The 72,089-nt window shown below is 42.7% G+C and overlaps 3 protein-coding genes across 4 annotated transcripts; all 3 read right to left on the reverse strand.

Moving 5' to 3' along the window:
* Window positions 1-26,725: 26,725 nt before the first annotated feature.
* snx10a (sorting nexin 10a) lies at window positions 26,726-30,179 on the reverse strand. The gene is made up of 7 exons (XM_054606428.1): window positions 29,872-30,179; window positions 28,436-28,508; window positions 28,124-28,210; window positions 27,924-28,024; window positions 27,701-27,799; window positions 27,286-27,480; window positions 26,726-27,189 (listed from the first exon to the last, which is right to left on the reverse strand). Exons 2-7 carry the CDS (start codon window positions 28,472-28,474, stop codon window positions 27,114-27,116), a joined length of 597 nt encoding a protein of 198 aa, XP_054462403.1. The 5' UTR covers window positions 28,475-28,508; window positions 29,872-30,179; the 3' UTR covers window positions 26,726-27,113.
* Window positions 30,180-34,878: 4,699 nt separating this feature from the next.
* LOC129097178 (chromobox protein homolog 3-like) lies at window positions 34,879-37,406 on the reverse strand. 2 transcript variants are annotated; one of them, XM_054605931.1, is made up of 6 exons: window positions 37,269-37,406; window positions 37,135-37,191; window positions 36,345-36,498; window positions 35,979-36,135; window positions 35,757-35,851; window positions 34,879-35,480 (listed from the first exon to the last, which is right to left on the reverse strand). In XM_054605931.1, coding segments are annotated over exons 2-6 (534 nt in total). In that variant the 5' UTR covers window positions 37,136-37,191; window positions 37,269-37,406; the 3' UTR covers window positions 34,879-35,353. The 2 variants fall into 2 exon arrangements, with proteins under 2 accessions (XP_054461906.1, XP_054461907.1); XM_054605932.1 differs by lacking the exon at window positions 37,135-37,191.
* Window positions 37,407-37,952: 546 nt separating this feature from the next.
* nfe2l3 (nfe2 like bZIP transcription factor 3) lies at window positions 37,953-44,594 on the reverse strand. Its single transcript, XM_054605930.1, has 5 exons — window positions 43,651-44,594; window positions 41,656-41,736; window positions 40,960-41,073; window positions 40,334-40,796; window positions 37,953-40,233 (listed from the first exon to the last, which is right to left on the reverse strand). Exons 1-5 carry the CDS (start codon window positions 44,164-44,166, stop codon window positions 39,464-39,466), a joined length of 1,944 nt encoding a protein of 647 aa, XP_054461905.1. The 5' UTR covers window positions 44,167-44,594; the 3' UTR covers window positions 37,953-39,463.
* Window positions 44,595-72,089: the final 27,495 nt, after the last annotated feature.

The raw sequence follows: 72,089 nt of genomic DNA on the forward strand, positions 1-72,089 counted from the left end.
TGATGTAGGTTAACCCTATTGTCAAACAAGAACACTGATTCTGCTGAATAATTATTTACATCCAATGCCAAAATCAATAAAATCCTAACTTTCTGAAAAATAGTTTTGCATGGCCAGTACAGTATAATTAAGGTTAGGTCATTATTATGGAAAACAAACAATGGTTAAGGTTAGGGTTAGGGTTAGCCAACTATGAATACGGAAAGATAGTTATTGAGTAAAAAGGTTAATGACATGCTACAGGCTCATCCACCAACCTGAAATTCACACTTTCACTTTCCATCCTCACTGCATAAAGGGCACACTACATTTCTGTGTTGGAGCCAATTGCTGGTCCAATATGAATGTTATTCATGGGGATATTTTGCTGTACAGGCACATTCAAGTTTCCTGTGTGATGACAAACCAATGAGGTAAGGTAACCTATAAGGGACTGGACAGAGTGGTGTCTTACTGCCCTTATAATTCCTGTGTTGTTGGTGATGAACATGTAGTATCCACTTACCATCCAGCTTATAAAGAGCACAAGAGATGTAAACGGAATGAGCAAAGAAAACGGCCAATAAGTAGTGTAAGTGTAACTTAAGATTTAATGGTTACATTGCATCTGCTAATGTTTGTGTATAACTGTAAGAGGATGGACTTATGAATCTTTGTATGTGTCTGTGAGCCTGTGTATGTGTTTGAATATGTGCTTGTGTGTGCATGTGTATAAATGCAGCATGTCAGGTCTCCGTCGTATTGGAGATTATTATGCATCCATCAGTATGCCGTTAAGCAGTGGACAGTGAGGATATGAAATGGCTCTCACTTTGGGGCCATCGCTGATCAATGCTCATAAACATTTAATGTCATAATCAGCCATCAGGCGGCACAATAACACATCAGCACTAACAGCTCTGGGGCGTGGACAGCAGGGTGGCAACACACATGCACTCGCAGACACACATGCATGCAGAGGCTCACTTCTTTAGTGTAACATCTCTGGTACATTGACTATGTATATCTTATACAAAGGTGGAAACGACCTCTGCTCTGCACCACACGCGTTCACAAGCACACACATCAGATATCTTGCCTCACACCATTAAACAAACACACACCATCAATTTAGGCACTAAAATAATGTGTGTGCTCAGAGTGTGTATGATGTTATGCTGTGGTCTGGGTGAGAGATGAAAGAGAGACAGGGGAGAGTGTTGGGGTGAGGAGGAGGGAGGGTATTATCGGGGGAGGGCTTTACAAAGTAAGCCAATTTATACAAGGTATCCCGGCTCGAATTAGCGGCTAATGACTCTATTAGCTTTCATTTTTGCACTGAGGAGATTTGCCTGCATAAATTAAGGCCCGATCATTGGCAAAGTGTCACGGCCAAAGGACAGTTTATAAATACAACAGCCAGGCCCTGTCAGCCGCGCCGGGCGCTGATATAGACGTCTCTGCAGACTTTGTCGTTGAGCGCAACAGACTTGTGCCAGTCAGACGGTGACAGGGGACCATGGGGGTCCCAGGGGGAGCTCTCACGCCGTCGTCCCTGAAAAGGTCAACTTGACGCGGGCACAGCCCATCGACCTGCCCCCCTGTCGGCCCCGCTGATAAAAATCAGATAAACCTAAGACCACTTATCGATCAAGGCTGCGGAGCCTTAGGCAAATGTTGGCCGAGCCCTCCGCCTCCTCCTCTTCTTCCTCCTCATCGTCCTTTTCTTTTTGTGCATATGATTACACACAAGCAAATTAAAATGGGGCGAGGGGGGGGGTATTATAGAGAAGAGATGAGAGAGGAAGGCAGGAATTCTTGTTTCTTTGAGGAGAGTGGGGCAGTGTTATTAAGAGGTGAGAGGATGAGAAGTGGGAGAAGGGACAGTAAGATTAATCGCAGAAATTTGAGCCGAGACAGGGAAATTTCATTAACTATGAGAGCACTTGTTAGAGCTAAATGGTCAGAGAGAGGCGGGAGGATGAGGAGCGGGGTGAGAGAGAGGGAAAAAATAAGTGGAAAAAAGAAAAACGTACACGTAGATTTACACAAAACATGCCCAGGAAACATAACACTATCCACCCCCAAAAGTAGGCATAAATGATCTATTCCCTGATGTCTTGCTTTAACTGTAAAGTCTGAGATAGTTAGAAAAAATGAGGATGAGGACACGACAGATGAGTGAGAGCGGCTGTTGGAAAGAATGAAGGCAGAAGGGGCCCTGCAGCAGGAAGGATACTGAGCCGAGCAAAAGGCCAGGAGTCGGAGTTAGTGAGAAAATACCAAGTACAGATAGAGACAGAATTAGAGCAGGAGAACTGAGGGGGAGATACAGAGGTTCAGCACATCTGGCCGGCGACACAGTCGCCTCAGTAATCAGACCACACATCCTCTCTAGTTTCACTCGCCGTCCTCCCTCACAACATCTCTCTTGCCAGGTTGGGTGTCTGTCTGCTGCCCTCTGCACCCGCACTATCTTTCCACACTTCCTCCCTCCATCACTTTGCCTGGCATCCACACGTTTACCCCTTTCTACACACACACACACACACACACACACACACACACACACACACACACACACACACACACACACACACACACACACACACACACACACACACACACATTCTGTCTCACTGTCTCCGTTTCTCTCTCAGGAGGATTAGCAATACAGCTCAGGGCAAAGAGGTGCTGATAAGGGGACAGGAGTGTGACGCGCGCAGGGGCTGATGACCACAGATAATACACTGACTCGTGTGTGTAAGTCTGTGTGTGTGTGTGTGTGTGTGTGTGTGTGTGTGTGTGTGTGTGTGTGTGTGTGTGTGTGTGAGGTGCATAGTAGTCATGGGTTTAAGTGGGAATGATGAGGGTAACCCCGTTATCAGCTCTGTCTATGTCAGCACCTCCATCTGGTGTCAGCTCTCTTGCTAGTGTGTGTGTGTGCGTGTGCAAGTGTAAGTGTGTGTGCGTACGTGTGTGCGTGTCACTACGGGGCAATAGTTGTCTGGTGAGCAGGAAGTGCAGTCTGGGTCAGACTGGTGACACATGCAGCGCAGCCTGTAGTGGATGTCTCGTTCTCTTATTCTCTTGCTTTGTATACGTGAGTGTGTGTGTGTGTGTGTGTGTGTGTGTGTGTGTGTGTGTGTGTGTGTGTGTGTGTGTGTGTGTGTGTGTGTGTGTGTGTGTGTGAGAGAGACTTAGCTTAACCAGTGCAGAAGAATAATAGGTTATAGAAATAAGAGGAATAAAGGTTTGTATTTAAGCAATTTGAAAAAATGTATTACTTCTTGGATCAGCAATGCTTTCAGCCTTCTGCTATCACTACATTCCACATCACAGTTTCCTCTTATGTTTGTATTTATATTGTTTCTAAAATGTTAACGAAGCATGATAATCCCTTCTCAGTATAATGTGTGACATGTACTATCTAATTACTTGGTTGTATTTGCAATACATGCAACTTAGTAGCATGTAAGAGGTGCCAAATGAGATGAAGATAGAAGGATGTTAGCAGCAGAGCTGTGAGTGAGTGCCTCGATGAAGCCATGACCCACAGCTTTAGTCCTCTGCTGCCAACTACTGGTGGACATTTGGAACAGCTCATCCTCTCTACTCTGTCCTTTCTCTCTCTTTTATACCTCAGTCATTGTAATTATAAAATAAACGGATTATGTTGAAGTTGTTTAAAGATAGGATTTTTTATTTTTTATTTCAAGTTATCACATTTTATCAGTGGAGGATTTACATATATCAGATTTGATAGTGGAAGGATTTATCAGAATTCATGCGGAAGGAAGCAGTGACTTTTTTATATACATTCAATAAAGGATCTTCATTTTCATGCATATATATTTTACAAGATATTTATATAAAACAAACTAAATCTATTGTGAGGGCGGAACATCCGATTTTTGGTGATTCGAGTCTTTTGGACTTACATTACTATGGACACCCTACCCTAAATATTTATTTTTTTCAAAGAATGCAATTTATTTTACTTCAAAAGATTTCTACTGACATATGATATTTTTTAAGAGTCTTGATGTCTTAAGGACATTACAACCAAAAATATAGCCTTTTCTTATGTATGGCAACAAACCACAAACACAATGATCACTTCCTGTCTGAAGTATTTTGCCTCTTTCCACTGCACAGCACCACATACCACAAAACACCTCTGATGCAACACAAAAAGCAGACTCTATCATCTTAAATGTATGTAGGCCTATGGGATGCAGAAACATGATTCATATGAACAAATCCTGATATAACTCACAGGAGATAGGTCATTATGATAACACAGAGTGCTCCCTACTGGCCATTATCATTCAAGTGCATCTTTACATTGAAGGACACAGCAAACCCTGTTTGGCTCTGACACTATGGTACAATGTGTCGCTTTATGTGAGTGTGTGTGTGTGTGTGTGTGTGTGTGTGTGTGTGTGTGTGTGTGTGTGTGTGTGTGTGTGTGTGTGTGTGTGTGTGTGTGTGATACAGAGCTTGTTTGGGAGAACCAGCGAACAAGTGCACTGGGTATTGCAGAGTTTTTAAGGACAGTCTGATCAACAGTGCATTAATAGTGGAATAACTCAATACATCTATGTGTGTGTGTGTGTGTGTGTGTGTGTGTGTGTGTGTGTGTGTGTGTGTGTACACATGAGAGCTAAGTCTATTTCATCATAAGTTGCAGTGGACACTAAAAGATGCAAATAGGCTCAATAAAATATCTGTTATTTTTTAAATCTAATATCGATGATTCAGTATGTAGCCTCTCAATAAAACGTTGCAGTAAATGACTGGTGGATTTATCTATAACCATAACCTGACCATAAGGTTAAGTGTTCCTAATAGTTATAAATGAGAGGCTGCCCGTTACTTCTGTTTATTGGCCTGCTTTCTTTAGGTCCCCTCTCTTGATTCCAGTAATATAGCATGTCGCTCTCACCGCGCTGCAAAATGAGATTAGGCATGGACCGCGCATCATCCGCCGACGAGCCCGCACCATGAACTCTTCACCCGGGCACGGCACGGAGACGAGACGACGCACGGAGGAGGGATATCCAAGCAGGAGGGGGGGGGGGGGGGGGTGCTGCTGCGCGCTCCCTGGAAAGCCAGGCGCGCTCCTGTAGTCCTGCAAGAATTCATCATTCAAGTCTGCCATCTACCGACGGAAAAAACGCTATTACACCGTTATATGTGAGTGCTGAGAGTCTGTATCTTATGAGGATTCATAAAATAAAGCTTATAAAGTATAATACTGCATGCTACTTTTAAAATCTCAGTATCACCATCATATCATTGCAGCATGATCAATGGATGGATGGGTGGAGACAGACAGACAGACAGACAGACAGACAGATAGACAGATAGATAGATAGATAGATAGATAGATAGATAGATAGATAGATAGATAGATAGATAGATAGATAGATAGATAGATAGATAGATAGATAGATAGATAGATAGATAGATAGATAGATAGATAGATAGATAGATAGATAGATAGATAGATAGATAGACATACAGACATACAGACATGCAGTATGTGTGCAGAGAAGAGAAGGCGCTGCAGGAGTTGTAGAAACAGGGCTGTTTTATTGGACTGGTTTTATTGCTCTCACTCAGGACTCATATCCTGAGTTTAAAAGGGCTGAAGGGAAAAGGTTTTGTGTGTGGTGTGTGTATGTGTGAGAGTTTGTGAGTAAGGATGAGGGGGGGTTAGTACCCATTACTGAGGGTTGCAAGCCAAGGCCACATTGTGTTGGACCAAGTTGAACACAGTAATGTTGACGGAGACTGTCTACATAATGTGATTAGAATAGTGCAGTTACAGTTTATTTTATGGTAGCATTTCACCTCATATTGAAAATAATATTAATCTTGCATTTTCCCTCCTAATGCTGCATTAAGCCGTTTCAAACTTTGAATCAATGGGAATTAGAAGACTTTCACAGAGAATATATAACATGGGAGGAAATAAGCAGCTGCCATCCCCATCTCATTCTGCTCAAAAAAAATGTTTGACATGAGCTTTTCCACCAGTTCCAAGACTCACAATATTTACAGATCCTGTTTAATAGTGTGAGGGATAGTGTTTCCCAGATGGCCTGGGATGCATATTTGTGCTGGATCATTTTACAGTTTGTTTAAAACGCTTGCAAACAAAAGATTTTTCCCCAGTTATTCAATCCATCTGAGAATGGACACAATCATTTTGAAGATGGAGTGACACAAAATCATTGCATTGTTTTGTCCTGATATCACTGTGCAGGAATGAAGGTTATGTAAGCAGGGAATGGTGCAGAGTCCCTTTAGGGAGTGCTGAGTAAACATGAGCTACAGTTTTAATGCTCTTTAATGGCCATTTGTTATCTTCTACATTCCGTTTTAATGGATTTCAAACTTTTTATGGTTTTGGAAATCTACATGTAGGAGTGTAAGTAGTTCAAACCCTTACTTATAATGTATCTGAATGTTGCTGCTTCTACAAGGTCAAAGTGCACAAAGATAATACTTTTTCCCCACAGAACTTGGTGGGGAGATATGTTTGTAAATCGTGTGTTAGCGTTATATCTTTGTTGTTCTCAAGGGTATTGCCCGTTTATTAACATGCCTGTTAAGAACAGGCCGAATGCTTGGCTGTGGTGCTGCTGTTTGCGGCTTCCTAGAGAACCGCTCATACAAACAGCTTCACACTCAACATACCGGCAACATACCTGCCATGACATACTTGCATCAAACACCCAGGTCGCGACTTCCCACTGTCAGAAACACCAGTGAAATAGACCTACAATCTGGTTCATGGGAAAAAACACTAGGGGCAGACTTCACTGTTAGGCAAAGTACAACCTGGGCCTGGGGCCCAATAAAAAGGGCCTCTAACAGCTCTAGATTTAATACAAAGTTAAGATATGAAAAATGTTGAATTATGTTACTATTTCAACTCATGGTACACTGAAATATCTTACAAAAGGCCACCAAAGCAAGTAACAAAAATATGCAAATCAACTTTATACCACTTACTGTGTACTATTACTTCAGAGGAAAATACTGTAGTACTACATTTACCATAGAGAAGTGTTACTGGTTACATCGTAAATCCAGATTTAACAATTTAACAGTGGAACATGATACATTACTAAGCTGGCCTTGAACAGACGTTCAGTAAATGTAAGTGCATTGTGATGATATTATCTCTTTTACTCTTCACTTGTAGTAAACATTTGAATTCTGAACTTTAATGTAATAAAAGTTTTACTACTAGTACTTAAACGTTTAACTGTGAGTAAGCTACGTCTTCTGTCACTGCCTCTGCCAATATTCCCAGTTAGAGAAATTATGAAAAGTAATGCTTGCCAGCTTTTGCCTGAGGCTCCCAAATCACTAACTCCGCCCCTGAGAAACAGCGCAGGTTCGGGTGACCGGCGGTGGGAAACAGGTGAGACACACCTGGCTGAGCTCATCTCCACATAGAGGTACTGATCCCCGGTTATTGAGTTTGGATTTATTAAGTGGAGGTATTTAGCCAGTAGTACAGTTATAAGGTAGTATGGCAAAAACTTACACAATTTAAAGTTGCAGTGACTGAGTGACAATTCCCTTTGTATATTATCCGAAGTGAAGAGAAGTTCGGGCTTTAAATCCAGCATGCACGTAAAATACAGTCAGCAGCCAAAATGTCCCCAAAAAAACGTGTATAGTCTTTGAGTGAACTGCAGCCAGTGAGAAGCTGTCTGTCCGACATGTTGACCCTGAAGCTCCGCCCACTCTGTGTGTGTGTGTGTGTGTGTGTGTGTGTGTGTGTGTGTGTGTGTGTGTGTGTGTGTGTGTTTATTTAAAGTTTATTAATATTGAACAACATCGGCCAAGTGTGAAGTAGAACTGATACAGACAGTGACAGACAGATGTTCCTGCCTTATCATCAGATGCTTGTGTCCATGACATTTACTGGACAGCAGAATTATTCAGTTTAGACTTGTCTTTATATATTTATATATTTATTTTATATATATATATAATATAATATGATATTGGTTTGGACAGATGCATGACGATGAACCTTGTTTACAGACTTCCTTTTTTTGGGGCGGGCAAATTCTCTGAAACTGAAATGTGAAAAATGTCTTTAACATTAATTTATTTACATTAACTCCTCACATGTTTCTGTCTGGTTGGATGCTCATATGCATACATCAGTGCAGGGCATGTGTTTTCATCACACATTACCTGCAAACTAAAATGATCCTCTATATAACAAATGCAACATTTAAATCAGATTCCCAACCATCTTCACAAGTAATGCAGATTACGTTTTCATGGTGATTCTGGTAATCACACGGATTTATTTTTCTTGATTTTTATTTTTTATTTGTTTTATCATTATTATCATTATTATTATTATTGTGGTTGTTGTTGTTGTTATTATTAAAAAATATGAATTCATATAATATAATTAAAAATAAGTAAATATATGAAAAAAAAAGTCCAACAAATTGAAATAAAATCATTTAACATCAAATGTTTGATCAATTCCCGACATAGCTGACAAGTCAACGACGATTTGAATGAAATGGTGTTAACGAGTCGTACGACGCTTGTAGATGCAGATTCATACACAGCTGAATGTAAAACAGAACTGTGGATGTTGTGACCCGTAGATGGCAGTGTAAGACAACCCACTCACCCACCTGACAGGATGGCGGTGTGTTGTGATCAAATCCCATCTACGCGTTAATTGTGCTTTAATGTCACACATTGGTCGCCTAAAAACTCAACACAGAAACCTGGAAATCACATTTAGAAAGGGTCCACACTAAATGAACATTGTAGTGTGTTGATAGCCAAGATCAAAATGTGATTAGGTCTGTTTTAACATGCATCAGCGATTTATATAGGCTACCTCATCATCACACACACACACACACACACACACACACACACACACACACACACACACACACACACACACACACAACACACACACACACACACACACAAACACATAAGACACTCTCAAAAGTGCTCAAGTCGAGAAAAGCCAATTTCTAAAGTATGTATAAGTGTTTATTTGGAGTAAATGTACCTCGTTGCTTGATGATAAAATTACCCAGCCCGCTTGTGTATCAATTCATCTCTGCCTCGCTTTGTGTTTCAAATTGATTCCATCTAATTCTATTACAAGCTGCTAAACCTGCATCCGTGATCATCAACACATAAAACTATAATTGACAATCTTCTTGGCTGTCGTCATATTAAATGCAACGTGGAGGCGAGCTTCGGGCAGCCTATAATTAATATGAACTGTTTACGGCGTCGACGGGGCCACGTTGGTTAATGGTGTTGTTTATTGTGTTGCAGGAGCCCCGCGTTTCCGGTGCATCAATCCTCATGTCAGTGCCTGGGCCCCGGTGTCACAAAGGAGTGATGGCCGTGCGGTGATTATAACGGAATAAAAGGACGTAATGAAGTGCTTTCCGCCCCGTTATTCTCGTGTGCTTGGCCGCTGTCAGCCACCTCCACGCCGCCTTGATGCTCCCATCCTCCCCCCATCTCCATCTCTTCATCCCGTCACACTGTTCCCCCAGCCGGCTGCTTTGTTTTAACCTTCATAAGGTTCATATGAAGTTTAATCATTTAAAATGCTAATAACTTGACAGGGGGGCACAGCTGTTTGTGCTTTGTGTGTATGTGTGTGGCACTTACATTATGTTTCTGTTTATATTAACATGTCTATGTGTAGGCTATTTGCCATGTTTCTATATATTGATGTGTGCATATAGCTTTGTGTGTGCATGTGAGAGAAAGAAAGAGAGGGAGAGAGACTAATGGAACAGGTTGGTGGTGATTAATTGAAGAAATAGAGAGTTGATTGTAGTAATTAAACAAAACAAGGTAAAGCAAACGACTGGGCTGCCATCTGGGCCCGCAGGCTGAGAGCGCATGCATTTACCCACTGCCAAGCACACCATTTATTTACCCATATAAAGATGCTAGGGGACCGGCTGGGGCTTGCTGTGCTTGTTTGTGTATGTGTGTTGGTGCATGTGTGTGTATGAGCATTTTTGTCAGGGACAAAAATAATTGTATTCATCACATGGGAAATGCGTGTACGTGCACATGTAGAATAATGTTTTGTTTTCAAAGCCAGAATGACTACTTTGGTCTCTCAAATGGCAACATTGGATATGTGTGTGTGTGCGTGTATGATGTTTGTTTATTTCATATATGCATCTGTGATGGTACAGACATTCATCCGGTGTCACTCTGCTGATCATCTGTGCTGCTTTGGTGGATAAACATCACAATCAAGTGATGCTGCGATGGAGAGTGAATGTGCAGAGATGCATAACAGAGATGTGGATGGCACCAACTTAATTATCACACACACATATCCAAATACACACACACACAAAGCTATATGAAATCAAATGTTAATGCTTTTACGCACACACACACACGCACACACACACACACACACACACACAAAACCAAGCATCTTACCACATGCACTCCCAGGCTGTGTGTTATTTTTGAAATCAGTCAACCATCAGCTAAATCTGGTCTCTTCATTTTGCCGGGCGCTTCAGAGAGAAAGCTGTGAGAGGTGGTGTGCGCATATGAAATTGCTTACATTATATGCTGCAATGTTTTTCCAATGGGCTGGAACATATTAAGCTGAAAATGAATAGCAGGTCTTCTCGACACCATGTTGAGCGGTGGATAAGCCTTCACTTCCCCTTCTCCGAGTGCTCCATCATAACGACAGCTGTCACTTTTATAGCGCGTGTATGCATCTGCTTGTGTGCATATACTGTGTTTGTACCATATGTTTGAATTTATGCATGCATGTGTGCATTTATTTGAGAGTGTGTAACTGCTACTGTATAGCTGTGTGCAGTGGCCCTCTGTAGCAGGTCATGTGTTGAGACAAAGGATCACATCTGCCTGACTCCCGCTGGTAGAGGAGGCAGGCCCGTCTATTAGTTTTAGCGCCGGTCGTACGAAGCAGGAAGATGTTCAAATGATGTGCGTGCAGATGATTATCATAAATATGACATCTTTTATATACCCCAGCAGGTACAGAGATCATGCATCTGAGCATATGCATGTGTTGGGGTGTGTGTGATTGGGTACGTTTGTGATTACGGTGTCTTCATATATGCATATTTATGCCTGTGTCCACGCTTTTGTTTGTGTGTGTGTGTGTGCGTGCGTGTGTGTGTGTGTGTGTGTGTGTGTGTGTGTGTCAGACGGTGGCTCATTGGTATGCTGAGTGTCTCCGGTTCCCCTGTGGTGCTGGGAGGGATAGGAAGCATCTGTCACCTCTGCAGAGATCCAGCATGCTGCCGACTTAACCCTTAAAGGGCTGCATCACCTGAGGGCTGCTATCTCAGAGAGAGAGAGGGAGGGAGAGAAAGAGAGGGTGAGGGAGAGATAGAGAGAGAGAGAATGAGAAGGAGGGAGTGAGACATTTCTATTGGCAGAGCCACCCAGATGGGTGGGTTTCTTGTCAGGATTTGTCCTTGATTGATAAATTCAAGGGAGGAGCAAATGCAGACAGACATGGCCTATCCCAATAGGAGGCGGAGCCTGGTCGCTAAGGCAACCCAACACCTTGATAACCTATTGGAGGACCAAAAATTGCTGACATATTGCTCTCTCTCTCTCTTCCACTTTTATCCCCCTAAATCATTGTTTCCCTTTTTCAGTTTCTCTTTCCGCCTCTCTCATCCCCCCACCACCACCACCCCCACCACCACCACACACACACACACACACACACACACACACACACACACACACACACACACACACTGGGTCCCGATCTATCCTGTAGGTGTGTGTGACGGGAGGTTGACACAAAATGACATCCATTACACACAGGTCACATTGTTTGGGCCAACTGTGCATTCCAGTTTTTTTGAGCCAGTTGCAAGGCACTGGATTTGTGGATGCTAACATCATCATCTTATTGTTTGTTTGCCCTGTTGAAGGCATAGTCACACCAGAAAGCACAGAAATAATCGTCCTTGTGACTTCACAAAGTATTTGGTATTTGGAAGCTTGATGACATTGCACTTGTTTATGAACTACTGTTGCTGGAAAAATAACCGATTATTTGCAAGCTGGCTTGGAGATGCTAGTGCTAGTTAGTCAAAATAGAGATTATTTTTATTTTCCCTGTGTTGTGCAATTTACTACCCCTTTGGCATTTTGTCAATGTGATTGTAACATTTCATTCAATATAGAGATTTAACGGAAAGGGAAGACGCTTGCTCAGCTAGTTTGCGCATGTCTTCTTGTCTACTCATTTGTAATTTGATTTTGCTAATAATCTACGATAGCTCCCAACATTTTGGGCTCCCTGTTCCCTCGAAGGTCCACACTGTCGAGGTGGCGGGATATTGGTGATTAGGCACTTTTAACGTCACAAGTGATTCAGTAAGTCTTCCAACTCTTTACATGGTTACAACACAATACGACATAATGTCAATATAAACCTATGAAATATTTAAAAAATGCAAAAACAAAAAGAAAGAAACAGAGGAAACATATCAGTTCGTACATCTTCCCTTCCCCGGTCTTGTGAGTCTGTCTATGTGTGTCTTTGTGTGTCTTTGTGTGTATGTCCTCCGGGTGTCATTGAGCTCTGGTATAAATCAGCTGGGTGTGCGAGCGTCGGGCTGCAGTAAATTAGCCAGGTTTTAATTGTGTCTGTAATAGATGACTATAATTAGTCAAGGCTCTTCCTCAGCCTCTACCGCCCTGACATAATCTTCTTCTAACCAAACTACGCATCCCTTCGTCTCTCCATCCTTCATCCCTCTGTAGCCTGGAGGGACGGGAGGGATCTTCTCCTCGGATCCCCCATCTCTGACAGCTTCTCAGAGAAACTCACCAAAGAATGGCCCCCTTCTTTTGTCTATCTGAAGACTTCTCTCCTCCCTTCAGCACATCTCATCAGGAAATCCTCTTTACCAGAAGTAGTTGTCATCTTCAGAGAAAGTTTCAACTTTAATTTCTTAGGGTCAGTCACCTTTTAACTTGTTGTAGTTAAGATCTTAGCAAGTTTAAAAATAAGTGGTTATGTAATCAAGTGTTATTGAGAGTACAATCCTTGTACTTAAGCCAATTATCTACAATTACATCACTTAGTTATCCCAGGACTGTACTTTCTCTCACATTACAACCCCTGCAATTCAAACTAGAGTTTTGCTTACAGCGCACTGGCACTATGAAAAATAACCCTTGGTACTTCTCCGATAGTCCATCAATATAACTATCTGAAGCCAACGATCAGACAAGCATCTATTTCACACAACAACTGGCCAAGTGCTTGGAGCTAACAAAGTAGGAGAGATTTAAACTTATCCTTCGGACTCCCATAAACATAGGCGGTCAGTTGTGTTGAGAACTAATGGCCGAGAAGGTCTTAGCATGTGATTCATAAAATTGTCATACTCATCAAACCATTCAGCGACCCTTTGTGACCTGTATGGCGGCATTCATGTGTCGCCACGCATTTACTATTGTTGAATTTTGTGTTTATCCTCCGTGCATATATTTCAACAGCTTCCACGTGGTTCTCTGAGCTGTTGTTTGCGTCATATGCTTATGATGTGTCAAGTCAGAATCAAGGTCAAGACCTTTGTGACAACTGTTGTAAAATAAATGCTTGCTTCCTTGACCTGAACTTCCAAACCAACTAATTGTCAAAAACAGTTGTTGTGAAGGTGATCATAGTAGATTATGTCATGTTGTGCAGCTTCATTTGTAGAAACAAACACTCTGGTCTTCTGTAGAAATCACAGCACCTGTTTGATAATCTGAAATGTACCTAATCACCAACGGGTAGAAGTGACAGAGCGGTCGGACCAATAGGATTTGACAAAGCTGACGGCTTGCACCTGATAAGGCAGGACAAAACTGAAAAATGTTGCTGCAGGGGGATCCATGCGCTGATTAGGCTTGTGTTCGATTCCTCCGAGTGACGATTCATCAGTGTCCACTAGCACCCGTTTACCCGGTTCTCGGGTGTCAGTGCGGTCACATCGCTGCCGGGACCTCGCCAATCTCTGTCGCACAGAATCAGCTTCCAGAAGGGTGGAAGCTCACCCCTGCCCCGTTCAAACACAACACACACACACACACACACACACACACACACACACACACACACACACACACACACACACACACACACACACACACATACACAGCAGTACCCTGTCCCCTAATCACAGCAACAAACATGATAAACTGTGTACACTAACCCTGCCTGTACACATACAGACCACACTGAGACTGACCACACACACACACATAAACACACATTAGTCCACTCTGAAATGTGACCCCCCCCTGAAGTGCCTTGGTCACCAATCAGGACCACTTTGTCAAGGCACAGGTAACCGTGACGACTCTAATCCCTCGGCAATCGGCCGGTCATTCATCACCGCCGAGGGAAGGAGAACGAGAGGAGCGGTAGAGAGAGAGAGAAGGAAGAAAAAAGGGGGGGGGTGTCACAGACAGGGGCAACGGTGCAGACAAATGGCCCCAAAAATTCAGTATTAATCAGCAACTGATTTGCTGCCCCTTTAAAGCCAATACCACTTAACGACTTGAGAGATGGAGAGAGGGAGGGAGGGGAGGTGTGGAGGGAAGATGAGTGTGAGCAGGAAAATAGAGACAAAACAAGAGAGGAAAAAAATAAGATGGAGAAATAAATGAAGGAATAAAGCAGGAAAAGACTGGAAGGAGAAGAAAGGAAGGAAGGCCCCTTATTGGAGTCCACTGTTACAATAGGTGTTTGGTTTGTGACTTAGTAAAATGCTGCGTAAGGTGCTGCCCTCACCAGACACACACACCAACACACACACACAAACCAGTAGACCCTCTGTTGATTTGTCACTGGAGTTGATCAATAGCTGTGATGGAAACAGAATCAGCTCAGATGGATTAAACGTCCCAGTGGCGCTGACGTTATTTTCCCATTAAGAGAAGGCTAATCATTACACATACACACATACACACATGCACACACAGGTACACACGCACACACACTGAAGCAAATAAATATGCATAAGTCCCAACTGCACTGCATGGATGGAGTTTCATATCAATTTAAGCACAGTTAGCGTCATAAGAAAGACTTCATACACATAGTGGCACGTCTATAAACAAACACACGCACAAACACACACACAAAAGCGCACTTACATTGGATGTTAAAGAAGCTGTGACTAAAGTGCTAACAGTGTGACTGTATTGATCGGAGCTCGTTCCCCTCAACAACACACACTTTGGTCTTAAACCAAACCCCCACTTACCACTTTAATTGACAAGAGAGCAACATTTTATATTTTTACACTTTTAATTACTAATTTAATAGTAAGATATAGAGTAGATGTGAATTTCTCTGGATTATTTGTCCATACAATGCAATCATGTATTGGAAGTACATTTTTCATGCTACTTTATCTAAAAACCTGGGTATATAAAACCCAAAATATTTCCCCAATAGGTCCCACTAGAGTAAGTTTTGTTTAGTTTTTACAATTTTTGTTAAACAAGAAAATGAGTGTACTATATCTTTCGGATTGTTAGCAAATTTCATAAAGCAAAGAAATAAAAATGCGTTTGTCCGACACACCCTATGTCATCCAGATGTATAGATGTTCTTATAGATGTTGTTTTCAGTGAACTCTTCTCAAACATGAGTGGATTTAGCATTTGTGAGGCACTATTTTCAGCCATGGATTAATAACAATTTCTTGGGATTTACAGCATTAGATCAATTTCATTATCACACACATTCCATAAGCGCTTTTTTCCAAAGCGACTTACAATATGTGTATTTTTGAGCTACAGTACATACTATCCAAAATTCACTTTTAAACAAATAACTAAAACATGTTCAGTGCAGGAGAATTGCTTCAAGATCTATGGCACAGAGGAATAAGATATATCAGGCTTTGTCCACACAGGCAATACTTGCAAGTAGTATAAATTCACTATGGGTTTTGATATTTTTATGAGATTTGTTGACAATAGGAGAAATATGGAATGTCACCAGTATTATCCTGTAACAATAACAATACCACACAAGTGACAGAAATCAAGTTAACCCTACACAACCCTGCCAACAGAAGGTATGAGTTAAGTATAAGACAGTAAATAAGGTAAACACTATATATGACCAAGGACGCTGGGGTGAGGTGATACATTATCCGACTTTTGATGCAGCAATGAACGTGAGGCGGGGGTGCAGAGAGAGAGAGAGGAGAGTGATAGCTCTGCAGGGAGGAAGCATGAGACCATCTGCCGTTGGCTACCTGCTGTTCCCCCTCTCTCTCAGAGTCTACGCTCACCTTCCTTCTTTTCTTTCTCCCCATTTCCCCTGCAGTCTATGAAGGTACTCAGTCAGTAAGTGTCAGAGAGCCAATATACCAGGGACTCTACACACACACACACACACACACACACACACACACACACACACACACACACACACACACACACACACACACACACACACACACACACACACACACACACATATACATATACCAACAAATACAGTTCAAAGCAAGAATTCAGTTAATTTGTGGCTTTATATTTATACTCTTTATTCGCTGCATGCTCGTTGTTACAGATACTCCTTTACCCCTAATGCCTTTTTCCCCTCTGGATCTGTCACTAATACAAACATGCATACATTACACACACACACACACACACACACACACACACACACACACACACACACACACACACACACACACACACACACACACACACAGATACACACACACACAACAAAACACACACACACTCGCTGAGAGGGTCTCTCTAATGAATTCTGAAGATTCCAATTTCCCCTCTGCCACCAAAGACAGAAAACCCTCTGAGCTCAATTACCCCTGTCTCACGCGGACCAGATGAGACCACAGGCACACACACACTCGGACGCATCTTCACTTGCAATCATGGACACATACACACATCCATGCACACCTTAAGCCACTGTGACATGTCGAGAATCACACAATCAGAGTCACGCAAGCAAACTGAGAGCAGTATTAGTCTAAGGTAGAGTTTATGTGATAGGAGATAACAGGATGAGGAAAGGGAGAAAAATTGAGGGGTTGCTGGGAGGTAAGGTGCGGGGAGAGGTCAAGATGCTATAAAAAGTAAAGATGGTAGGATAGAAGATGGCAAGATGGGAGGATGGGTTGAAGCGTAAGATAAGGAGAGAAATATGGGCACAAGCAGAACTGCAGAGGTAAAGAAAGATGTGAAGGAGATATAAGAGCAGACTTGAGAGGAGGTGCAGGCCTATGGCTTTTACAGAACCCACTCTTCCAGAAACCTTATTAAATTCTGCAATTAGCTGAACGTCTCAGGCTATAAATAGGCTCACTTTTCCCATTCCGTGATGTCAGTCAGCGGGCCAGGCCTCGACTGTGGGGGAAACAAAACAATTTAAATTATAGCGAGGCTCCCTCTTTGTCTGGCCACCCTTTTAACGGGATAATTACTAGTCTATTCATACGCGTTCGGCCAGGGCGATATATCACCTCACTGCGCAGCGGCCCCGCTTTCTCTGATAAACGTCCTTTACTGGGGAGGTGGGGAGGGAGCGGGGGGGGCTGAGGGTTAACGTGTGCCCGTTGATATCAGCTCACTGTCTGCTGCTGGCTTTCACCAAAAGGCCTTGCCCGCTAGATTGAATAGCCTCCTGCCAGAATCTGGAGAGCACCAGGAGCGCTGCACCTTGGGTTCCAGAGTGACACCGACACCCTCCCATGGGGCCTAGCGATGAGGAAATGGGCGAGAGAGGGAATGAAAAGGAAAGAGAGGGAGCGAAAGGCATCTATTATTCAGCACGGCCCCGACCCCTGCATACGCACGCCATTAAAAATAGGAAATCCATAGCGGAGACAAATGGCTTCTAAATGAAGCGCTACAGGAGGAGAGCGGAGATAGGGACCCCTGTCACATGCGCTTTAATTGTCTCCCGGGGCGATAAGGGGATTTATCAAATTCATCGTGCTAGTAAGGGCTGTTAGGCCTACGACGAAGAGCTGTTGGAGAAACGTGTTTGTTCGTTCAAAGATATGCGGCATGAGACAGGATGGGCAAGCAATTAGAGCGGCTATAAATTGTGCCAAGTTAAAACAACTCCAGAGCCAGCTGATTGTTACGGTTAAATAAAACCCAATGCATCGGCTAGTCCTTTGTAAGTAAAAACACAAAAGGGGTGGCTCAGACTTTCTGAGGAAACAACAAGCAGTGACTGCAACACATTTACTCAGCAGGTATGGGACAACCTATGGTGACAGTGTGAAAACAATCAGTATCTTCATGTCCATAAACTGTGTTATCATCTTTACCAGGTGGAAAAATATTGCCTCGTCATCAGCCAAGCAGACTTCAACTAAAAAACACAAAAAAAATTAGGAGACCTCCGACCTTTCTGAGATGACAATGCTCCTCCCACAAAGGGCAGGGGGTTGGAGGGAGCTACGGAGAGAGATGTTTTTAATTTGCTTCTTCTGTAAGGGGGGGAGCATGGGGTTTTGAGCAGAAGGGAGTGGTTTTTCACTAACCCTCTGTTTTAGTTTACCAATACAACAAAAAAAAAATAACACAGCAATGTCAAAATATTAGTTAGTTTGTGAATAGATTTTCCGTGTGATTCATGCTTTTTACATTGCACGGTAGCTGGTGCCTCGCGATGTCACAAGATCACGCGAGAATACAAGACTCTATTCTAAGGCTTCAAGTAATGTGTTTGTGTCCATTAGGAGCACAGACCAATCAGCATTCATTCTGGAGCTACTGGCAGCTATGAGCATGGCTAAGGTGTGTGCGATGACACAGAGAAGCGACTGTCTGTTCTAAACAAAAGAAAGTGCCTCCTGAAGAGGTAAGCGCATGCTGTAATAGCATCAGTTTGTTTTTTTGTGGGAAATGCGATTCAACGATGCTCACATGCTCTCATGACATTGCGAGAATCCACTTGCCGTAAAGGTAAATATACCGCCACTGTTGTCCAAAAACTATTAAAAACACATCAATGAGCCACACTGTTGCACTAGGTGACATGGTACTTTATTTAATTGCATATGCACACTTTAGTCTATTTGAAGTGAACCCGCATACACAGTCCTGCTGCCGTCACAAATGTGTATCATTATGAATCAGAAAAAAGTCCCAAGGAAATGTCCAGGTGTTTCAGGAAAATGCTGAACCATTTTTTTTTTTCAGTTTTGAAAGACTTACATTAGAAGGAATGACTATAGGCATGGGGCACAGACAGAGGTGGGAAGTTTGAAAGTATTGAAAGACAGACTTTTGTCCTTTAGGTAATATCAAATACACAGAATAACGCCAGTCTTATGCTTTAAAAAAAAAAAATTATCCTATTTTTAAATATCCTATTTTTGAAGCAACAAATTCAAGCAACTGCATGAAGATGAACCCTAACATACTGACACTTGCTTTATTGTCATGCAAGACAGCATTTTGTCAGTTTATGTCAGTTCAGTTGTTAGTGAAAGGCACAGACACAAAAACCATAATTACATGTGCTAATCCAAACAAACAAACAAACATTGTTTTTCGACAAACAAATTCCTGCTGCCACTCTTGTCTCTAATTTCAATTTACATTAAACCAAGTGACATGAGCCCTGCCGCTGCATTTTGGGAAAAACATCAGTTACCCAAGACTGAGATTCTAATTTGGTGTCATGCTGTTTTGTATTTAAGCTCTAGAGACAAACATGCATAGATCCGTATTTGCTTTCTCAAACACACAGAGGCATGCAGCATGCGTGATTCTGTTGGTGAGACATTATTAATGACCCCATTAAAATTAATGACAAAAGTAATTACAATTTAATTAGAAAATGAGCACTTTTTATGATTGTTACAATTAACCCCAACTGATGTTACAACTGACCCTAGATTATACCAATGTGCCCCTCTGCTTTTGATAGCATGCATTTCTCTTTCGAGATTACACAGGATGCATTGAATCAGACAGATAGGAGCGCTCAGTTTCAGATTTGAAGTCTCTGGGCGAAATAACCACAGATTAATGAGGTAATAAACCAAAGGCATTTCAGCAGTCCCTGCTCTCATTTAGAGCCGAATTTGGGAGGCAATTCCTTCTCTAAAATACTTCTGTGACAGTTATGGTTGTGAATAGAGACAGAAACGGAGAAGAGGAGAAAAATGTATCGACAGAGACCAAAGAAGTGTTTTTTTTTCAAAGTGGAAATTTAGATGAAATCATAAAAAAGTGTGTTTTGCTTGCTATCCAAGGGAGAGTGTGTGGATGCGTGGGTGTGTGTGTGTTTGTGAGTGTGTGCTGTCTTTTGTGATGGATGAATGACAGTCGGCATGGCAGCTCATCTCCTCTCAGGCGGCTGGGTGACAGAGAGGGATGTAACAGCACAGAGACAGCACAACCGCCACACTGGCTGGCAGGTGTCACACACACACACACACACACACACACACACACACACACACACACACACACACACACACACACACACACACACACACACACACACACACACACACACACACGTATTCAGAGCATGCACCTGAATGCAACATCAAGATCAGCGCCTTTCCTTCCATGGCTTTCACCAGCCTTCCATTTCACAACCCTGCCACCTCTGTCCGCCACCTCTGTCTACGCATCTCCTGCACCCGCCTCCACCCCCCACCATGTTCCCTGTAAGTGAGCTGTCTCTTTGTGGGTGGCGGCCTCCTCGTCTTCCTCGTCTTCCTCATTGCCTCAGACCTGAGCCCGTCAAACGCTCCCCCTCCCAATACCTCCCATCCCAATCAATGGGAGCAGCATGAAGGTTTCACACACCTCAGGCAGGCGTGAGGCAAGCAGGAGGAGGAGAAGGAGGAGGAGGAGGAGTGTCCCAGTCGCCTGGGGTGGGGGGGGAAATAGAGGAATGGGGGGATGGAGGGTTGGGGGAGCAGGGGGTGATTTAGGCTGTCAGGGCGCCAGTTTGGTGGAGAGATGGGGCTTCTCTTCCTGACTCAGACAGGGCCAATAACTCATTAGAGAGAGAGAGAGATGTAGAGGTGAAGATGTGGCAGAGAGGAAGCGAGGAGGAAAAGAAGGAGATGAGGGGAGAGCTCCTCTACACAAAATCAAAGAGATTTTTAGTTTCCTTTCTCTCCTTTTGCCTTTCTCAACCCCTCACTTCTGTCTCTTCTCTTTCTCTTCTGACCCTCATCCTCATCTTTTCCTTTTTTATTACCCCCCCCCCCACTCCGCACACACCACCCTTTTCCCTCTTTCCCTCGGCAACTCCCTGGTAACCCCCCTCCTCCTCCCCTCCCCTCCCCCCTCCCCCTCCCCCTCCCCCCCCCCCCTCCTCCTTTCCTCCTCTCCTTCCATCTGTCTTTCCTGCTGCAGTGCCCATGCTGCCAGGCAGTATAAATCACATCTCTGGGCTTGGCTGCAATGGGCCTGAAAATAAAAAGGCATAAAAGTGTCGGGATGAGCTACGGGCTGGGGGGAGAATTCCTTTATGATGGGTCTAAATCCTCCTCCCGCCTCGCGTCCTCCCCGACACACACACACACACACACACACACACACACACACACACACACACACACACACACACACACACACACACACACACACACACACACACACACACAGAGACACACATACACGAATGCTTGTAGATGCATACAAATGCACAACATACGCCATACTTTGAAATTATCCCCCCAAACTGTGGCAGTTTGGGTCTCTCTCTCTCTCTCTCTCTCTCTCTGTCTCTCTCTCTCATAGACACCTGTGCAACCCTGCAAACACACAAAACCACACTCTGCCACACATCATATTAAGCTCTTTGTGTCTATGATCAGAATTGAGATGTCGTCTCAATGTGCCCTGTCTTTAAAGGGACAATTCAGCTAAAACTTCAGTTTATGTTGACAAGACTTTCACTGTCATCTGCCCTTGGACACGACACATTTCTCTTTTTGTCTTCTTCTTTAATAGAGCAGGAAGAGATAAAAGGATGGTATGAATGCCATCTACAAGTTGCAGGTTGAAAGAGCAGTTACGTTACTTGCAGCCCTTGAAGAATTTCAGTCTATTCCAATCAGAATTTTATACAAGAATGAAACTTCTGTAATTTGAAAAAAATGGGCACTAACTCTTGCAAGATAATGTGGAAACTAGAAGCCACAGGTGATAAAAGAATAACACTATTGCAGACGGGGACATTCACATTTTTGGGGGTATCAATTGAGAAATTGTTCACAAAAAATGATATACAGGGAGCTCCTAATGCTTAGTCTACTATTAATGAGGGGTAAATGCAATGGATGTGAGAGTTTATGTGCACCAAGTACCTGAAGCCGTCCTTCTTTACTGTCTCAAATAGATTTGACAAAGGTGTTCACCCTGGATTATAGAACAAAGGAGAATCACTTCACTGTGTATAATGGTAATGGTGGACAATTTATGATCTCTATGGTCTCCATCTATGTATCGTTCTGAGTAAATAAACCAATAAAAAGTGATTGAGGAGGCCTATAACATATTGAAATGAACCTGCTGGCAGAGATGCATTGTAAAGGTTGTCTAAATGATTATGGGAATGAAGACGGAGGTGAGTGAAATCACAGTGGATCGGCAACTCCATCACCTGCTTAAATCAACCTATAGCTCAGAGTTCTCCTTTAATCCACGCCCCGATGTGCACTTTGTCAATTCTATTAGATCACGCTGTGACCAATCACACACACATACACACATGTAGAGTGATGATGATAATGGTGAGCACCTCCCTAGGTGAAGCCTATTCAGTCACAGTGGGAGCCATCTCAGACCTAATTATGCTTGGTTTGGCGTTTTAACTGTATTGATCAAAACGGTGAAACAAACGAGAAATGCTTATCAAGCTGGAAAAGAAGAGCCCTCTAGAGTCGTGTGTGTGTGTGTGTGTGTGTGTGTGTGTGTGTGTGTGTGTGTGTGTGTGTGTGTGTGTGTGTGTGTGTGTGTGTGTGTGTGTGTGTCTGTGTGTGTGTATGCTGTGTGCTCCACAGGGGTGAGTGAGAGTGATGGCGCAGGTCTAAGAGGTGGTGAGATATTGGTGGTTATAAAAATTGCAATTCTGAGCTTATGAGTTATAATTACAGCCTGCCCTCCTTCACCCCTCTTACCACACACACACACACCACACACACACACACACACACAACCAGGTATTTCTTCACATATATGCTCACATATGCAGGCCTCGGGACATGCACAAACACACACACAGACACACACATCCATGATTATGCACACACTCGCACGCACAAATTAGCTCGTCCATAGCAGCACTAAGTGTACAATACCCTGCTCTGATGAGCAAGCTCCCGTCGACCTTGGAACTCTCTGGAAAGACAATGCAAGGGGAGTCATGCTGCTAAAGGGAGGAGCTGGGGGGTGGTGGGAGTAGATAAGGTGGAGGGAGGGGATGGAGAGAGGGAGACAATGGATGAGAGAAGGAGGGAGAGAGGAGAGAGAGAAAGACAGGGTAAGTGGTGCTGCTCAGTATAGGGCAGGAGGGCAGTGCTCCCTCCCTCCCCTCCGTCTCAGCTCATCTTGAATGCAAATGTGGTTTCTATACGGTTCCTTTGTGCCGCTTCTAACTGCTCCAGAGAGAAGCAATTACAACTGCTCCATTCACTCAGAGAAAGAAAGACACGCATGGACAGAGAAGGGTAATTAATAAAGAGATAGGAGGGATGGAGGAGGAGGAGGAGAGGAGGTGAACAAATACCTGTGGAGGATCTTCAAGTAGGATTGTAGAATGGTATTGATTTTGTTGGCAGTTTGCTGTTGACACACACACACACACACACACACACACACAGTCCTTGACTGGCTCATATTTTCTGACCGACTACTCTGTGAAAGGTCAAAGGTGAGAGGTCATTAGCATTACATCAGAAGTGTTATGTTGAGTGCGTGTGATACTGCATTACACCGTGGCCCTCGGTAAATATGCCCCATCTGTCTTAGAGTCGTTATTCCCCCAATCATTGCTTCAAAGACCTGAACCCTGCAGAATATATTGGATCAAAGGAACTCCATCTAGATATGACATCACCCTCCATTCCTCTCCTGCTTTCTGCAGACAGATAGTTGCAGTGCCAGTGGCGTATCCTGTTGCAGTCACAGTGGCCGGGCGGCGCTGCTAGGTATGGAGGGAGCTTTTATAGCCGTCATTTGGGCCGCTAATATGTCATCTCCATTAGCCGACTTTTAACTCTCGCAGATAGATGGCCCTGTGACATTTATCTGCACACGGGTCGTATTTTAGCTGTTAAATGGCTGGTGATGTGCGGAGTGCGTGCAAAATGAGTGTGTGTGTTTTAGCCGTGCGATGATGGGGTTGGAGGGAGAGGCATTGACTTTTAATGATGCTCTATGCAATAGCACTTTAGAGGTAATAATCACAAATACAATGCAAGTCGTTACCTTTGACCCCTCCCGTCGCCCGGCGCAAAGGAGAGTAGATAGGAAGAGGAGACGGCTGCGAGGTCGAGACCCGGGCCTCCTTCCTCGACAGTTAAGACAGCCAATGTACAGTGAGCTGGTACCTGCGGCGTTGGCAAAAAATAAAACTACAAAAGAGAACAGCTAATTAACTTAGCAGTCTTCAGAGAGATGATGAGGGTTGAGAGAGAGAGGGAATTAAAGATTGAAGAGGAAGAGAGGTGGAAAGACACTATGGGAGCAAAAGTAAGCGCAGGGCCAGGGTGAGAGTCACAAAATAATTGCTTCTATAGATTTTGCCATTGTTTGGCTTTTGTAGGGTCGAGGAGGTGAAGCCATTCCCTGTGGTGGCTTCAGGTTAAAGTGTAAATGAGTTAATAATTTAGACTCATAAACGAATACTAATATTGACAGCCACCACACATATTGAAAAGCATTAGAAAGATTCCTACCATAAAACAGCTGTAAATATGATATACCATCTCGTCATTTAACTCGTCACGTACAGCGGAACCTTTTCCCCCCTGCTCATAAAATGCCATCCTCTACGCTGCATCAAAAACCTGAGATTATGTTCTGTATCGCTTTATGTGTTGCCTACAGGAGCTCGGTCACCTGTCCAGAGGCACTGAAGTTGACTAATGTGACAGAAAATTAACAATTAAAAATATCACACGGGCCCAGAGCCACCGCAACGTGGGCCGTTCACAACTCAGTGGACACCCTAATTGCTTTGAAATACAATTGGGTTTGGGCTTTGTTTGGTGTTTTGGAGGTATGAAGCGCATCAATGCACACTGGAAATTGAGTTATAAATTACAGAGCTGAAATAGACATGTTCCGTGAATACTCAATAACAAAATGCTAGACCTTCTCCGCTACGAAAAGGCAGATGCGTGCATGTACACACACAAAAACACAAGATGCCACCACTTGAGATTCCATTTCATTTTGACAGAAAATTGACTGACTCTGAACCAACATAATGTGTGTTTATGTGTGTGTGTGTGTCACGCTGTATGGCTGTCATGGGGTAAGTTGATAAGGTCAAACCTTAACAACAAACCGAGATGGAGAGCTCAAAGCAGTGGGACTCGAGAGAAAATGTTCTTTCAGCCGCATCTTTTCCACTAGTTTATACAGAATATGCTTGTGTGTTTTTGTGCTCACAGACTTCAGTGCGTTTTCAGACACGCCAGTGTTTGTGTGCATCTGTGTGTCTGATTCTGTGTGTTCAGCAGATGAATACAGCTCAGTGGCTGGTGTGTGAAGTCACTGACAGCTTCATTATGGCCTGTGCGCACAGGGAGACAGCACCATCCAGGGGAAGGAGAGCAGGGGACAGAGACAGGGGACAGGCCAGGTTTACTGTTGGACCAGCCCATGTCAGTCCACCAGTTGGGTGGAGGGAGGAGTGGGTGAGGACAGCTGCTGTCTACTTTAATGAGCCTTTGCTTCTTTCATCAGCTTTCAATTTACAGGGCTGTCCTGCACTCCCCAATCCCTGTAACTCAGTTTGAAGCAGTCTTGTTTCTTGCAGGTGATTCCCTAAAGTCTGTCAGTTAAATTAATTCACGGTCCTCCTTTAATTAGTTAATTTCACCTGGGACAGAAGTGACACAGGGATAAAATGTGACCAGCAATGGGTCTCTTTCTCATCAAAATCTCAACCCGGCAGATGTTTAAAATCCAACACACATCTGCTAAACACACTTGGTAGATAGGCTGCATCGACACCAATCCAAAGTAGCACGATTCTAGCTTTTAGAAAGCAGCAAAGGGAACTACTACTGGAAGACTTATCTACATAAACCCAGTTCAAAACATGCCGTCTGATAAAAACAATTGGGCAGTTATTCCTGCCTTTGGGAAGGTTGTAAGGTTCAGTTTAGTTAGATAGGTTTAAAGATAACTTTAAAATTATAATAATGATGAGTTAATAATCAACTACAGTGTAAATTAAGCATTATAGACTTACATCCCCTTACTGCATTTACCCAGCAGTTTGAGGTCCTGTGATGTCTACGCTCCCTCTACTGGGCGGTTACAACAACGCAGGACTGTTGCACTGAATTCAGTTAAACTTCAAGGCTAAAGAAAAGTGCTGCCCAGATTCAGAAGTATATACACAAAACATTGAAATTATATTTCAAAAAGACAATTTATTCATCCATTAACAAATCATAAAAGCATTCAAATGATTCTTAAAATCTGGTCGACAATTCAAGACGTATCCCTGGCTAATCTCAGTACAGCTTCAGTGCAGATAAAAATATATACATTGTAAATATTTAAGAAATCAAATCTTTTAAAAACTTTTTTTCCCCTCCCAAGCACGCCAAGTTAAATCTCAATTACATGCTTGAAGAGAAAACTTAAGCAAATTATTAAAACAAATGCTGAAAGGGGAATAATGAACTAAACAAATGGCTAAAAGCAAAGTTTGTAATCTTTGGAAGTTAAGGAAAGCAATAGCTCCATGTATCACAAACCAGTTGATCAAGCACAACTGCTGTGTGTCAGGGCGCAAAGAGTCTGATAAGGAGTTCCGAGGACAGCTGAACAGCTTCGGGTCTCTGTCAAGACTCCAAGAAGGGGATGGGGCTCACTCTCACATGAGTGTCCACACTCAGTCCGAAGCCTGACGAAGAAGAGCTGCAGTGGGAGGAAAGGCATGGAGGGGTCAATAAAGCATCAGAGATTGAAAACTAATCTTATAAAACTTCTAAACCATTATGTCAAAGATCATACCTTTCACAGTCAGAGTCACAGCTGGCCTTGTTCTCCTGTCTGCTGATGTAACCGCTGCTGGAACGCTGTATGGCTTCAGCCACTGTGTACCTGGTCTTACCAATGGCACACCTTTCCATCTTTGTGATGCTGAGGTCTGACTGGAGGAACAGATGGAGTCGACTGTCTGATAGCAACAATGGCATATAAAGAACACTGGAGAAGGAAGGACATTAAAAAAGGCACAATTTAAAAAAGGTGAATGCAGACTTTTGAAAATAGTTTAGAAAGTGTGGAGCAAGGTCAACTTCGGGGTCCAAAAGTGCTCTTGTTTTCAGCAGATTCATTCTTAAGAGCAGGAGGGGTCGTAAATGGGTATCACTATAAAGGCAATGCATTTGGTTGCTGCCATTCCTTTAACTGTACAGCAACTCACCTTTCTAAAAACTCCTGGAAGCCCTTCATCCTCTGAAAGACCTGCTCTGTGTTCTTAATGCTGAAGAAAGGATTCCAGGGCGGCAACTTGGGTAACTCCCTGGAAGGAGAGCAAAGAAAAGGGAAAACTTAATGCATGCTCATTTAAGTCAGAAACAATGGACATCTAACTTATTAAAGTAACCCAACATGTAAATAAATATGAATCTGAGGTGTGAACATACATGATCAGAGCATTCTGTTCCAGACAATGACGCAGCCAAACAAACTCGCTGTAACGCCGTCTTACACAGGAAGTCTTCTTTCGAAAGCACATGCTATTGGTCTGCAAGGAGAGACAACAATTTAATAGACTCAGCATATAAAGTAAAAATGACCCCCCCATCCCAAAAAAAAATAAAGTTATCTCCCTTGTGGGACTTACATGTATACAGATCTCATAGTCAACGTGTGTGTGCCAGAGGTCATCTTTATGAAGCCTTGGATCCCGAACACAAATGCTGATAAACTCCTATGCAAAAAAAAAACACAATATTGAAGACCAGGCTCCCATTAAACGAAAAATGTGTTGCCAAGATGCATTTGTTTTAAATAAAAATAAAAAAAACAATACGTGTTTAATCAACACCATTTTCTACTGGTCCTCAATTTTGGGACCTTGTCAAAATGGTAAATTGGTTTTGAATGCACAAATACAGACAAGGAGAGTAAGTGAGGAGCATGCTTGACCACTTACAGTTTGACAGATAGACAGGTTGTGTCGCATTTTGTCCATTGTTGGTAAAAAAAAAAAAAAAAAAAAAAAAGACCTGCCAGAGATGGAGAAAAAAAAAATAGCCGTTAATTGATTATTTTAGCATAATTCTAGCCTGCTATTGCCTGTCATCACCCATGGAAAAACTACAGAGTAAATGCAAAAACATTTAGTCAAATGTTACATTGCAGCAGAAACAGGAAACAGTAAAACAGTTAATGCAGCAATTAATATCCATGTTCCTTTGTTTTGGTTGGCGATTAATACCGCAAGGACTCAAAAGTGCAAACATTTGGAGCGGATGTCGGTTAAAGGGGATCAAAGGTCAAGAAGGATTTAGCTCGAGGGGAAATCTTGACCCAAACACTTTAATTTGGAAACGCACACCAAAAGAGTTGGAAACAAATAAATCCTTTTTTGGGCCACAACATGCAGAAATACAAGCAACCCGAGCTCTTTGCCCATTCAACTAAGAACTATAGCTATTTTTTAAACACGTTGCAAATTTGATGAATCACCATTCTTTTCTTGGATAAGTGACTGCATGGATGTTCAAACGTGATGCAGCTTTACCTTAAGATCCTACAACAGTGGTCCCTCACATGACAGGGTTGTCTAAAGGCTAAAGCAATGTGTTAGATCATTTGCCCCTTGACACCTTAATGAGAAAGTCCAACAGAGTAAATCAATAAATAGCATACAAACAAATCCTGAGGTGACCTCAGTGACTTTGATCCAAACTGACATTCTGAAAAACATGCCCTGAAATCATAGGCCATTATATATCCAGCTAATTAGACCTACACTATGATAAGTCCTACTGGCTGCATGTTATTGTTCATGACAATTGTTTATGGTAACAGTGCTGCAAAATGATTCACCAGGTCCTAGGCTTTGAGAGAAAAAAACAAAAAAAAAACTACAAAAAAACAACAAAAAAACATTGGGATTGGATCACAACAGCTGGGACACAAATGGCCCCTTCCCCCCTACACCCCTTCTTCACACACTGCCATCTTTTATGATCTCATCTAAACACCTGTAAAGTTTTGTGACTGCATCTTGCACTGTTTTGCTATCTGGGAGGGGAAAAAAAAAAAAGTGACCCAGAATGAAATGACACATAAGCTGCCTGGGTTCAGCTATATATCTGCAGAACCCAGGCAGCTCATGTATAATAATATACGGTCTTATATAAAACTCATAAAAACTAGATAAGTAGATTGAGTTACTACCAATCCATTCAAACATGATTATAAAAACATATATACATATATTTAAAGATAATCAGATAACTGTTACCATCTTGCCAATTAGATTAAGGTTATGAAGCTCCAACGTTTGGGAGAAAAGTACCTTCTGCAAAACTACACTAAATGTCTGCAACAAAACAGCAAAACATTCTGATTTCATCCTACCTTTCCCGTTTTCACTGCTCGTGCAGTAATCCCGTGTTTGTGAGCAAACAGGAGCAGCTCAGTGGTGTGGATTGAGGCTCAGCACTGCCTGACCTGAACTTCTTCTAATAGAAACCCTAATAGGACGCACTTAGTGCGCCTTCTGACTTGGTGCTTGTTCACACGTTTTCAGTCCCTTACAGTCCCTATCATAATAAAAAAGAGACAAAATAAAATTTTGTAAAAACAAGCTTGGGTGACACAGAGAACCAATATCAGCCCTCTTAATGAACGTGCTGGCTGTGTCCTCAATGCACACCTGTACCTAATTCATTGGGTGGGATCAGTCTAAATGGTATCACCTGGTGGGAGGAGGTGACGTAATGATGTGGTTTAAAGAAACAGACAGGTGAACCTCAGATAATATCAATAAAATCTTTACCTAAAATAATAAATTCACAATAATATTGATCGGCAGTATTTTTTAAAGACAGTGTTTTAAAGCTTTATTTTTTACTTTGCCAATCTAAATGGATACAAAAAATAAGCCTAGAACTTCTACCATTTCTTGTTTATTTGCCAAATAACAAGTGTACAACGAAACTAAATATTTGTCAATCTCAGAACAAAATAAAATCTCTTTTTCCTAATAAAATTTAAATACAAATAAAAAATGTGTAGATATTCTCATGTCCTGTGTTGTTTCTGAGAATGTGGGAGTTTTAGCAACCTGCAGGACTTCTTATCCAAATATACATTCACACAGTATGATTCTAGTATTTTTTTTCAGACTGTATTGGTATTTGAACATTTAATGTAATAAAAAATAATGGGGAAAATTCAAGTAGTTTCTTGCAGACTTTATTTCTGATTTCTAGGAGTCAAAGAATACCTCATTTTATATTATACTATTATATCATTATATAATTCATGTGGGATCCAAAAGGACATTTTTATTACTAATAAAATATCTGGTGCCCTTTAACCTTATCTTCTTCTAGTTCAATTCTCCACTGAGCGACGCCCGACAAGGATATTCACAACCAACCATAACAGAGGCAACAGTTATGTAAGAAAGCAATGCGACAATCCTGCCTGAAATTTAGAAATGCATTGTGGGTTTTCTGCAGAGTGCAGTCAGTGGCTTGAGTAGTTTGTGGTCACTTGGTAAAGCCAGGATTTCCGATTGAGAGAGAAGAAATAACTGCGACACAGTATGGAAGCAAAAGGTCAGGGACATTTTATGGTCATTATGGTTCATGGAAACAGACATCCAGGGTTTTCACAGTTTCCCTCTCAATTCAGCATTCTCTCACATTGGCAAAGCATCAGATATATCAAATATATTGGTCAATTTTTGCTACCAGTCACTCTTAGGATACCAGCAATTTTGCTTTCCTGACTAAGAACAATTCCAAATCACTGTAAATTTCAGGACACACCCCAGACTACATCACAATGGGGAGAATAATAATCCAAGTTGCACATATTGCCTGAAATTACACCTTGGATTTCATAAAAACATCAAAAAGTTCTTACCTAGAGTCCTATTCCAAAATCCTATTAAGCCCAAGAGTGGAGCCTTACACAACTTGTGAGATGTGGCCCAAACTTCTTCTACATTAGGTAACAGTTGCAAAAAGAAAAGGGGGGGGGGGGGGTGCTATGGTCCACTCATTTGCATACAAAGTCCATGGCTCGACTCTTGTTTTCATTGGGGAGGTGTCATTCTAAGTGGTAAAACTGGTATGTGATGATCTGAGATTAGCATGTAATTGATGACTGTGCTGAGTTGATTAAAGGTTTGACTTAATCAAGATATTCCAGATTTAAGATGTCACATTTGAATTACTTAATTTGCCCCAAAATCTTGTCTGTTTGACACTGTTAATCTGCTTTGATGTGTTTTGGATGAAGTCCATTTCACTTTGTCTGTTAAGGGACGTGTCATGAGGGATATTTCTACAGAAACCAAAAACTCTTGTGATTTCCTCAGAAACTTCATCTACACTTAAGCACAAAGGTCCAAAGTCCATCTCCCAAGCCCTAATGCCAGTCATGAGACTGTTCTCCATACTGCTGCAGAGGTAGCCCTGCCATCTGGCGACATGGCCCGAAAGAGGCCCATCACTGCGGAACTCAGCTGTTTGATAGAGGTAGTACTGAGCTTTAATGATATTAGAGTGTCACGTCAGATTGGTAGGAGTAGAAGTTATTTACTCAGTTAAAAGTAGCAATGCCACAATGAAAAGATATTCTGTCAGAGAATAGGAAATGTCCTGCATTTAAAATCGTATAATTTAGAAATAAGTGAAGAGGGACTTCCTCATAATTATTGGGCTTCTCATTTCCTTCCTGTACAAATTAACTGGTAAAATGGCTGCATTTAGTATGTCTCTAAAATTAAAATGTAGAAGTTGTGTTGGTAAAATATGTACTGTGGTGCTGTATGTTAAGTATGTGTAAGTACTTTACCACATAAGTAGATTTGCCTCAAAAGCAGGTACACAAGTTAAAGGATATATCCAAGGACATCTGTCTACATGTACAGTATTCACGGTCAGTATTAATAGAGTGACGGGATATATTCTCATCTATATAGCTTTCATACTGTGCTCGATCACGATGTTCCCACCACAGTGATGAATGAGCCTCCAGGATAAAGCAGTATTATGTAAGATCTTAGACCCTCTGACCTGTCATAAGCAGGAAACAAGAACAAGGAAAACACACTCAATGTTAGAAGTCAAACATGTCATGATCTCCTCTTGGGCCAGCTGAAAAATGTCATGATTGTAGTCACAAACGGATATTTTCAAATTTTGTCTTAAGTGTGTGTTTGCTGGCTGGAAGGCAGGGATTTCACTTTGAATACACACATTTGAACATGTACATGGACCACCATAAATGCAATATCCATCCATCCATCCATTTCCTTCCGCTTATCCGGGGCCGGGTCGCGGGGGCAGCAAGCTAAGGAGGGTCCTCCAGACGTCCTTCTCCCCAGCAACACTTTCCAGCTCCTCCTGGGGAACCCCGAGGCGTTCCCAGGCCAGACGAGATATATAATCTCTCCAGCGTGTTCTGGGTCAGCGAGGTCAGAAGGAGCAGCGGCTCTACTCCGAGCTCCCTCCGGATGTCTGAGCTCCTCACCCTATCTCTAAGGCTGAGCCCAGCCACCCTACGAAGGGTGGCTTCCATTTTCCGGAAGAGAACCATGGCCTCAGACTTGGAGGTACTGACTCTCATCCCGACCGCTTCACACTCGGCTGTGAACCGCCCCAGTGCGTGCTGAAGGTCACGTTCTCCGGAAGAATGGCCAACAGAACCACATCATCTGCAAAAAGCAGGGATGTGATTCTGAGGTCCCCAAACCAGAAACTCTCCTCTGAGGTCCCCCGGCTGCGCCTTGAAATCCTGTCCATGAAAATCACAAACAGGATTGGTGACAATGGGCAGCCCTGGCGGAGGCCAACACGCGCTGGGAACAAGCTCGACTTTGTGCCGAGTATCCGGACACAGCTCTCACTTTGGTCATACAAGGACCGAATGGCTCGTAGTAACGAACCAGGTACCCCATATTCCCGCAGTACCCCCCACAGGACTCCCCGAGGGACACGGTCGAAGGCCTTCTCCAAGTCCACAAAACACATGTAGACTGGATGAGCAAACTCCCATGCACCCTCCAACAGACCTGCAAGGGTAAAGAGTTGGTCCGCTGTTCCACGTCCAGGACGGAATCCGCATTGCTCCTCCTGAATCTGAGGTTCAACAATCGGACGGAGCCTCCTTTCCAGCACCCTGGAGTAAACTTTCCCAGGTTGGCTGAGCAGTGTGACACCCCTATAATTGGAGCACACTCTCCGGTCCCCCTTTTTGAAAATAGGAACCACCACCCCGGTCTGCCACTCCACAGGCACTGTACCCGACTTCCACGCGACAGTGAAGAGACGTGTCAACCAAGACAGCCCAACAATGTCCAGAGCCTTTAGCATCTCCGGTTGAATCTCATCCACTCCTGGCGCTTTGCCGCTGAAGAGCTTTTTAACTACCAACGACCCCCGCCAGGCATATGGACGAGTCTTCCCCGAGTCTTCAGACTCTGCCTCTTCCACAGAGGACGTGTTGGTCGGGTTCAGGAGTTCCTCAAAGTGTTCTTTCCACCGCTCGACAATATCCCCAGTCCGGGTCTGCAGTTCTCCCCCCCCTGCTGAGCACAGCCTGTGAAAAGCCCTGTTTCCCCTTTCTGAGTCGTCTCGCGGTTTGCCAGAACTTCCTTGAGGCCATTCGAAAGTCCTTCTCCATGGCCTCGCCGAATTCCTCCCACACCCGGGTTTTTGCCTCAGCAACCGCCGCAGCTGCAGCCCTTCTGGCCAACCGGTACCTGCCTGCTGATTCAGGAGACCCCTGGGCCAACCAAGCCCGAAAGGCCTCCTTCACCGCTGGTGTCCACCAGCGGGTTCTCGGATTGCCGCCACGACAGGCACCGATCGCCTTCCGACCACAACTCCTAGCAGCAGCTTCCACAATGGAGGATTTGAACATGGCCCACTCGGCTTCCATGTCCCCAGCCTCCCCCGGGATGCACGAGAAATTATTCCGGAGGTGGGAGTTGAAGACCTTGTGGACAGGATCCTCAGCCAGACGTTCCCAGTTCACCCTCACTACACGTTTGGGTTTACCGGGTCTGTCCGGCAGCCTCCCCCGCCACCTGATCCAACTCACCACCAGGTGGTGATCAGTTGACAGCTCTGCTCCTCTCTTCTTATAAATGCAATAATAAACCCAAATTGTAACACTGAAACAAAATAAAACATTTAACTTGAAAGCTTAACGAAATCATAAACCCAGTTCCAGGTTTCAAACACTACAATCAACACATAAACTCTAATTATTCAACATTTCTAGTTTTTAAACCAATCATCTAGACTAAAACTAAACTTTTGGGGGGGGGGGGGGTTAAAATCTGCATATCTATTTTAAAAATATTTCATTGGCACCATAAAAAAATAAGCCGAGGAATTTGGTCACATAAAACCTTTATTAGAACTTCAAATAATATTTACAGACAGAGTATACAAAATGCACTTTTAGAACAAAACATTAGCACTAGTGTAGAAAACAAAAACAGAATCTTACAGGAGATTGATACACAAGAGGTGGGTGACACCTTCACAGACCAAAGTACCTTTTAGAATTTACAAAATTTGAATAAGGATGGTGGTGGGTTTGATCAAAAGAATATGTTTTTTAAACTGCCAATACATCAATTATATGAAACCGGAAGACTTCTTTCATTATACACCAAAAACACCACCACCTTCTCTCTTAGAATCAGTTCAGCTAATATTTACAACTTAGCTCTCCTTGACAGCCATACAAAGCGAGGGCTGAAACATCTTGAAAAATAACTAAGACGGCTAAAACTAAAAGGCAAGCCAGAGAAGAAAACTCAGTCCTGAGGAAAAGGGTGGTAGGAGACTGCAGGGACCAAAAGACAGTACTACTGAGCCTCGTCCTCTGGACAGGAATGCCATGTCAATCTCTCCTCATAGAAGGAAATGACCACCTGAGGGCAGCGAGTGTTGGCCTCACGGGCTGGGACCAAATCTGCTTCATCTGAGTCTTTCCTAAAGAAGAGGACAAAAGGGGAGAAAAACATTACGGCAACTGTGGACCATCGTTTACGAAAAATATACAGAAAAAGGGCGTTACGTAAACTGGACGGACATTCCTTTACTACAGCATTACATAGCTGAATGTATATTTTACTTATCTCTGAGGGATGTAACAAAGTCAGAGTATATATTTCTAGTAATAAAGGGATTTACAGATGGGAACATTTAATGTTTGAAGTGAAAAAATGATAGTTTGCATTATGCACATGAAAAGGTCTAATTTCTCACCATTTCATCAAGAACATCAACTCCCCGCTGCTGTCTGTTGCGCCGATGATCCGTTCTGGGTCGAGATTCCTGGCGAAGCCACGTGGTTTCTCAGCCTTTAAGATGTGACAACAAGTGATATGAGAACTTTTTGGGTGGTCTAAACAACAAGTGAATGTTCACATGAGGGTTATACTGTCGTCTGTATGTTGGACATGCATGGGAAAATGTTAGTGAACTCACCACATCTTTTTTCTTGGCTTCTGTCTCTGGCTCATCTGTTGATGCCTTCCGCTTCACAGGCGCAGGCTTCTCCTTAACGTTCTTCTGTGCTTCTAAAAAAGCTGAGATTAGCTCTGGACAATCCAGGTTATCCTCTGGCTCCCAGGTATTGTCAGCCCTAAATAAGCAGGGAAGGAGGATGTGGGTTACCATTTGCAACCCCTTAACATCAAATCCATACACATGCAAACATATTTAAATAGCTTCTACGCGGAACGGCAGCTTATTCGTGCAACCAAAAGTAACTATGAACAAAAGCAGAGCACAACCCCAAACCGGGGAAGCACTTACAAGCTCGGCGGGGGTCAGGTGTCACAGGCAACTTACTCTGTAAATCCTTTCCACTTCAGGAAGAATTCTACTTTCCCATTGGCAATTCGTTGGTCAAGCACTTTCTCCACCACAAATTCCTCGGGCTCCTCCTGTGTGTCCATTGAATCCTTCTTACCCTTGGTATTCTGCTTCTTGCCCATGTTTTGCACTAAAAAAAAAAACCAAGTAGGAGTGAGATTTTCCAATGCCATCCCAATAATTCACATGCATAGTTCCTGCTCTGCACAAGTAACAGGGGCCGTAAACCACATGGTTGTTACTACTTTAGTTCTCATAACTGAGGAGTTTACAGTAACATATATGGAAGAAAAAACGTGCACATAAATAGTATTTGTAATTCTTAAGTGCACTTGTTATGCTAAATAATATTTGATGCTAGCCAAATCACAACATAACGGTATGTTAGCATAAGAGCTAACTAGCGTTAGCTGGTTAGAGGACTCCAGGTCTGCGTGGAAGAGGAGCATTGATTTGCATTTACTGTCATGTGCAAAGCAAACAACGATGGTGTCAAGACATAAGGTGGATTAAGTCATGTTGCAGTGGCGTTTTAAATGAGCACATTACGTGATGCTTAGCTAGCCAGGGCAGGAATGCTAAAAGGCCCGAAGATGCAACAAAAACCCCCAAATACAAGCTCCTACTTCCCGCTAGCTTAGCTATGAGCTAACAGGCTGTAACCTAGCAGTGCCATGGCAGTGCACTGGGCAGACACTAACAATGCACTGGTGTAGCCAGGTTTAAATAGTATATAAACATGTGGTAACGTAACGTTGTGGCTTACTTTCTGCGTTTCCTGCTACAAGCTCCAACTTGCAAAAGAAGGCTGTCGTGTGTTTGCCTGGATCAATCGATTAAAGATTACTCAAACGTGTTGCATGAAGCATCATTTACACAGAGACGTGTCTGCATACGTACCTTTAAAACAAAAGAGGAGCTGCTTGTGTGATGTCTGCTAGCCACGCGGTCAGCTTTCCCTTTATGTGTCTGCAGCAGCGAGCAGGCGCCAAAAGCTAACAGTCATGGGCTGCTACGGAAGCCGAGAGAGGAAACGCGCTTTTTTTTTTACCTTTGCACCTGGTCGCTTGTAAGACTATATTTAAGCCCTCAAGTCCTTTAAAGGTTGTGGTTCAAGGGACTTCATCAAAGCCACGAGGTCTGAAACTATTTGTGGTTGGTTTGCATATATATATTTTTTTCCTTCAGTTTATGTCTTATTTATTCTTTTTTGCAATCAAAAAGAATAAATAAGCATGTGGATAACCTGCCATTACATTCTTGTTATTCAGAAAAGGGGTACATTACATTACAGTCATTTAGCAGACGCTTTTATCCAAAGCGACTTACAGGAAGTGTATTCAACATAGGTATTCAAGAGAACTACTAGTCACCAGAAGTCATAAGTGCATCTCCTTTCTTAAACAAGCATCTTAAAGCATAAACCAGAGCAAAAGTATAGTGCAGAGGCAAATTACTACGAATACAATAATTGCAACAGACTAATCCGAATATAGTAAGTGCTACAAACTACTACGAATAGGGTAAGTATGCTCATGAAACAAAAACAATAAAAAATGAGACAGACTGCTTTATCTTTTTTGTTGTTTTTTTTTTTAAATCAGAAAGAACAATGTCAGCAAGAGCATTTCAATTTCCCTAAGCAAAAATCATACTATCAACAGTCAACAATCACCATGCAATCAAAAACATTTGCCCCAAAAACAGATTGAAATTTCAACAAACAGAAAAGTAAACTCTTGGTCAAACCGGAAAATTGAGTACAAGTTTGTGAGGGACAAGGAAAAAAATAATTCATGTGTTACACTTTTACGTTATGCTCCTTTCTCCATTCAACTCACTCAGCTGAGTGTATAAAGACATATGCCAAGGAATGGGGTGGCATCTTTTACTAAATACTTTTTTCAACTCTCTTTCAATTATATAAAAAGCAACAACCAAACAACATTCAATCTTATTAAATAGAGTTGGTGCTTGGAATTTTTACTTTTTTTTCAGAAATAGGAGGTTTTAGGTCCATTAAGGGACAATTCAATAATGAAGAATTTGTAGTCAAGGAGCCAATCATGTTTTTTTTTTTGTTTTGTTTTTTTACTTAGCCAAAATCTACAACATAAACCAAGGCGTGAGGTAGAATATAATCTTGCCTAAACGCTTAAGTATTTAAAATGAAAGGGTTAAGAAAAATTGTGCTTGAAACAAATCACTCAACATTAATGTAAAACATGAGATGGTAGCCTCTTTACAAACATTTTTGTTATGATAATGGGCACTCACAATAACCAAAACACTTATCCAATGCAAATTAAGGCCTTGTCAATTTAATCATTGGTATATTGTATGTCATAAAGACATAAGGAAAACAACATTTCAGTACAAATTTCTACTGAACAGTACATGCCCTCAAATATCTGAAACAAAGCTGTAAACTTTAGATAGGCAAGGTCCCAATATTCTCACCACTCCGAGATAAACTTACCATTAAGAAAAAAAAAAGATACTGCCGCTGACAGTCTCATGATGCATATAAGCATTTCAGGAACCTCAGAAACTTTAATAAATACAATCTTTAACCTCTTTATACTGAATAGGTATACGTTGAGGCAAGATGGAGACAAACAAATAAACAAACAAACAAACAAACAAAAACAAACAAACAGAATCCTCCGCTGAGATCCCTATCCAGTGAGTGTCCCACTGCTGTCCATGTTGACTTTAGGGATGTCTGGTTGTCTGTTTGTAACACGGTAGCCTTAATGACTTGAATGTTAACAAGCACAGAGAGACTGGTAGCATTGCTGGCAGCTTAACTGATCCCTTAAACCGCCCCGGGTGCCTTGTCAATCTTCAATAAGCATAAAATGTCCAGTGTGTAAGCTACATTTTCCCCATGAGAAATTTTATTTACAGAGATTTTTGTATTTTTTATTTTCCGAGTGTCTTTTCTTTTTGCAGCTTTTGCAGATCTAGGCTCCAAACAGTGGTGAATCCACTCACACAGGCAAAAGAGGAGATCCCAAAACCAGAGTCAGGCAAGTTAAGTCCAAAAATATCCAAAAATCTAAAAAGCTTAAGTCTCATCTGGCAATACTGCATCATTGCTTTTTGTCCTTCTTCCGCTTGTCTGTTTTGTTGCCTGTTGATGTGGCAACAGCAGGCCGTCTCACAGGCTGAACTACAACCCTCCCATTAGCCCCGCACTGCAGGGTGAATCTTTCTGGGTTCAAGGGCCGTCCTGAACCATCTCTCAGCCGGGCCAGGACGTCTCTGGTCAGCTGCTTGATCTGCTGGCCCACAGCCCCCATTGTCTTGGCTGTAAGCTGTTTCTCCCTCAGTAGCCTGGCTCTCTGAGCCTGTAACCTCTCCACCTCTTCTTGAAGCCCTGTGATGGCATCTAGTTTGCGCTTCCGGCAGTTTTGCGCTGCCAGTTTGTTCTTTCCCCGTCTGCGGATATCCCTCAGGAGGGTCACCTGTTCAGGGGAGAAGCCGTGACTGTCGAGGACCTCCAGGAACTCCTCCACAGGCATGTTGACGATCTGCAGGACAGAGAAGGGGATGCACATGGCACGGGCGCGCATCTCATCACGACTCAGATCCCTGTCTTCGTACGTTGTCGCATCATCATCGCTGAGAGGCTCCTCTTTGATACCTTTGTGAGGAAGTGTCACTGACGGCTGGTTGAAGAAAGCAGGAGATGAGTAGCTGTGGTCATGCCACACGCTCTCACTCAGATCAATGGGTGACCACGTTGTGTTGTAGTCCATGATGCCCTTTGAGGGGACTGAATCAACCTCACTGCTGTAGCCTGTAGCTCCACACTCATCCTCACAGTATGAACTGGATGACGATGACATCTCGGATGAACCTGGATGAGTGAGGAGTTAATAATTTATTAGTATGTAAGACAAACAATTTCTTGACCTAACAAGCCATGGCAATAAAGATACATATTGATTTCAACCAACCTGGGGAGACTGGACCTCCAGAGCTGCTCTCCAAGGAGAGACCGGAGTCTGAGTCCAATTCCTCGAGGACCTGTGGGTTTATGCTCTCCAGAGAGCCCATCAGCTGGGTGTCCAGGCCTTCCAAACCCAGCTGATTGATCTGGTCAAACACTGCCTCATCCAGACAGCCACCCAGTTCGCTATGCGATGACACATTTCCAGTTAAATTACATACTGAAGCAAACGGGAGAGCAGCCAGACCCACTGCCATCCCTGGTGATGGGTCTGAGTGTGAGGAGCCCGTGGATTCCAGTCGGAAGAGGGTCCTCTGCTGTTGGTTGACTGGCCGGGACTCAACTCTTTCAGACGCCACACCAAACGCTCTGGTGACCATAGCGTCATGCAAACTGACATCCTGGCTTATGGCGCTGGGGATATCTGCGTCAAGGTCTGACAGACGCTCAGTAACAAGGGAGTCCAAGTCCTACACATGACACACATTTTAGCTGATTTAAGTCTTTGAATTTGAACATGTAGATTATTACAAGACATACATGCTGATGTTCTGTTTTTTATACATCTGAATTACTGTTTGTTAAACAATATTAGGCTTCAAGTAAAATACATTTCCAGGTGCCAAAACTTACGTCAAGGTCGGTAACCGACAAAGAGAGTAAATTGCTCCAGTGTTGATCAATATCAATGGTAGGAGGCTGGTGGCGGGCTGGATCAGACAGCGCTGTGATGCCTTCCAGAAGACTCTGAAATATGCAAAAAGGATATACATAGAATAAAGCATTGACACAGTTAGTGGAATGGTTATGTCATGTCTCCAATGTGAATTAAAGTACTTGTGCCAAAAATCCCAAATCATACCACAGTATATGCTAATAAAACATAAAATACAAGAGAGAAACTATTCAAAATGCCAATTTTTACTCTTAAATCCTCTTGAAAAAGCTTGCTGTATAGATCATTAGGATTGCGACCTTTCCCTGTGAGACAGTCAATAATTATTGTGCTTCAACATCCTCTAATCTTACACAGTGTAACCACAACAGCACTGTCATCAGAATAGTTCAATTTGAGTCACGCGAGAACATGACTATATGGTTCAAAAATAAATACAAGGCAATTTTCAACAGTCACGTGACCGTAAGTGTTATTCAAGTGTGACTCGCGTATTGTTACAGACTGACTAACATTGTTGTGTGCACTACAATAAAAACAATATAGATATGTTTCAGTAAACTGAAACTTTCAAAAGCAAATGTTGCAATGTGCCACATTTTTAACAGCGTACAGGGTCAAATGAAGGCAACTATGATACACCAGGATCATACCTCTTGTTCCAGTGTGGAACTGTGAGCCAGCTGAGTGAGTGGGTCAGGTTCTTCCTCCACTTTGACTTTAACATCATCCTCCTGGTTAGGCAAAGAAAGGGAGATGGAGGGAAAGGGAAGACATAATTGGGGATCAGAAGAGTCAAAGATGAAAGAGAAAAAAAAAGAGTTGATTTGTTAGCTGACATCCAAAGACCTTAAATACGTTTACATTTCTGGTTTGGTGGCCCACCAATCCGGGTCTCGTAGATTATTGGATATCTAAGAAATATATTGAAAATAATTGTTCCGATAGAGAAAAGGCTTGTTTTACTTAGCGGTTGTCACAGCAACAGGGGGAACAGAGTGTACATACTACATTTAACACAAGCTCCTTTCATCGTCCCGTCAACTGTGGTCAGAGCATTTAACGAAACGTTAGAAATGCATTAGCAGCTGTACTTGTGTACTGAAGTGGGGCTTAGGATTCTTTTTTAACATACTAACAGTTAAGCTAACTACTCTGAGATGACCCAACCCTGTTAGATGTTGTCAGACACTACGGATAAACAAAGTACAGCATTTAATGTGAGTAAGCAGCTGCCGTCCACAGACACAATGTTGTTGATAAATCCCAAAACAAACTATTTTCCGTGCCCCAGTGATAACAGGGGGTGGATTCTCACCCATTACAAAAAGAGAAAGACTGCAGAGTTAGTTTTTACTTAATGCTTGAGGCAAAATTATAACTGACTGTACATTACAACAGCCATGTTCTGCCCGAGCTCTGTTTGAGCTTGTCGACTCTACTGGAGTAGTTTTTCCTGCTCCAAATGGCCCAGTGAATGTAGATAGGTATTGATATTGTCGTCCTCTCCTTTGAAGCATTGTCTTTCCAAAAACCACAAAAATCTTACCCTACAAGCAGTTAAGCTATTACTTATTTTACAAAAGAGTGGGTAAGGAGTAAAAGACTTGTCAACATCACATTATCCATGTGAACAAGAACCCTGGGAGGGGGCAGTGTTCAAGTATGGACCACCGCTTTTGTGTAAGCAAACAGGGTGTGGGTCTAAGCCTCACTTCTCCACCTCTCAAGGCCCACAGCTGGTGGTTGAGTCTGAAGAAAGGGGATACAGTTACACAATTGGCGACATCAACTGCCCTCAGGACACAACATTCACCAAGCAGCTGTTTCTACCCTGAGCAAGAAAAATGGGATTACTGGGAAATAGTATAATGGAAGTCACAGATTACAGTTGGCAGTTAACAATACAGAATATGAAACAACGTATTTTCAGTTGGTTATTATTTTCAATGTTTGCGTTAACAATACAAAACAAGTGAGTGAACCTTTTGGCAAATAGTAGTTTTACAGCTGTGTGGTCACACTGGTTTTATGAGGGTCTTATCTGCGAGGTTAACTCTACTTGACTATTCAGACGTGGTTCAATGTGACAAGTTCCATATTGAAGAGTAACAGGTGCAGTGGACAGTTAGCCGAACACTGGACCACTGTCTGGCCGCCCTGTTAATTGGTTACAAGTTCCTTGTTTAACTTGACCGGTTAGGTATTCTTTAGACTGAGTCACCAGATTACCATGGTGAAATCTAACAAGGATTTACCCTAATCACTGAATTGCAATCCGTTACACCCCGGACAGGAAGTGCCACAAAAAGTGAAAGTGCCTGAAGATTTAAAGTGTTGTCAGCAGTTTATTATTACATTGTGTGTCTTGTTTCCTGGTGCTCCAGGAAAAAGGTTGCATATTAATAAGTCACTGTTTGGATGTGCACCCATCAGTTGAGCATTGAGGAAGTTCTAAGCCTAGTTCACCTTTGTCTCTCAACAAACTTTGCTTTAGCTGGACAGCCAACCATCTTGCATATATATATATATATATATATATATATATATATATATATATATATATAAGCAAGATATATATGTGTGTGTGTTTGCTTAACCAGCAGCAAAGTCTGTTTACCTTTCTGTTACATGTCACACACACTTGCCTCTTTAAGGAACCCACAGGCTCCATTGCTACAAGGCCTTTGTCCAAGTTCAGGGATTGTTTGGCAAACCTCTCGGCCACCGTCGTGCAGGTGTTCACTGTCATCCCTGGCCTCGTCCCCGGGGCTCTCTAACCCCGAGGTGGTGTCAGTGTTGTTGCTGGTGGAAGGCCCGCAGTCAGCCTGGTCAGTGGTGGACACTTGGTGCACCAACCATGCGTTCAACTGCGTGGGGAACCGCCGAGAGCCGAGGGTCCTCACCTCGTCTAGCAGCCGCCGACTGGCAAAGAAATAGTCCAACTCGGGACATTTTGGATGCACACTATACCCGTCAAGATTGTCTCTCAAATGGTGGAAGGGTGTCTGGGTGTAGGCTGAGCTAGGACCCAAGTTAATCTCTATCAGAGGCGAGTAGTAGCCGCTGAGGTAGCTGTCGATGTCCACACGAACTCCAATCAGACTGAGTAGGATCGTTAACTGAATCAGGCCTTCGGAGAAATACTTTTTCGCGATTTGCATTTTCTAAATGCTTTTATTTTTCTTTCTGCAGATAAATGCGAAACACCGACCAAACAGTTCCTCTTTCCCGAGTGGACAAAGGGAAAAGCCTAACAAAAGAGCACGCCTTCCCCTGTCAGACAAAGAGGTCCGCCTGTACCGGCGAAATGGCCACAGAGCTGCTAGCTGTTAGCACCTAGCTCTCTCTCTGGTTTCCGGTTAATAGGAGCCTGTTTGCACAAACATAGCGACCTCGTTGCTCGTCGGTTATTCGTCGGTGACACTTCGCTATCAGACCCTTCCTGGCGTTGCTAATTAAAGAGAAAATGAAACATCTGAGGAGCTAACCGCTGTCACTGAAGCATGCTGCTACTGGGGGAAACTTCGTTGCAGGATTTGCATAGCTCATGCAGATTGGACCAACGCGCTCGCCGTAGGAGATTGTGATTGGACAAGAAGAACGTCAATTGTTATGTCGACCAATGAGAGCAAGGCACAGTTGTTATCCATCGCAAGACCCCGCCCCACTTACAACAACACAAATACTCTGAGTGATAATAGCAGAAACAATGCTGGTATCACTTTAGACATGATATAATATTGCTCTTTGTTGTATTCATTTCATATTTCCAACTGTTCATTAATCCCAGAGGAGCTTCTCAGGAACATGGTTGAGTTGTAGTTCCGGGATGTTTGTGCTACTGACCTGCATTTGTTACATGTTTGGCCTGCTGGTAATCGGCTGAATTACAATTTGAACTTGTTCAGCTATGATGTCCACAACTAACCCCAAACAAAAGGGAAAGCCGGCGGTGGAATGTTGACTTATGCAAAGCACTTAAGCCTCTGGACTTCCAAAAACAAATCAGTTCATGCTTGGTTGGAAAAATGAAGCCTATATTCAGTAAACTATTTAAGGAAGTGTTGCTTTGCAGATGACATTTTCTTTCAGTCAGTTTATGGAGAATACAAGGCATTGTTATTGATTAAACTACCCAACAATATTTAAGTTATTTAAAATCGCTCCAGCTCTACCATTTTCAGCGTTAAAATGCTGCTTATACTGCATCAAAATTGCAATATTATAACTATAATTATTCTGTCTGTATTTATAAGATTTTTTTTTAGTTATTGTGGATTTCTTTTTTTCTTTCTTACTTATTTAAAATACTTGTTTGTTTTTTCTACTATGTCTCTTGTTTGCACTATATCTATGCTGCTGTAATCCTGTAAATTTCCCCGCTGCGGGACTAATAAAGGATTACGTTATCTTATCTTATCAGTAATAATATTAAATATAAATTTATATATTATTTAATTACAATCTAAAGGTGTCATTAGCATAATGAGATGCTTTCAGTCCATTTTTCTGCTTGTAAATTAGATATTAGCTGGGGGATTTTATTTTATATTGTAGTGTTGCTACTTTTTCTTGGTAACAGGTCAAATACTTTAATAACTCCAGCACTATTATATTGGAATCAATTGGAGTAGAGAGGTGATAGACGTAATTTTAACCCTCAAAAGTTAAATCTTGGTGTTAAATTTCACAATCTTACCATGGCTCTAAAATAGAACACATTATTAGATTGCGCACAAACATTCATGTTATTTAATATGAACTGAAAGGTTAGTCCCTTTAAGATCAACATGTTGTCCATTCAGACCGATAATGTTGTTTATGATGTAATGAGGTCACCTTATCTTTGGCCTTGAATCGACCATTCACATTACTCATATTATCCATGCACATTTGCCCTCATCATATAATACTAATGCCTTGACACACACAAACAGCCTGAGTCTCTGTCTGTCCAGAAAAACACATATTTACTGATAAGTAGTTATCCAAGGCCTATGCAAGCTTAAGTGGTGAGATTGAGGACAACCTTGAGTTAAATCAAAAGAACAAAACCAGAAGAGAGACAGAATTAAAAACAGACACTGATTTCACCTTTAAAAAACATTTATTGTGGAAGAAACATTTAAAATAAATACAGTATGTACTAGTGTATATCCAGTGGTGGAGGAAGCATTCCTATCCTCTACTTAAGTAAAACTAAAAAGCAAAAAATCTTGCATTCAAAGTTTCAAAGTACTCATTATGCCGAATAAAATCTTTCCACACACACACACACCTTCCTGATTGAAATTTTTTTTCTCCCTGTACCCCAGACCCCCACCCCTACACACTTTCTTCCAGTGGTCAGAAATTTGCACACAGTCTCTGCTTCACACTGACTTACACACTGCACTTATACCAGGAGGCCTCCTATATTTAACCTCACATACATATTTATACTACTGTCCATAAATCTGACCTAGATTGTAGTACACTATTGTTTATAGTGTATATATATATACGTGATATACATCTATCCTACTCATACCTCCAGCTGTTTATTCTGTATGTAATGTCTATCTATTAGCATAACTTGTACCTTAACCTGCACTATATATTTTACCTTCTGTAACTGCTGCACATGTTCATATAGTATACATCTCACCATATTTGTATCCGCCCCTTACTGTTTATCATAAATACTATTTATTATCCAATATGCACTTTACACTGGGCTTTACTGCTTTTTGCACTTCTGGTTGGATGCTAAACTGTAGTTTGTTGCCTAACACTTTTCAAGTTTTATTTTACCTAATCTAATAATAGTCTAATATTCTAAAAGTATTACTAAAGGAGAGTTTATTGTAAGTAATTAAGTAAAGTGTAGGTAAATTATATCTAGATACCTTCCTCCACACTGTCTATATTTTGCTGTGGGCTATGATTAAACAAATCAAATTTTCATTTTCAATGTTCATATTATTGTTGATATAAATTGACAGTGGAAACAGGACTGACTTCACTGGGCAGGACTTTGGAGAGTGTCTGTTATCTGAACCATTTGCGACCCCTGCTGTCGATGAGTGGTAACACTATGGATTTCGATTATTTTTAGGTCTCTCAATGAAAACAATACAATAATTACCTAATTAAAAATCGTATTGTGTGTTTAGGTGTGTGTTTGTTAGTTATGATATTTATGTCGCTACTTTTAATAGCGTGACAAGTTCTTTGTTAAATGATAACACAATAACACAACGACTCAGACTTATTCTCAGTAGGCTGCCTTTTACCGGATACAATTTGAATTTACATCGTTTCCACATGTAGACCATAACAACTCTATCAGGACACTAGTTTTATTTAACACAAAATATGTAATGAATAAACTTTTGAAGTTCAAATGCATAAAACACTTCTCTTCTGCACTTAGTTACCTCTGAGTGGCTCCTGTAGTGTTTTTCTGTGAAGAAGAAATCCACAATAATCCTTTTGGGAAAAAAGCCTACACAGACTTGTATATGTCACGACATCAGACAATGCAAACTTGCTGTGGAGCTTATCTGCTATTTAGGATGCAACTGCAGCATTGTTACAGACCACCTGCAACAATGTGACATTCACACAATCACAACCTGTCCACTGAGAGAGAATAGCTATTTGAAGTAGTCCATTGCCGGCAGAAATGTTGTTTAAATAACGCGTTTTGCAAAGTTATTACAAGAAAAAAAAAAAGATGTGAAGCGCAATCTGCTCCATTTGATGTGACGCCAGCGTGCAGTCATTGATTAATCCACAAGTATTTTCATAACGATGTGAAACACATTTAAATCAACTTTGTGAAGTTCTGACAGATTTATTAGAGGAGAGCTCTTAAATCACCACCACATAGTCCTCTGAGAACGAAGCTGATTGGTGGGATCAGACGTGACGCGGAGGAGGCCAATGCGCATGCGCACATGTGTTGATGTCCCGCAAAGACTCATGGGAAATCTGAGGGAAGTCGAGGTGACTTCCATGGGACTATTTTGTCGTTATTATTATTATTATTATTTATTTTTACCCCACAAATTACAATTTCAACCCGCCTTGAAAGTCCTCGTTATAAACTGGTCTGGAGTCAGATTTAAGGCCATTACCAGTGCAAAATTAATTGTTTCATATAATAATTTTTAGCCTAATTGTATTTATTAATTTAATTAATAATTATCAGACTTTGGGGAAAGAGGCAGTACTTAGTTTCACTGTTCATGAAATGTGGGTGAGAAATATTAATTTTAAGCATGAACCTATTGATGTTAACCTGTTCAGTAATCTACATTGGATTTATGGCATCGGTTGCAGGTTAAATGAGATAATTAAATTAGCAAAGAAAAAAACAAAGGTTCAATACTGTAGAAGCAGTCCTTTTTATTTTTACAGGGCTGATATAATATTTGAAATAATATTCTCAAATATGCATGATTATTAGAAAATTATACTTTTCTGATAACAAATATATTTGTTTTATTTCTTAAAAAAATAATAAGCCAATTGAAATGTATTCATTTAATTTTGTTTCAATAGTTTAAAAATGTTTTGATTAATTTTAGAATATACTTCATTTTTTATGGGGCTAACGTTCAAAGCAAATTCTTATTCTTATTTTTAATAAACTTTTTTCATTGACAATTTTATAATTTCCAACCCCAATTACTACAACAATCATTGATATTATAATCAAAAATGTAAAATACTAGATATGTACTATATGTTCATAATTTTGTGGTCAATAATAAGCCTACCATAACAATAATGGTTGACAAACATAGCATTCAAATGTATTTAATTTATATCTTAAGATAAATGTACTACATTTTGAAATATAAAAAAATATATATTTATCTTTGGTTACTGTAATTATATTAACCAACCAGGTGTAAATGTACCATGTACCATGTGTGTGTGTGTGTGTGTGTGTGTGTGTGTGTGTGTGTGTGTGTGTGTGTGTGTGTGTGTGTGTGTGTGTGTGTGTGTGTGTGTGTGTGTGTGTGTGTGTCACCCAGCGGAGCTCCGTCCTCCAGAGAGCAAAACAACAGACTGGCCGCTCTCTGCCTCCAGACCCCTTTGGCTGCTTGATTGACATATGCGTTTAGCCAATCACACGAACGAATCACAATTCGGACTTCCTATTGGTTCAACGCTGCTGGTGAGCGCCCTGCATCAGCCAATCACGGAGCTTCTATGGATATAAACCTTATGTTAGCCGTTCTGGCAGACTGTGTGGCGCCCCGCAGCGGAGGCATATGGGAACAATTTTATATTGGGCTGGCTCTCTGCAAATTGAGTTGTATTAATGAAAATACATAGCCATATTCAGGTCTTTATTCTTTTCCTTTTCAATACAGGTTTTTGTTTTAATGCTGATGGACTGGGCAGAAAGACCTCTTATATATTATGCCCCACTGGTCTGCAAGAAGCTGACTGCTTTGTGTTAGTCTAGTTAGCAGGGTTTCCTCTTCATTCCAGCAGCAGTAATACATCTTCTACTGACACTAATACAGGACAGCTGTTTTTATTACCACACTAAGCCATGTAACATGCAAAAATTGCCAACTTTTTTATTGTCTCATGTGATAATATTTTGCAAAGCAATTGTTTTGCACGAAAGATGCTCATGCAGCATTGGCCACTAGGAGGCGCTATCGCCCAAGCCTTGAGATTCAAAAGGGACTAATCTGTAGGTTATTCACTCCATCTCAACTGGAGCCTTAGGAACTGGACATTTTCACTAATTGAAATGTTGCTGCTCCCTAAGGCTCTTTGCTGTTCAACTGATCAGAGATATATTTATTATCAGTAACATCTCACTCAAAATAAAAATAAAAAATATATATATATGTAAGCTGATTCAACCAAACATTTTTTCTGAAGTCTTCCTCACTTTCTCCTCCCTGCTTCCCTTTCTCTCACCATCTCTCAAGAGTCCAGAGGCTGAGGGGCCAGCAATGGGGTGAGGCGCTGACAGATTTTCTTTTCAAATTTTCTTTTTCAGCATCAGAAGCAGTCTTTGGATTTGGATTTGATGTCAGAGACTGAGATGGCCGCCTTGATAAAGTCGGTCTGGCTCGCAGAGATTGGCAGCCTTCTCGTTGGAAAAGAAAACAGAAAGGCCCTACATAAACAGAGGAAAATGGCCCTGGCCGAGCAGAAAAACAGATCCTGGATGAGGTGACCTGGTAGCTTTGGAATGATATCAGCTTAGATGTGCACGCATACTGAATGTGCACGGCACCATATGCAGTGCTACAAATAAGTCAAAAATTATCCTTATGTGCAACTTTGAGGTAGAAAGTGGAGGGACTAAAACTTGTATTCATTTTTGTGCGTAGTATGCATGTTTAAGTAAACGGTATGTGTTTGTTTTCAGGCCTATCAGCCCTTTTTCTGCCTGTACCCGCTCTGTTCCTGTAGCTATTGTGTCTGCTTCACTTATGGACTCCTCTCACCCCATCTCCCTTTCCTCTGTCTCGCTTCCCCTCCTTTTTTCTCCCATATCATATCCATGTATTCCCCTGGGGGCTGATTAAAAGGCTTTCTAGCAGGGTGAGGGGAGAAGAGGAGGAGATGGGGAGACGGCAGTGGAGAAGAGTGGTCCTTATTACCCCATATGTCTGGACAGGAGAGGGTGGAGTGGAGGTCCTCTTCCAGTTAATCAATAGAGATACCGTCCTTCTACGCTCTCCGTGTCTCTCTGTCTCTTTCTCTCTTTTCCTGTCTCCTCTTTTCGCTCCACCCTCAGACTCTCTCATTAAAGCTAATGTGTCTGCTATTGACACTGCGAGGTCTTGGTACTATGACAGAAATACAGTTCAGCTCGGTGAGGCCGAGTTCCACGTCTAAACTCTGTGTATTCAACGAAACGACTAGATCATCGACTTGCTTTTTAACCAGGTTGATTGTGTGTTACATCCTTTCAATCCTGGCCATTCACTGTGAGATTTACCACAAAATCAGTGGAATTGATTACAAAAGCAATTCTTCTCCTTCTGTATGTTTGGTAACATTAATTATAAATTTAAAGAGATTAAAGTGAATAGAAATTGCCACAGAGAGCATACATTTAGTATTGTAGATAACTTGCTTTCCTCTCACGATAAAATGATTGTAAAAACATTACAATTGATTATACTGGCACTTTTTCTCAGCAATGCACTGATGATATTCCAGTATCTTCCAGGAAACTGATGTGTGAGTAACCCCTTTTATTCCATTAGCAATTGATTTTCATGGCCACAAGCTGACTTTTTCCATATTCATATTCTTATGGTGTTGTTGAAACATAGTTGGTTCAGTAAGTTTAGATCCTTGTGTAAGAAGGAAACAACTGAAATGTCTCATATTGGGACATTTATAGGTACTCTCAGTTGTTCTTGCTATTTTGTATTTAATTAATTTATCTACAAAACACACTGCATGTGATCAAGAAAGAACACATATTTTTAATATGCTATCAACATAAAATGACAAAGTGGAATCCTAAAAAAAATGCCGATAGAAACACAACTAGGGCATCAGTTTGGACCACAATAGCATCGCAGTTGTGATTTTTCGGGGTAAAAAGGGGGAAAGTGCAAGATCACTGAGCAAGTAAAGTTGCAATGTAACTTAACAAAAGTGATGATTATATGGAACTTATGAGGGTAAACGTAATAACCAAATTATTGCATATGAAAATTATATTTAGAGGTAACGTTTGGAACAGACCATTGTTGACTAGGACAGGGGGATCCCTGTCTCCCCCGACTCGACGAGGGTCGTGCAGGGCCGCAGGGCTTCAGACGCAGAGACTTCTGAGAGATGCCTGGGGTGGCAGTGGGGAGAAAGACCTCTGACCTCGCTGACTCGGTAACCCCTGGGGCCACGGAGGGAGGGGCCGGCACTACGGGGGATAGGCTGTAATTGATGTGGGGAGGGAGGCCTGTGGGGACTGCTGGAAGCAGAGAGGGCGGGAGGGGAAACCTGAGGCCCCAGAGAGAGGCAGGAGTGGGAGAGCTGATGAGGGCTCTGGTCTGTGTCCACGGGTCTGTGGTGCTGGTCTGGATCCCGTGGGAGGTAGAGTGGGTGAGATGACGGTAGATCAGAGCCACGACTGTCCAAACCGCAGACAAATCTTATTAGTAAGACTGACTAGTTAACTAAACAGGGCAGAAAATCCAAATCTTGTATTATTTAAAGATAATATAGTCTGTCTATTAAAGCAACAGCTTTAATTTCATGCTGCCATCTACAATTAAAAGTCTTTAACTGCAAGTATTTAAGATGAATATATCTCTTATGTTGTACTTTTGGACATTTTTTCAGCTATTTAAGTATAAAAACCTTTGAAAAGACTAAATAACCTGAGGGGTTTCCACTCTGCCACATTCTCTGGTAATCACTAACGTACAGCTGTACTCTCTAAAGTCCTCTTTCCTGGACTGTGAACCTGGAGCCAAACAAGTATTTGCTGTTATGATAAGACTGATTTATCCGTAATCAGACACGCAGTTAAATCTCTCTCCCCTTTTGAGGTAGTTGTCAAAGGACTGAACTGTTTGCTAGTTTTTGGCAGAAAGTCACAGTTGCTCTTTCTTCAGTTCGAAGGTCAAAGGGCACGCTGAATTGCTGGGGTCTGGGAAGGGGGGGTGGACGAGGGAGGCAATGGCTGACAGATGTTTACAGAGGCCTGACTGCAGTTCTGTGACCATAAGAAGGGAGAAGGATTTCTTGTGTGTACTTGTGTACTCGTGCTATATGTTACCACCACCACTACCACCGAAGATCCCAGTCCACTCCATCTCCACTGTAAGGGACATGTGGTGAATGCTCCTCTTTGCTGTGGCAAAAACACCGGGCTCCCCTGTCAGCCTCTTTGGCCGCTACCCTATCCAGATGGCCTGGGTCTATCTCACCAGGGGCCTGGGCCCGGTGGGTCCTGTGTGGGCCCCCTATACCATCCATTCCATCGATTTCGACCCACCTCAGTGTGGACTGGTTCCTTGACTGCCCCTCTTTCACAGCAACAGGATTCCTCAGCGCTCCGTGTTCGAGCAGGCTGCTCTCGAGTTACCGGCATCCCGGCGCAGATCGTGTCAAAGTTGTTGTTTTAGAGCACTGGGTGAGGAGAGGGAAAATGTGTACGGTGTTTGTGAGGGAGAGAGATTCAGAGTTTCCTGTCCACATCATAGCACTCTTGAGAATTCTAGTCCTGTCACGGCGTCGAACATAAACATGTCCTCACGAAGCAATAAACAAAGGGACAAAAAATAGTTTGGAGGTGTATTGGTGTAAGATCAGTGTGGATAATCCGGCCTGTTCTTTGGATGCTGCTCATCCTTAGAAAATTGTGAAGGAATTCAAAATTTCCACGTGCCTCTGGGAATTCAAATTTTACAACTCCCGTTTGGGCCATCTTTGAATTTTCATTCCACAACGTTTTTACTTCTAATGCCACTTATTCAAAGTGAGTTGAACTTTAGTGTTGATAAATTCACATAACCTTATAAAGACCGGGTTTGACATCAAGATTGTGAAGCGGGATTAGTAAACACGCATATTAATGATGATGACCCTGATTTGCCATGCTTGACTAGGAGAAAACAGATGGTGTTATGAGGGAAAAACAACTTGGCTCGCAGAGCATTTTCCCTGCTCCAAGACCACTGGTTCGTTAGGCCACTGAGACCGTATAGTTTGTATGTTTCCAATCCCCGTATTTCAGGGTGGAAAAACGGCAAAGAAAACAAACAAACAAAACCTCATTGGAAAATATCACCACTCAGCCAGCCAGATCAGCTTAATACTGGGCTTTCATTGCTATTTTGTGTCGTGCCTTCAAAATTGATTTAATTTCGTCTGCCAGAGATGGTAAAAGGACCCCACAGAAAGTGTTGTAAAATGAAATGAAGTGGAAAGAACGCACCACTTCAATAGAAAGTGAGGAAACCTATGATGAAAATGAAACAAAATTAAGAAACACACCTGGAAATGATGATGTTTTCTGCCTGTGGTGCTACATTATTGTTCTTACAGACAAATTTAAACGGGAAATACATCTGATAAATAGAGACAAAACTTCAAAAGGAATTCATCTGCAGTTGTTACATGATAGGCTGCAAAAGCACACCCCTCCACTATGTTAAAAGCAACTGATCCCCATAGCTAATACCCATGATGGAGCACTCCCTGTGTCTCTTCGGCCGCCATGAGTGACAGTATTGTTGAAGTGAGAGGTGTGTGTGTGTGTGTGTGTGTGTGTGTGTGTGTGTGTGTGTGTGTGTGTGTGTGTGTGTGTGTGTGTGTGTGTGTGTGTGTGTGTGTGTGTGTGTGTGTGTGTGCTGGAGACACGGTGCTGGTTTCACAGGACTGTGACTGGTGGAGCGTAACGCTGATGAAGACTTCATCCAATCTGCTGTGTTCATGATGGGAGAGCAGAGAGAGTGACCCCTATCCTCCCCCGAACTTTCCGACCCCACAGCGCTATCTCTTTTCTTCCCTGTTCTTCTTCTTCGCCCTCAGTTCCCTCCCCTTATGCTGCAATCCACTCACAAAACATGTGCATCTAAACGTCAAGTCAAGTCAATTTTATTTTACCCAATATCACAAATCCAAAATATTCCTAATGGGGCACATGGCCTGCAAAAAAGTACAAAAAAAAATGCTTAAACAGTGTCATTAGTATCTGTTTTTGTAACTGCCATATGAAAAGCTTTTCTCCCTACTAAGGCAACCCTATTGTAAAAACACTGTTGCCTGCACACACCGTATGCACTAATGCAAACATGCACACGTGCAAACACGTAGCGCCCATCTATTCCCTAACCTCCCCACATGCATTAACACCATTTACGCTAGCACGTAAGCGTTGGCCTCCATGGCGTGTATTTGAGCCCGCCTTTGTTTGTGAATGGTAATGGAGGAGCTCCTAAAGGGAGATGGAGGGGGAATAAATGGAGGATTTTCAGCTTGTTAAACGGGGCATTAGAGGGCTTGTGACTGGGAGTTGTAAGCTATAAAACCCTACGGTTCGGCTGCACTCATGTTTTAGTGTATTGGCTCATGGGCTGACAGCTTTGCTGTTTGGGTGTCGTTTTGGGCCATGCCTTTGGGCATGCTTTACGCTGCTCATTTGGCAAAGGGGCACCTTCAGGACCCACCGGAGGCAGATTTAGGGAGGGACTAAGCCCCACAGAGCTGGCTCCCCTGCACCAATCTGAGTGATATAAAACAGTGAGCATAGGAGGAATGTATATCTCGCTCTTGCACTTCATTTTTGCCTCGGAGACTGTGTGTCTCAGTTGTCCTGTGGTTTTTTCTGTTATTTATCTCTGTGTTGTCACAGGTTTTTTCGGCCTGTAAGCCAGATGTAAAGCTAATTAGGTTAGCAATAGATATGATTTGCTATCAATGTTTCTGAGAAACAGGCAGACATGTGTTTGAAATCTGCACATCTGATTTTTGTACAGATGCAGAGGCATTCATTTGAGCCTTCATGCATGCACAGACACACCTATTATTTTTCTCCATGAGGCCTGGAGGTAATTTTAGGGGCCCTGAAATGACATACGCTGCCATAATGATGTCCGCATGCTGACATATTATCATATTTTCAATAAAGTATTCCTCTTGTCTGTTCTCCATACAGTACCAAGCCATCTGGAATAACAACATCGCTTTAAGCTGCAGAACCAGGGATGAAAAACAGATGAGGCAAAGAGAAGGAGCGAGATGAAGAAAGGAACAGAGAGAGCTGTACAAAAGGCTTGCTGCTCTCTGCATGTATCTACGGTGGAACATTCCCACTCAGCAGTTCTTACGAGAAATTGCTGGTTTTGTTCATGCCGTATTTCATTTTTATTACTCCAAAGGTCAGTGCCATAAGAGTACAGATTTACAGCCATCGGCTTGATCTCAGCTGATACATCAAGACATACAAATCAGAGATAATATCAGTAACCCACCCTATAACATCACATGAATAGCAGGATGTTCTTTTGTGAGGAGCAACCTTATGTGATCCAAATGAGATTTAACTGTTAGCAACAGTGTCCAGGCAACGTGTCTGAACCCTCGGAGCGTCCATCCGAGGCATCCAAAGAATCTGTGGACTGTCATGGTGTCTGAACATCCTCCTGGCTGCTTTCGCCAATGCACAAAACTGTCATCAGGCAGACAGAGGCGAGGACATTCAGCAGAGCTGCCCGTTTTCCACAAAGGATGTCTGCATGCCTGTGTTTGATTGGTATAAACTGAGGATCAATGGGGTTATACAAAGACAATAAACATTCTCTGTTATTACCAGCATTGTAAAAAGTTGGGTAAAATACAACCAAAAAGACAAAAACACACAAGAAATATATTTTCCCAAAAAAATAAATATTAAAAGAGATAAAAATGTTATAGCTTAACAATAAAGTCAAAATATCTTTCTAAAAAATTTTGAAGCAAAAAAAATCAAAGCCGGATAAACTGAGTGCACATCCTGTTGGCAATTTACCAGCCAATATCTCTTAATCTTTGTTGCTTAATGTAGTATGTGCCTAATGGTTTTGTTTTCTTCCGTAACCTTTGAAATGTCGCCTTTTGACCCCAATACAGAAAATCAGAGACAAGCTGGTGAGTAATCCGACCTCAGAAGAAGTGAGGAGAGAGAGGGATTTCCTCTCTAAGATGATACAGTCATCCGTCATAATAGCTGTCACAATGATATGGTTCAACAGTTCCCATTTCCCCATCTGCTGTGTATGTTTGTGTGTGTGGTGTTTGTCTGCAGGAACACACATGTGAGACTGTCTGTATGTACAAGCATGAGCTCATGGCATATACAGTCAATTAACAATACTAGTACCTTATTTCATTATTCTCATCCTGTGCTTAAGTGACATTGCAAATACACTAATGTGAAATACTCCACTACGAGTCTGCCATTCATAATCTTAATTTACATGTCTTATCAACAAAAAATGTGTTTAAAGTATCAAAAGCTAAAATGGTCCCTGTGAGAAGTATATTATTGCATATTGGATTTTGGATAATAAATATTGATACATTGATCCAGAATTTCACTTTTGTAGCTCGTTAATATGAAGCTATTTTATACTGTTGGGCAGTTTAATTTATAACATTGACACAGGTTATTTTTTGTATGTACATTTCATCAGAGTATACATTAACTAACTACACTGTATGCAAAGTACAATATTTGCCTCTGAAGTGTAAATGGCCTCTAAAATGTATAGCATTGCACTGAACATACTAATATAATCAGTGGTTTAACGTGTAGTAAGATCATTGACTTAGAAGTAATAAATAATAATGTAAAAACAATTGCAATAGCATTTTGCAAAAAAACATAACAAGTAAAAGTACACGAATATTGGCAACAAAATAGACATAATGTATCAAAAGTCATAGTATTCAGTATACAGAATGGTCCAAGCCAGTGGTATATTATTGATTTATTGAACTATTATTATGAATACATTAGCATGTAAGGAGAACTTAGTTTTGTACTTTGTGGTTGGTTGAGGACAAACTAATTTTGAAGGCTTTATATGCTTTTGGGTAGTTATATATAACGACGTACCATATCTTATAAAGCTGTGTATTAATGGAATGAAAATTACAGTATTTCCATCTGAAAAATTGTGAAGAAGAGGTATAAAGTAGCAAAAAGTTAACCTCGAGTGCACAGTACATGAGTAAATGTATTTAGTTACTTTCCGCCACAGTATATATTCTATATCACAACTGTAGTCCGTGACTGAAAAAGCTTTTGATATGATACCAATCATAGTGTCAATTTTATAATAATAAACGTCATAACATTACAGTGATTTATTGTGTGCACTTCTCAGTCAAACCCTGATTCCTCCCACACAGTTCAAGTGCTCACATCTCACTGAGTCAAACGTGCAGACGTTCCAACCAAAACGCTGCATTGTGCTGCGTGAACCAATAAAGACTGAATCGCACACATGAGAAGAACCAGAAGTGTTTTTCAGTTGACAGTCACTTCATCATTATTCACAAGACGGGCCTTTGTCTGCTTTGTTTTAGTGACCATGTTAAATTAGCTCAAAACAGATGGGTGCTGTCTCGTTGCCAAACCCTCTCTATGAGAGCTATGTGTGTGTCCTGTGCGTGTATTTGTGTGTGTGTGTGTGTGTGTGTGTGTGTGTGTGTGTGTGTGTGTGTGTGTGTGTGTGTGTGTGTGTGTGTGTGTGTGTCGGTGTGTGTAGGTAAGCGAGACAGGTTTATCGCTCTCTACGTTTGTGTGTGCGTGTGGCTAATTACAGCTAAGATGTATGCACGAATCTGTCTTTCCTCTTTGGCTGTCTAACTGTCCAGCTGTCATATGTGCAGATGCATGTGTGTGTGTGTGTGTGTTCGTGTGTGTGTTAATGTATTTGTGTGTGTGGTCTGGTGTGCAGATGTCACAGGGTTGTTGTCCTGCCAGTAACATGGGCTTTTTGGGAAGCAAAGCGGAGGGGAGGACAGCCAGAGGATTGGCAAGGCCGTGATGTGCAATCCACAGGGAGTCAAGTCGAACGCCTTCATGTACATGCGTGCGTGTTGTTGGGCGGCAAAAGGTGTTTACGGTATCTCATTTCCACAGTTTAACATGTATGTTCTTTGTCACACACACAGTTTGTGTATGTATGTTCCAAACCTGATCTTGGATGATGTCATATGCAGCTGCTGCGTGGCTGACAGACAGTTTCCGCACCACAACATGGGGCCCTATGGTCCGCCTGTCAGGCCGACTGACAGGTGAAAGACACCAATGAGAGCCAGCCGTCCCTCCCCTCAGGAGCCGGGCGCTGAGTGACAGCCAGTAAGCAGCCAGAAAGAGCTGCTCTGAACCTGAAAGTAATCTCTTTAACTCTCTCTCTTTCTCTTTTTTCGGCACTGCTCTCTGCTCTTTCTCCTTCTTCTTGGCCTCCAACCCTCCATCTTCCTCGCTTTGGCTCTCTCGCATCTTCTCAACCTCCTTTCAAAAAATTCTCTCTTTCTTTCTCTCTTTCTTTCTTTCTCCGTGGGTATTTTTCTCTTCCACTGAAGGCCTCTGTCTTGTTTCACTGTCTCTCCTCCTCCCCTCTCTTTCTCCCTTTCATTCTGTCTGTCACTGCTCTGTGCTGTTTTCTATCACTGTGTGTCACTGAGTCTTAAGCAGCAGCTTGACTGCCTCTCGCTTCTGTCTCTCAGTCAAAAACTGGGGTGGAAAGTGGCTTAAACTTGAGTAAAAATAGGGTAGAGTGTTGTGTGAGAATGACTGCATTTTGTGTTTGAGTTTGTAGGTGATATTCCTTATGTTTAACTGTTTGTACTGGACATAAATTCCTCTTCTCTTCTTCTGTCCACACGACCCAGACTTTTGCATTGACCCACTCCTAAATCTACATGGGTGGGTTATTTTGATGCTATGTTAAGCTGAGGAAATCTTCAAGTGTGTTTCTCCACCCTTACTCTCTGGGCATCCACCCTCCACTCCATGCCCCTCTCAACCATCTGACCCACAGTAAGCCCACCCAAGTGCTTTTCAGCCTGGCACTATGCCCGCGGCTCACACACCCATCTGACCCCGTAGCCACAGGCCCGTTGCCCCGGCCCCCTTTGCACCCGTTGATCCTTCACCTCTTGACCCACTGTCCCACGCTCCCTCTGGCTTTTTTGCCACCTCAGCCACCCATCACCACCCACACTGACCTTCCACCCCTGAAATGTACAAAAAAAGCTTGGAATTGTGCGCTGAACATTTTTTGTACATGTTCAGTGCATATATTTGTGTGTTTTAGTATTTTTATATTCAAATGTGTGTGTGTGCGTGTGTATGTGTGTGTGTGTTAGTGAAGGGGTTTCCAGCATGTTTAATGAGGCCGGCAATGGAAGAAAATCTGTCTCCCCACTCTGTCTCTCTCTCTCCAGCTTCTCTCAACTTCAACTCTGCCTCCCAACCTCTTTATCTCAATATGTTTCTGTCTCATTTGTCCATCACGTCCTTTCAATCCATCTTCATCTGCGTGGCGTCTCACTCGCTCAGTCAGTCAATCTCTGTGCCTCGCGAGCGTTGATGTGTCTCCCGGTGAGTCTCTCGTTGTCTGTTTCTGTCTCCTTCTTTGTTGTTTCTCTCTGTGTGCCTTCCTTTTGCCTTGTGAGAAACTCTTAAGGGCCTTTGTTACGAGCTTGAGTCTCTTCCATGGTGACCGGCATTGACTGACAGCTCTTACAGAGGTCTCTTCATGGCAGGGGCCGGCGAGGGCATGAAGGAATGTGTGTGTAAAATAAAGAGAGAGCGTGTGTGTTTTTGGGTGCATTTTTACATCTGAGCATGTACACACATACATGTGTGAGTGCTTTCTGCTCACCAGTGTGAGCGTTCAGCTCCTGGCAGGTTCATTTTTCTTGTTGAAGGGTTGCTGTGATGTTTATCACAGTGACATAGACAAATAAACCAGGGCAGAGTCAATCTAGACCGGGAAGCCTTCTATGGTTCTGCAAGTCTGCTTGTTTATCCTCCATGTTTCCTTTGAACTCCAGCCCCCAAACACACATTGATATACTTACATAACCCAAGAGAAAGAGATGTTGAGAAAGACTGATTAGACCTAGAATTTCATCTGATGAACAATGATGGGATTCATTCATAGTTGGGTCACTATTTGTCTTGTGTCTGAGGTAATTCAGACCTGCTCAGCTCCCATGCAAAGAGAAAACCCTGCAGGCACAATCTCGGAAATCTGACAAAATGAAACAGAAGGAAGCCTTTACGTGAGTATTTTTTTAGTAATTATTTCTATCTTGAAAATGCTCAAAACAGCACAAGACTACGCTCCGCACTTTATCTTGGCAGGACTTTTTCTGGAACAGGCCTCATTATTCTATGTCAGCCATTACAGCCAAATATCTGAGGAGTGATTTTAATCAAGATGATAACATCAATTGCTCCGGGGAATGGAAAACAGAATTGTTGAAATGAAAGGCACTGCTGTAACTACCTTAAGTGGACTGAATGATAACAAGAGGCGGGACAGGACGTGGTCAGAGATTGACCTTTTGACTGACAGGAGCCCTGCGGTTTGATGGACAAACGCGATGGACCTTTGGAGCTCAAGAATGTCAGCTTGACTTTAAACTGAAGACCTGTTTCATTTTCCACAATTCTCGATGTCTGGACAATGTCTGAGAGGTGGAAATTTGTATCCGTATATCTCGCATCAATCCAAGTCAAACATCAACACCCTGGCAGTCCGAAACTCAAAGCCATAAAATAACACATTCCAAAGCACCCATTGAGAGGGCTTGAACTACTGCGAAAACATTCAACTTATAGGGAGACTACAGAAAATAGAGCTGTATGTTTAAGTATTGAAATGATCTGGTGGCGGGAATAAAGCAGGTCTTTGCCTCCTCTTACATGAGGCTTGCAAACCACATTACCAAAATACCCAACTGTCGAAAGAGCAGATTAGTTTGTGGTAAATGGCTGACAATCAAAGTGGTCATACATCCTAGAAAAGCAGCAAGAAAAACCAACTTGAACTGGCAGTACTAACAGCACACTGCAGATTGGTGGTCATTTGTTTCAGTGCTCCAGTTTTCAGTGGGAATCTCCATAATTTGCAAGTAATAGTCACAGATGGGCAAACATGCCAAAGGGAGACGCAGCGCTGTGTTATTTATATGTTTGGTTGATTTCTTAATTGTGGCATCTTTTTGAAGTCGGCGTGCATCCTTTGAAAAGATACAGCACTTTGCCTTGATCAGAGATGGAGTGCATGGCTCAAGCAAACAAACAAAAAAGAAAAATGATGACTGTCCTGGTTTCTTAAAAGTGACAGCCTGCTGCCCCATCTCTCTGAGCTATCAATCTCCTGGGCATCCTAATTATCGATAATTGGACATAATTGGATTTAATTGGCTTTGATTGGCTGTAATTGGGGCGATGGGCTAATCTGATTCAAGATCAGAGGACTAGGGGTCCTGTGTGGTTTGTGAGTGAGTATTCCCTCGCCCCTCCGCTGACCCAAAATGTGCACATCAAACGCTTGTTTGTATCACAGCTGATTGCTACCGGTCATTGCCGTGTGATTTGGGAGGAGAACTACAGAACAAGTTTTTATGTGTTTATGTTGCTGTCTACAACTTCCCTGACAATTCTGTGAGTTTATAGGGATTTAACTTCCTTATATAAATAAATTCCTGCTGGGTATGTGTATGCATCATACGTGTAAGTGCACTCATGCGTCCAAACACACACACACACACACATACATACATATAAAGGCCTCAAAGAGAAACTGAGAGGGTGTTAGATGGCAGGAGAGATCGTAAGTAAACAGTAATGTAATACAGCACTAATTTGAATCACATTTTCTTGCCCAGAGCCGCTGAATTCCTAATTGTGCATGAAGCTGTCCAGAAGTCATGCTGAATTATAATATCCCTGACAGAAAGAGTAAAGTGACTCTGCAGCATTTTGATTTGGTCTGATGAGGGACTTTGGGAGGAGGGTGGGATGTGTTTGTATTGGAGAGAAAAATCCCTCCTGCCCTTCTTTCTGTCTTTCTGGCTCTCACTGTCTTTTGTTCCTGATCTTGGTCCACCCGGTGGCTTGACAGGCAGATGGAAGCTATTACACTGTAATAATAAACCATAGGAGGAAACCATGGGAGAGACTACAGATGACAGAGAAGGAGAAGGGGAGATCCTCGGAGCGCTCACGGGCCAGCACACGTGTCGATCGCATCCGTGGATCAGCGCCTGTGCTCATTTCCATCACCTTGACGGCTCAGACCTACATCGCACCAAAGGGAAAGAAAATCGAGAACGTGGCCCCTTCGCCAAATGTATGCAATCCCTTTCCCAGAGATGTGAGATCTTTGATCACAGCGTGATTAGACTTGATTCAGCGTGCAGATGTTTCGCACGTTGAGGACTGATCTTGAAAGATGAACACATTTTCTTTTAAAACAACAGATACATTTCTCCAACCGTCTTTTCGTTTTCCATGGCAGGTGCTGTATGTTTTGTTTTTGTTATTTTCAGTTGTGTGTCAGGCTCTGACAGTAGCCCTGTCTCTCGCCCTGTCTCCCCTCAGTCACAGTGTGTTTAACATCTGCCCCGTAGGCCTGTACCTCTCACAGCCTTTCAGCACCCGTTGCTGCTTGCCCGACGTCGCACCGCCATGATGCTCTGCAGTCGCACCGAAAAACAGCCCTTATAAGCTGCGACTCAAGTGCCAAGTACCAACAAACACAATGTAGTGCTTTTATACTAAAACCTGTCAACTCCGGACTGGTTAAATGTCAAACTGTGACTGCAGGACTGATCTAGCAAAGACATCAAGCACCTGCATAAAAAAAAGAGGTGAATAATGCTGGCATCAAAAGGTGAAAAAGTGTTTGTTGAAAATAGACAGAAGTGATTGGAGCTTGGGGGGGGACAGAGGTTGAGTGGGTTAATGTGTAGAGTGTGCTTACGCATGAATGTCAGCATGTGTGTGTGTGTGTGTGTGTGTCAGGGGCAGCTGGTCCTCGGATGAGGTAGAGAGCCGTCATCCGGAGGCAAGCCCCTCCCTCGCAGCACCGTGCCTTTCCCCCCTCGCCTCTCACCTCTAACCTCTCACCCCTCACCCTAACAGCAGCATAATACGTCTGTTGAAGGATCAGGGTAGGCAAGGCTGCTTTCTGCTCGCATCAGCATCCTCTCTGTCCTCCAAATTGCCTTTGAAAGCACTTAGTGCCATTGGAAGGGGGGGTGGGGGTGTAGATGGTGTAGACTGTTTTGTTCTGTTTTCCATGTTTGCAGCATTTGCATGGCAGAGGCACCAACACTGAGTGACTACAGGAATTGTAGAAGCTGATGTGCTGCAGCTCGTTCTGAGATCCTCAAAATTTGGTCAGAGTGAAGAGAAAGCTTATCTTTTAGGGTGGTGCGATTACACACAATATCATATGAAAAACTGAGTGGACTCAAACAGACACAATTTGTTGGGGATGGCCACAAACTAAATCAAAGATAAGTCTGCAAAAATATGTAATCGATGAAAATTCACAATTCACAATATGAAAATTATAGAGACAAAAAACAAAAGAGAGAGGTCTAGAAGAAGATATCAGAGAGGTACATTTTAAGATCAGGCAGAGAGTGACTCCTTTCAATCCACATAAACTATCAGCCTATATGTTGTCAGTAAGGTAAAGCTAACATCTGTATAATCATGACATTGGCTGTTTTGGGGGAATAAACCGCAAAAGTAATTAAGTGGGCCAAATTTCTGCAAAAAATAAAAGTCAGGCAAAAATTATCTTCTTGGTCATTTTGAGCACACTTCAGACAACTTTTCAACGATTCAGCCATGACCTTAAAGGATCACTAAAGGCTAGGTAACGCTTGAAACAAGTTAGTTTGTATAATGTGTTTCCTGACCTCTTCTAAAGGCAAATGTTCAAACTGAAAGGCGTTAAAAACATGTCGTTCTAGAGCTGCACTCATTTTTCAAATTGGGAAAGTGGTGCACACTTCCGTACACGCCCAAGGAATTCACGGTGTTGGACTTGTTTGTACAAACAAATACTGATGTTAGCAGTTGAATAAAAAAGTTGGAAAACTGCCTATTGGAATATTGTCAGAAGAGGGTTGCTCGTCTATGATCTGACAATCGGACTCCTGGCATACAAAAATGAGTCCTATTGGGTGTTATTAGACTCTGAAGGGTCTTTGTTACTCAGAACTGAACAGACCATTTTGTCGAAATGCATCAGAACCAAATATGTCTCCATTGGCATTCATAAAAACTGACATTCTGGCTTTTACCCTGTCCTTGTCTGCTTTATGTCCTGAGTCCAGGGAGTCACTGCAGCCATCACAGTAAAACAACCATGATTTCACCCAATATTGCTGTCATGTTTCAACAGGCTGTTTATTAAAAACCCTCAGCCTGCCAGGAACCGTGCTGCACACTCTCAGCCAATGCTCCCTCTTTCACATCACAACCGTCGCCTCCAATCTCTGTCTTTTCCCCTTGTTTCATGCTAAAGCTCTTATTTTCCTTCCTGCTGTCCCAACGGTGGTTTCCTAAGCATGACATCATCACTCAGCGCCTGAGTGAGGGCTCCATGACCCATGGTGCACTTTAGATGCAACTTGAGTTTGACTTGTTTGAAAGAAAAAAAGAACATTCCTTAGAAAATTTTATGCAGGGGTGTTGAGTCATGGACTGTAACCGGTGTGTATTTCTGTCACACCCATCAACAAGATGTCAATCATTGAGCTCCAAACAAACACACAGAAGACCAGACCTCCTATTCAGAACAGGATTCGACAATAACTGGAATTAAGGAATGACTTAGGATGGGAATGGCGGTTTTCCTTTTCCTTAGATGAATAGATGTCTGATTGGCACTGAGGGCACAGCGAGGCCAGCTGCACTGTATCAGGCAGGCACTTCCTGGAACAGGGTTTCCTTCCGGCTACGACATGGGCTTCAGCCCTGATTAAAGAACAGGAGGACGAGGGACACCTGAAAGAAATAGCATGCTAATCAGCCAGGAGACACGCATGTCCATACAGGCTTACAACAACACTAGGAAAGAAACTTGTCATCAGCAGAAACATGCATAGCACAACCATGCAGCCTTTAATCATGATGGGTTCTTCTCTTGCCAATTGTTTGTCAAATAATGGTGTGTGTGTGTGTGTGGTTGGGACGGCTCAGCTGAACTTGATTTCCCAATGCCTGCTGCTCCGGATACCACAAAAACACCCTGCTGGCTCCATTGTCTGCCTCCCAAGGAATTCCCAACCTCTCCCATCGCTTGATTAGCACCGATTGCGTGATCCTCGCTCGAATGTCAGACTTTCCCCATGTCGAGAAAAACACATGTTGGTAACGATACTAGATCTGAATTACAGATTACTGGAACAACATGTCCTTCCATTTTTTCGTCCAAGGTGAGCAGAGGTACATGGGAAAAATCTGGAGTTTGAAGAACATTGGTAGAAATGATCGCAGAATGATTTCGCATTTGCGCAATCAAAGTGATGCATGAAAAGGCAGGAACGTACCCCCTCACACATACTGTGGACACATGCCTACATGTGGGCATAGACACTACGTCAGTTTCCCGAGCTGTCATTTATTGATTTCCTAGCAACTGTGTGTCTATTTTGATGTGATCGTTTGTGTCTTGGCGGGATACCGCTGGATTAAGACGATGGAAAAGTTCAGCTTTGGACCATGTCCGTGCTGCGCTCTGCAATTCCTCCACATTTCTACCGTTCCAAAGGCTTTTCTCTGTCTTCCCTTATTGCGATTTACACCTCGTCCTTTCAACTCTCAAACGTTTCATCCAACCATCTGGTGCCCCTTCCCCACTGAGCTGAGTTTGCTACTAACAACCCACAGCTGGGCTCTCACACATCCATTTATTCTAAAGTTAGTAGAAATAGCCAGCAGCAAGGGATTCCCGAGTCTATCTCTCAAATGCTTAGCTTAAGAGACAGCATGACCCGAGGGTTGCGCTGGCACTGGGTAATGTTGTCCCAGTGTTACTTAGGGCTTGTCGGAGGCTGATCGCTGGCAGATGCTGTTTGTGTAATGGCAGAAGGTCACAGCAGGGTAAACCAGCGGCGACAGGAGAGCTACAGATCTGCAGAAAATAGAACAGACGTTGTTTTTGCCATGTCCAAGATAAATGGAGAAAATAGAGCAGGTCTTTTCGGGCCGGAGCTGAGATCCGAACCCTGGTTCCTTCTCCTGTCAGGACCTCGGGCCTGGACACTGTCAGCAACCGGAGGCACACGCACACACAAACACACACACAGTTTTTAGCTGACTGAGTCCTTGTTGGAGCCCTTTCGCATATTTTAGAGCCGTTTCCCCAGATCCAAATCTAACATGTCATGAGGCCAGAGGATTAATTGTTAATCTTAACAGCCGTCATTATCTGGGATAATTCTAAATTCCTTCATTCTCGCCTTGCCAGCACATGTGGCCTGTACGTTTGACTGTTGAGGAGGTCCAGAACACTTTCTTTCTTTCTTAACTTCACCCTTTTTCTTTCCTTCTCATTTTTTCCCCCCTTTCTTTTTGTGTCTCTTTAGGACTCTGTCTCCTTCCTCTTGTTTCCTGGAGCTAATTTTCAGAATGATTTCATGGCCGCAGAATGTCCTAATTGCATAGAGCTGGTCTCCTTCGCTGCAGGGCTACTTTTTAGGCCTGCTATTTCAGTGTGTGTGTATGTGTGTGTTTGCAAAAAGGGTGGGGGGGAGCAGGTTTTGGGGTGGGTCGGGGGAGTTTTAAGGCTGGGGTACCTGTCACTTTGATGGACGTCTGAGGGACCTGACTGCCCTTGCGCCCCTGACCTCCTTCTCCAGCTCTCCACTGCGCCAACATCTCACTCTGTCAGACAGTTAAACCCAGGTGGGGGGACAAGATGTGTGTTTGAGAGTGTGTGTGTGTATGTGTGTATGTGTTTGTGTGTTTGTGTGTGCCAAAGAGGGACGTAGAACACAGGCTTCTTCATGGAATGAAGAACACACTTAATCTCTGCTCATAATATTTTAGTGCCATAAAGTAACACAGGCCTCTTTTTGCATGTTTTGCACAATATTCTGAATTCCCACTTTATAATATCAAAGAACAAAAAATCCCATTATCATCTTCTGTATGTTATTATGTCATTTGGAGTCGAGTCTGCATTCGGTTCACTTTTTCCCATCGCTCAGTTTGAAGGTAATGAATTTTGAATCATGGCTTATGCAACATTGTGTGTGTTCATACACATCTCTTCACGTGTGTGTTCTCTGCGTTGCACGCCATTATTTACACACGCTCTTTCTAATTTCACACTTCACACGCTTTCTGTCATCGACTGGAAATACAAAAATGAAAAAAAACAGGCGGCAGCGGTTGATGAAAGTGAAATTGAAAAATGAAAAGAAGTCAGGTCGCTGGAAGGGAGGGAGCGCTGTCGATGGTTTAGCCCTCGGACGCGAGATGGAAACCAATCACCGTGGAAACAGCACGAATCAGCAGACCACATCGCAAACACACTCACATACAGTAGATGCACACGTCTCAACGCACACACATAGGCACGGTACCTCAGTATTGCTTTTGCCTGAGATCTGTGCTGTTACATCAACACGTTGGGTTTCCCCAGCTGCTCAGAGGTTCCATTAAACTCACACAGTCAATCTGATACACAAGCACGCACAAACACGAAGCCAACACACCGCAGCAACCACTCAACTGTTCATTCGCCTTCCATGTATCTCCCTGTGCAATATTCTTTGGCTGCCTTTTCTCTTTCTCAGCCTCAAATCTGCTTGAATTATTCTCTCATTTTGGCCTTCTTTCTTCTCTCTGTGCTTCCCCTCCTCCCTCTTACTCAACATTTCCCTGTCAGATGGTTGTGGCAGAGACTAGCAGCCTAGTGGTGGGGGTCCTGTGGTGAAGGGAAAGAGAGAGGGGGGGTGGCTGTCCATGTCTGTGCCTGACAGGAGCGGGGCTGCCTTTACACTGTCCAAACGGGCCGAGCCGTCACTCCTGATTAGCCCTTGTGATGCACAGAGCCAGGGAGTCGGGGGTCTCTGGAAGCCATTACTCAGCCTGTGAGTGAGTACCCTGTCCCCTCCTCTCACCCTCTCAACCTTCCCACCACCACCACCACCACCACCCGCCCCTCTGGCTCAACTTAATCACTCACAGCTGAGGAGTGCTAGAGTAGAAGGAGGAGGAGGAGGTGGAGGAGGGTGAAGAGGGAGAAGAAGTAGGGGAGCAAAGGGGCGGAGTTGTGGCTCAATCGGCAACAAGTGCGATTGATTCCTTTTTGAGCGCATGACTTCTCATTCCCATCAGTAGCAGCAAAGGGCGCCTGAGCGATGGAGCAAGTGGAGAAAATACATCCCCGTTGTTCAATTAGGTAAACCAAAGTTATTGTAACTTTTTGTTTTTTTCAAAATAAACTAGTCCCCTTGGTGTAAAAAGCTTATATCAATGACCATTTCACTATTTTCAGCCAAAGATTGCACATGTTTGGACCACTCTTAGAGTTGGTTCAGTCGGACCCGTCACTGATCATGTGCCGCAGCATTTCGGCTGTCCATCAGTCTGTCTGACTGTTTAGAAATGTAAGAAACATTTATCTTAACTGCAATCACAGAACATAACAAAAGATAGTTGAATGAACCTGCTGTGGAGATTGGACGTTCGCGAAATAGCTGAATGAAAGAATCTTTTAAGTGTAACGTGGCTATTTATATTTTGCATTAGCTCGCTGAATATATTATTTGGGGAGGGGTAATTAAAGAGGTTATGTAGAAATGCAGTGAAAACCTGCCAATTATGTATCTTTCCAAGTTTGCTCCCTCACTTTAAAACTTAATCAGGCGCTCATGAGAACACACACACACACTGACACATACTCACAACAGGCCCATTTGCCCCCCGACGGTGAGCTGCCATGTTCTGTGAGAGGAAAGTCTGCCTCACAGGAACAGGAAATGAAGGAGTAGACACATACACAGGCTGCCTTGTGTCACCATGGGTACCAGCCGACAGACACACACACACACACACATTGCCACAGTGGCCTATGTCCACCCTCAGCTGGAGCTTGTTAAAATTGAGACTGCTGGGCCAGCTTGTCTTTGTCAGAACTCTGATGCCACATACAAGCTGATGGCTGGGACGTTTTCATGTGTGTGTGTGTGTGTGTGCGTATGTCTGCGTATGTGTGCAGACTGGCAACAAGGCCAAAGGATGCTGAGCGATGGTGACATGTCGACCGCAGGCCTCCGTGTTTTCCCACAATCCCTCTCTTCCGTTAGCAGCTACCCATGATGGCTGCTGGGTGGGCACGGGTCAGAGCGAGAAACCCAAGCCTTCATCAAACACACGCTAATCAGCCACACAGGCACAAGCAAATCAACAGTTAGTATGGATCAACACAGAGATCAAACGCCCAATAGCTGACGGGTAAGCCGATATTCAGGCAAAGTTTGAGCTTAGAACATTTCTTCTGTTATCAACTGTGAAAGTGTTACTGGAGCTCTTGTTTGGGTGAAAGGAGACAGTCCTCCCAAGAAAAATGACAGCATTGTTCGCACAAGTGTCAAAGCCCTCTAGCAGACGTAGTAATTATGACTATTCTCCGTCGGGACAGAAGGAGGAAGTAGTTTCTGCAGAAGGAGGACGGTCAGAGTGGATGAATGGGACAACACATAGAAATAAAACACAGGGGAACGTTGGTCTTTTTCTGTTTCCTAACATCAGTCAACTTTGGTTTCTTTTAACTGTCCTTCCCTAACCTAATCCAAGTAGTTGTTACCATGACAACACAGCTCTCCTAACCTTAGGAAAGTAGTCTTTTTAACCAAAACCAAAACCTCTTTAAAGTTGCCTTTGTGCCTGAAATCTAATCAAACTTTAACCATAGTGCTGTTAGTTTTCCAACAGTGATTTAAAAACACACCTTGTTGTTAATTCGGAGGACTTTTTGGGTAAAAAGGTGGACAAGGCCTAACGTCTGCTTTGATTCAGGGACACCCCACAGGAAGGGGGGTGTCTCAGGAGCTGGAGAGGAAGACACGTCTGATGATGGATCACATTTCCCGCTCGCCTCCACCTCTCATCTTCTGTCTTCTGCTGTCCCTTCCCTTTCATCTTTAAAGTGCTGCGCCCAGGTGTAGAGAAAAAGATGCGTTTAACTGTGTGCCTAAGAGAGAGACACCCAAGGAGAGGCAGAGAGGTGAATGAAAACATTCCTCACCTGTCGGCCGAGGAGCATGGTTCAGCTGACAGCTTATAAAGTGTGACCGCAGATCAGTTTGTTGCTCTTTGGGGTAATGGTTCAGCAGTCAAAGACCTGCAAGCTATAAACCTCCGAAAGGGAGGCACCCGGGGAACAAGGAAGATTAAAGGAGGAGGAGGCCAGGCGGAGGAGGAGAGGGGGTTACAGAGATGGAAGAGCAGAGAGAGGAAGATTGTTTATCTTCCAATTCCAATTATTAAAAAAAACACAGTAGGCATCACCCACTTTTATGTTACACTTTATTATCTTTAGTACCTGGCCACGTCTGAAATCATTTAGTTTCAAAATCCATCTGCAATATCCTTGAGAAATCTCTATGAAAACCCACATTATCCATTATTTTGAACATGACAGGCAGGTGAATGTTTAGCCCCCGAGTCACTTTTACACTTAAACCACAATAATAGGAGTCTGTTGCTGCTTCCACAGCTACATTTCACGCCATGGAGAAAATTAACTTAAAGGTTATATATTGTCACAAATTTAAAAATAATAAAACCCCTTTTCCTCTCGTCTCTCTCTGGGGGGTTACCGGGCAGACGGTGTTCCCGGCTCGCCAATTAGTGTAGAATTTGAACATTGTAACGAGCCTGGGGGGAATAAGGGGAGTTTGATTACAACACCTAAACCTTCCTGTTGCCCCCAGCCATCACCCCAAAATGTCTCACTGACAGCCAAGTCACAGCTGGGGACAGCGGCGTAAAAAACTACAACCCACACTGCCCTTTTTGTTAAGTACAATTTGTGAATGAGCAGCCAGTGATGTGAAAACAGAGGGAACAGTTTTTCGACATTTTTTCAAGCATTGTTTGCATTTATTACAGTATGGCGAAGAATTTATCTTTCAGAACAAGAGGCTTATTGAGGGAGCTGCAGACAGAGAGTGGGAAATAGAGAAATATACAAAGCCTAAGTGTCTGGTTTTTCCTACATGCCTGTTCGTGCTTAGGGCTTCATTTGGAATGCATGGCGTAAAAACCATAATAAACGCAGGGATTGAATCATTCAACAGCACTGATTTGCTTGGCCAAACACAGTCTTGGAAGTTTATTTGTCTCTGTTGTAGTGAATCAGAGGCTCGTAGAGGACTGGATTCAGTCATCCCTGTTAGGAAAAATGTTTCAAACACACGGCTCCCACTATTTGGGGAACTTTGTAAACAACATTGTAAAAATTGAGTGGATTGGCACTTCATCTGTGTGGGTGATATGTGATTTTCTACCGACGTGACATGTTTGATGAGGTCTGGATTTGTTTCAGCA

This window comes from Anoplopoma fimbria, chromosome 10 (assembly GCF_027596085.1).
Source record: "Anoplopoma fimbria isolate UVic2021 breed Golden Eagle Sablefish chromosome 10, Afim_UVic_2022, whole genome shotgun sequence".
Classification (NCBI taxonomy): domain Eukaryota; kingdom Metazoa; phylum Chordata; class Actinopteri; order Perciformes; family Anoplopomatidae; genus Anoplopoma; species Anoplopoma fimbria.

What these genes read in the sequence shown, in the direction of transcription:
- snx10a (XM_054606428.1), bottom strand. Translation starts at nt 28,474, where the DNA reads ATGGACAAAATGCGACACAACCTGTCTATCTGTCAAACT. An exon ending in ACCTGTCTATCTGTCAAACT is followed by an intron (nt 28,211 to 28,435) that starts GTAAGTGGTCAA and finishes TTTTTTGCATAG; the next exon opens with GAGTTTATCAGCATTTGTGT. An exon ending in TTCCAGGAGTTTTTAGAAAG is followed by an intron (nt 27,481 to 27,700) that starts GTGAGTTGCTGT and finishes TTCCTTCTCCAG; the next exon opens with TGTTCTTTATATGCCATTGT.
- nfe2l3 (XM_054605930.1), bottom strand. Translation starts at nt 44,166, where the DNA reads ATGCAAATCGCGAAAAAGTATTTCTCCGAAGGCCTGATTCAGTTAACG. An exon ending in GTTCCACACTGGAACAAGAG is followed by an intron (nt 41,074 to 41,655) that starts GTATGATCCTGG and finishes TGCATATTTCAG; the next exon opens with AGTCTTCTGGAAGGCATCAC. An exon ending in TGTCGGTTACCGACCTTGAC is followed by an intron (nt 40,797 to 40,959) that starts GTAAGTTTTGGC and finishes TGTCATGTGTAG; the next exon opens with GACTTGGACTCCCTTGTTAC.
- LOC129097178 (XM_054605931.1), bottom strand. An exon ending in AAGCCAAGAAAAAAGATGTG is followed by an intron (nt 35,852 to 35,978) that starts GTGAGTTCACTA and finishes CACATCTTAAAG; the next exon opens with GCTGAGAAACCACGTGGCTT. An exon ending in TTGATGTTCTTGATGAAATG is followed by an intron (nt 35,481 to 35,756) that starts GTGAGAAATTAG and finishes CCTCTTCTTTAG; the next exon opens with GAAAGACTCAGATGAAGCAG.